The 72,089-nt window shown below is 40.9% G+C and overlaps 1 non-coding gene across 1 annotated transcript; it reads left to right on the forward strand.

Annotated features, from left to right (window-relative positions):
• Nucleotides 1-71,020: 71,020 nt before the first annotated feature.
• TRNAV-AAC (transfer RNA valine (anticodon AAC)) lies at nucleotides 71,021-71,093 on the forward strand. The gene has a single exon. It is a non-coding gene; the product is annotated as a tRNA-Val (tRNA).
• Nucleotides 71,094-72,089: the final 996 nt, after the last annotated feature.

Genomic DNA, 72,089 nt, shown 5'->3' on the forward strand with positions numbered 1-72,089 from the left:
TAAATACCGTTGAGGTAGGAGGAGAACAAGAGTTGACCAAGGGAGGTTGGATTTGGCACAAGTTAGTGGAAGCAATGCCGGGACTCAGCTAAGAGCCGCCTGGTCATTAACTAACGCGGAAACGAACTCTTTGAAATGTGAGGTTACAGAATAGTGTCAAAGGAGAGGTACGTAGAGTGGATCACATACGAAGAGATAATGATTCAGATTGGCAAGAGGTGAAATTTGATGATGAGGTGAGAAAATGGTGGGACACCTTTTCTATGCCTTGTACAGTAGGTTATGAAGAAAATAGTACGAGTGAGAAAGGTAGGGGAAGAGTATGATATGAATAGGACAGATCAAGGTGTACACTTGCTAATCAAAAATTCTCGACGATATAGAAACAGAGATTTGGATCGGTAATGAAATGTCTCACAGACCTGCCCTCACCTGTGTCAACCTCCTTTAGCCTCTTGATGCTACCAACAACATAAATAGCAAGTTATTTAAATTCACCCGAAAAGATGAGTGGGTGCTGGGTTGGTGTAACACACACCCTTCCTCTACAACGTTAAGTCTTTAATCATGTAACATTGGCCCATCTATCCTTACTTTTTCCAATGATAACAAATTTCATTATAGGATGTTATGACCCGCTCTTCAATTTACATCGAACGTCGTTCATTGGTTTATGTTTACTTCTTCGGATTTACTTCAAGCCAGTCATTGAGAAGGGGCTGCCTGGGCGAGGCGGTGAAGGCGTGGTCGGTTCATCCGGAAGGACGTGGGTTCGAATCCCCGTCAGGAAGTAGAAAAATTTAAGAAACGAGATTTCCACTTCCTGAGGTGCATATGGCCCTGAGGTTCACTCAGCCTACACCAAAAATGAGTACAAGGTTAATTCCTGGGAGCAAAGTTGGCCGAGCGTAGAACTATCCACTCTACCCCATCACGTGCCGAGGTTAACAATGGTGGAAGCCTTTACCTTCCACTCCTCCAAACGCCTTCATGACCTGTACGGAGGTGACTTTGCTTTTTAGTCATTGAGAAGTGTACTGAGTTGGGTGGAGTCAAGTGTTAGTTAGGTAAATACTGAATCCTTATGGAAGAAAAAACACTATTGGGATCATGTTTGGGTCAAATTTTCTACACGAGAGTGCATATACACTGAAAGATTACCGCGGGAAACATCTGTGGCGTTACAGTTCGTGACCAACGATGCGATACCACGTGGTGACGATATCACTAGCGGCTCACATGAGACGTGCTGGCCTCTCCTCTGCACGTTAGACGAGAACATTCTGCAGTACGAGGTGACTAAGGTGACTCGGACTGCGGGCAGATAAATTGATGCCTGGAGGTATGCTGCCAGTACCCCAACAGTTGCCGATTTGATAGGTGTTGTCGTTCCACGGCAACTGGGTTGTGCCGAGACTGGGGGAATCGTAGACAGACATCGAGCAGAAGATCAAACTGCAGCCAACCACTACTGATTGATCAGCGAGGCGATCGTCGGGTGTCACGACAGATATCTAAGCAATGACACTCCATACTGGAACATTTCACCCACCAGTACAATTGCGAGCAGGTACATTCAGTTTTCACAATGACCATGAGACGTACCTTGCAACGACTCGGGTTCGGGAACCGTAGACAAACAAGGGTGCTCGGGATGACCCCGTGCCTTCGCAAACAACGCCTCCCGTGATCCCAAGAAAGGTGTCACTGGACCTTGAACGCTTGGATGGGGGTTTTCTGGAGTGATGAATCCTGCTTCCTCCTGCGCCGTGGTGACAGCCGACTCCGCATCTGGTGTAAACAACATGAGTTGGTCTCCCCCCACCTTTTACTGCGGGCGTCCAACAGGTCGGTACTGCTATTGATCACCTAACATTCACTTTGAGCGGTCATTGCTAACTCATTAAGCAATATCAGGCTAGGTTGGTGCTTAGACGGAAGTCCCCTTAAGTATCAACTCACGCTGTATTAAGAAAATTCATGTCAGCCACTGGCTGAGAGGAAACGCGCCGAATCCTTAGTCAATTGCCCGCAAAATTAAAATAATTATTAGAACAATCTAAAAGTAATACTCACACGATAAACTAATTAAACAACATTTTCCTCGATTTTTCTTAAAATATTTATCTTAAATTAATGACCGACAGAGGAGCGCAATAAAGCGCACCGGTTGGCTATCGATGCCCCTCAAACCACCCATATTTTCAGAGACAAGTGGCTCATACGGATGACCAGGTATGAAGACTACAGGAAACTGTTAGCCGACAATCTGCACCCGTATCTCTAGTAAGTTTTTCCCGATAACAATGCCGTATTCCAACAGGACAATGCACCGTATCACTGGGCTCAGGTGATTGCAGATTGGTTGGAGGAACATGACAATGAATTCTCTACAATGCCATTGCCCTCAAATTTCTCAGACTGCAACCCCACCGAACATGTCTGAGATATACTGTGAGGGCTGCTCCTACGTCTCCACAAAATGTGCTTTAACTAATATGAGATGCTGCAGCTTCACTTGGATTGAAATGGATATGGACAACGTACATTGCCTTGTGGAATCTGGCACCCCTCACCCCACCCCCCACCCCCAGACGTTTGCAAGCCGTAAATTCTTTGTAGAATGTAATAAATACGTACTGTAATTATACATTATAGAGTAAATAATACATTATAAAACTGTTGTTACCATCAAGTAATATAGGGTAAATTTACCACAAACTGACATTCCTTTTAGTGATTCTTTACGCAAATCATTTTAGTTCTAAATCTATCCGCCTTCTTTAAATAATTAGACCTATTTAGTTTGCAATCACTTCAAGAATAATAAACAATGACATTTTGTACATCCCTAGTTATATCCCATCATACCCGGTTTGATGAGTACTCTAACAATATCCTATTTACTCTATTTAACTGCGGGCAGTATCCAGTATTCGGGAGATAGTAGGTTCGAATCCTACTGTCGGCAGCCCTGAAGATGGTTTTCCGTGGTTTCCCATTTTCACATCAGGCAAATGCTGGGGCTGTACCTTAATTAAGGCCACGGCCGCTTCCTTCCCAGTCTTAGCACTTTCCTGTCCCATCGTCGCCATAAGACCTACCTGTGTCGGTGAGACGTAAAGCCAATAGCAAATATTTACTCTATATTGATTTGAATCCTATAAGTAGTGAAAAAAATAATTAAAATGAAACTTGTTTGAGACATGCCGGAGGCTGGAAGGAAAATAGCGCTATCACATACTACGCACAAATCTTACACTAATAAGATTGTTTTGAGAGTGTTAACAGTCGATTAGAAAATCTCTGTTACAAACAGACCAGCAGGTCCAATCATTCACGCCAAGTAAACGGAAGAATGCAGAAATTAAACTAGTGAAATGTCGTATGGCTTTCAGTGCCGGGATATCCCAGGACGGATTCGGCTCCCTAGGTGCAGGTCTTTCTATTTGACTCCAGTAGGCGACCTGCGCGTCGTGATGAGGATGAAATGATGATGAAGACGACACAAACACCCAGCCCCCGTGCCATTGGAATTAACCAATTAAGGTTAAAATCCCCGACCCGGCCGGGAATCGAACCCGGGGCCCTCTGAACCGAAGTCCAGTACGCTGACCGTTCAGCCAACGAGTCGAACATTAAACTAGTGTACATATTATTTACCAAGTTGGGGAATTATTGATAGTCCAAATGCATTAATTTCAGCAGTATTATAACCGTTTCCAAACATATAGTATGCTTCAAGAATACTCCAGAATACTGCAAATTCTGCGTAACTTTCTGTGTGCTGTAAATGCGATGTTTTTCTAATAGTCAGTCACTCTACTAAATCGCAGTGTTAAGGTACTGGGAATATTTGGGAGATTTTGGAATGCTTTGGTTAATATTATCGTATTCATATCCCTATATCTCTGGAATCAATGAAGATAAAACTTTGAAGTTCTTGGACGTGGTTTTACGTATTATCTACTATACGCTTGACAAACTAAAAGTAGGTGCACTCCATGGTTTTAGGAGATTTGTATAGTTTGCTTTGCTTTAATTCAAGGTTTAGGATAAAAATTATCACGAAAGTGTTTCTAAATCATGAAGTAAATGATAATTTCGATGATTTTGGTTCAATTGATTCTATTCGTTAATGAAATATCTGAGAATGTAAATATTTATGGTTTATTACGTGTATGCTATAGAGACATATCGCATTAGATATCGTCCCCACAACGGCAAACTAGCGAAAGTGACAAACTAGGGCAAGAGTAGTTGCTCCATAACGCACGCACGTGAACTTCTCATTAATACGTGAAATTACAAGAACGGATTCAATATATCCTGGAAATGCTAAGTGGTTGTGCCCTACTCGAACTCAGTGCCAAGAGGGATGTGCTCAGCTGTACATACCAAACATAGCAAGACTACAATTTCAGGCATTCGCAATAGGAATGTAGAGTATTGCCCTCACACGAAACTTGACTTACGAGCCAAATATGAGGGATCATTAGATATTAAAATTTTAAGTACTAAGCAAGCAGATAAGTACGATCATCCATCCCTGGAGACTTGTGTAAAATGCTACCTGACAATTTTCACCAATATTGAAGACGAAACGCACACAAGCATTCTGAACTTGCTAGAGCTTGGTATTGTATTTCTCTGAGATATATCTGTAAATTTTCCACACGAATACATAAATTCTTAACACTTTCCTGATACTTGACTACAGATCCGTTTATAATTGCAGGGGAAAGTGCCCTATTGAAAAAATTTGATAAACGTCTTCGATATCCTAGAAACAAAGCTAGCCGCCGGATTGTACACTAGCCAGTTTGTTAAACAACGAGTCAAAACCCGCTCTGAACTCCGTTTTAAGAATGCTTCGAACCAAGAAAGAGCTGATAGAGGTAATACTATTGTGTGTAATTTAGCCAGAAGTAGATCATGATGAACTCTATAACGTGCCTTGCTTCAATCGAATAGTAACAGAAGTGTTAGTCCCTTTCTATCCATTGTAAACATAATATAATCGGTTATTTTAAGAAGTTTCGTCACGGCACTGGGCCTGTTCAAAACCCAGGCTGAAACATGTTAAGAACAGAATGAGTGAATGTTGAATTTTCACGACCGCATTGTAATCGAAACAGACTTTCAACGTATTAGGTCGTGTTACGTACATGTAGTACGTGTTGAAGAGATGTTAAGTACAGAACATAAATGGCCAGCCGGACACCAGTGGGATCCGAACCCACAACCTCCCGATTTCGCGTCGGTTGCTCTACCAATTGAGAGCTATGGTGGCCTAGGCCATTTTTGATCTGTTTGAAAGGATCTGAGCTACAGGTCTGGCACTGCTGCTAGCACACTGTAGAGTGCGTTTAAGTCGCCCGTTGTGGGGCATGTCAATGAATATTGAATTTTCAAGACCGCATTGTAATCGAAACAGACTTTCAACGTATCAGGTCGTGTTACGTACATGTAGTTGCAACCGACGCGAAATCGGGAGGTTGTGGGTTCGGATCCTACTGGTGTCCGGCTGGCCATTTTTGTTCTGTACTTAACATCTCGTCCGCCTCTGTGGTGTAGTGGTTAGCGTGATTAGCTGCCACCCCCGGAGGCCCGGGTTCGATTCCCGGCTCTGCCACGAAATTTGAAAAGTGGTACGAGGGCTGGAACGGGGTCCACTCAGCCTCGGGAGGTCAACTGAGTAGAGGTGGGTTCGATTCCCACCTCAGCCATCCTGGAAGTGGTTTTCCGTGGTTTCCCACTTCTCCTCCAGGCGAATGCCGGGTTGGTACCTAACTTAAGGCCACGGCCGCTTCCTTCCCTCTTCCTTGCCTATCCCTTCCAATCTTTCCATCCCTCCACAAAGCCCCTGTTCAGCATAGCAGGTGAGGCCGCCTGGGCGAGGTACTGGTCATACTCCCCAGTTGTATCCCCGACCAAGAGTCTGAAGCTCAAGGACACTGCCCTTGAGGCGGTAGGGGTGGGATCCCTCGCTAAGTCCGAGGGAAAAACCGAACCTGGAGGGTAAACAGATGATGATGATGTAACGATGAATATTATCGTATATTCGCTAAAAATTATTCGCTGGTCAAATATTTAAGAAAATGATATCCATTTTTTAATTCTGCAGCAATGAATGTGTATGTTAGTTTTGAACTAGTCACAGCAATACCTAGATAATTTTTGTTTCCCATAATGCAGGAGTTTCATCTCTTACTGTACAAAGAGTGCATCCGTTTAGCTTTGGCATCTCGTACCGCAAGTATGGTTTTATTATGCATGATGCAATAGTTTTCCAAGTCTTCATGATTCCTAGTATCGATATGAATTGTCCTATGCAGAGATTAATGTCTTAATTGCCGACGTTATCCACGGGTTGGGTGGATATTTGTCTCTAATTACTTTTAATGAGATATGCTTATCGAACAACGCAAGGAATACTTTATTAAATTTCATGTCTTGATCATCGTTATTACAATGAGATAGTGCTTCATACCACGGAGTTGATATTAAGTATCTATGAAATGCTTCAGAATTAAGACTGCGATAAAGTCTTGCAGAAAGTTTTTAATAATATACATTTCATTGTTTTTATATCGCTTAAAACGAAAAGTGGAGTAGTGTTTGTTATCGTACAACGCTGAAATTTCATATATGAAAGCTGTTGTTAGAGCTGAATGAAATTAAAAGTACTTCTCCCTATGAATGAAAAATATATTTTAACTGGCCTTCACAATTAAATAATGTCGTGGTTTACTCTCAAAATTTTCAGACGATCATAAAATTGTTTACGTTTCACGGAAAACATTATTTTATCTAATTGTGGAGTGGATCGAAGTCGTCACATTCATTTGCATTCTTATTGGCACCATCGTCAGTGGGCTATTTTACTTCCTGCGCTTTAACTTACGAATTGGTATGTAAGTAAATGTCCGCCTCTGTGGTGTAGTGGTTAGCGTGATTAGCTGCCACCCCCGGAGGCCCGGGTTCGATTCCCGGCTCTGCCACGAAATTTGAAAAGTGGTATGAGGGCTGGAACGGGGTCCACTCAGCCTCGGGAGGTCAACTGAGTAGAGGTGGGTTCGATTCACACCTCAACCATCCTGGAAGTGGTTTTCCGTGGTTTCCCACTTCTCCTCCAGGCGAATGCCGGGATGGTACCTAACATAAGGCCACGGCCGCTTCCTTCCCTCTTCCTTGCCTATCCCTTCCAATCTTTCCATCCCTCCACAAGGCCCCTGTTCAGCATAGCAGGTGAGGCCGCCTGGGCGAGGTACTGGTCATTCTCTCCAGTTGTATCCCCGACCAAGAGTCTGAAGCTCCAGGACACTGCCCTTGAGGCGGTAAGGGTGGGATCCCTCGCTGTGTCCGAGGGAAAAGCCGACCCTGGAGGGTAAACAGATGATGATGATGATGATGATGATGATGATGATGATGATGTAAGTAAATCTTCATATGAATATTTCTGCTTTTGTCAGTAAAACATGAGCAAAACGTGTACATACAGTATAATGTAATGGGACAAAACCGCTTTTTCTTTTCTTGTATAAATTTACACAGTTTAGACGATTTTTTGAGGAAATTATACTGTCAATTTCTAAATCCTAGTCGTAAATACAGATCACTCAGATTATTGGCCTGCCAAAGGGCTGCTTCCCAGCTAGATAGTCTGCAGATATCAAAGTGTCATTTGGTCAGCATTCTGGCCCTATTCCGTAATTAAAGTCTTTTTACTGGCCGGGAATCGAACCCGGTTTTCCTTTTTCTGCAAACGAAAAATACAAGGTTTGTAAAGAAAATAGCGGCAACACAGATATTACCAGGAGTTTATTGTGGGGATCAGTGAAATTCAATTATATCTCTTCAATATAATCATCGGCGAAGTTCTGGATCTTCTGCCAAATGTGCGGCAGCCGTAAGATGCCGACAGCAAGGTGATCTCAAGGGATCTTAGCAACGGAGCGCCCTATTGCTTGAAGCACTGATGGAATATCAGGAAATCTGATGCCTCGGATGTTTTCTTCAACCGAATGAGTCAATCAGTCACAAGGATTAATGTCAGGGTGATATGGAGAATGTTCCGAAATATCTTAACATCACCTGCGCAACACGATAACCACTGCTTCCACCATTTGGCTGCGCGTATTGTGTAGCAAGATGCAAGATAGATAATCCCACAAAAAATGTTATCGTCGCCATAAGACATATCTATGTCGGTGCGACGTAAAGCAAATAGCAAATAAAAAGAAATAATGTAGACGTTCCGGCCACATAGCCGGGCGAAGGTGGTACTCAAGAAAATGGTGAGAGCATGCTGCATTGACTGTACCAATGTGTCGTATGTTCCATGATCATGACCTTCACCCTACTGGGTTCCGGTGGAATTTTATTTGGTCACGGCAAACCTGGATGGAGTCATTCATTCGATTGCACTTTCGTTCGGAATCATGCTTTCGTGGCCATGTTTCAGCTATGGTCGTAATACGCAGCAGAAATAGGTTTCTTAATTGTGGTGTCTTTCGAGATGGATACTAGCTATAACGTACCTGTGCGATTTCTGGACATCTGCGAGGTGGTGCCAAGCGAAACTGGATGGAATTTCGTGTTTTGAGACTGTTCTTCAGCTCGTGCCACATCAACACTGATGATTAATATCAACTTCTAAATATAATTATCGGGTAGTTCACCTTGCACTAACTCTATCCAGTCACCGGAAATAGTCGATCTGTGCGGGATAAATCTATGGACACATCCCAAACCGTGTGGAACCCACTTATCCATTGCGTAACTGTTCGGTATGGTAACGCATCGTTACTGCAGACTTCACTTAAGCCTTGGTGATATTCTTGTGCATTTTTGCCACGCGCTACCTGTATTTTGATTCAATATCTCTTTGCAAACATATGTTGGGGCGCAATAGAACACGTTGCCCACTTGAACTGCTCACGCTGACTACTCGCTGTACCGACAGCTTCAGGCGTTCTACACAAGTATACAAGCTCCAGCTGATGCTATTCACTGCCTAATAGTGAATGTACAGTGCTTTCTCAGATCATCCCTTGCTGCTGTTTCGTTCACAACCCTCGTATGATTTGAAAATGATATTTACTTCGTTTTCATGTGAACCTGAATTAAAACTGTATTTTTTACAAGATGCAAATGTAATTAGTAGGAATTGAAGTTACAATTCTGAAATAAATGCTTATACATAAAGCACCATTTCGACATTCTCCTGCAGTTTAAATTAAAAGCCGTAAAAGATCACTCCAAGAATGAACGAGCATGGATTTCATTACTTTTAATTGTGTTCCGAGCTTGAGAGCACACTGTTACTCTTCCTCAGAACAGTTTCAAATTCGTGATCGAGCCGGTGGTCGAACCCACGCCAATGTAGTGAGAAGTTGGAATGCTAGCTACAAGATCTCGGTGACAGCTCGAGACGATAGTACAATGGAATAACCTCGAACACGAACCGTACTAAACGCTGGCCTTTTTCTCGGATATGCACACCGTATTGTACGTACCATATTACAAGAGTTTTCGATAGGAATTCGGGACCAGATTTCGTAAAGTAAAACTAATGAATTAACGATCTATAGTAAATAATATGCCTTTGCTGGCGAGATGTTGTGTTTACAGTGCACTATGTTTTCTGGTATGGGCTAGAATAAATTTGTTACTTTCATTGTGCTGTCTCAGTCTCATCCTTGGCTTTGACAATATGAAGGTAAAAATGAAATGGCGTATGGCTTTTAGTGCCGGGAGTGTCCGAAGACAAGTTCGGCTCGCCAGGTGCAGGTCTTTCTATTCGACACCCGTAGGTGACCTGCGCGTCGTGATGAGGATGAAATGATGATGAAGACAGCACATACACCCAGCCCCCGTGCCATTGGAATTAACCAATTAAGGTTAAAATCCCCGACCCGGCCGGGAATCGAACCCGGGACCCTCTGAACCGAAGGCCAGTACGCTGACCGTTCAGCCAACGAGTCGGACAATATGAAGGTGACCGAGGTATGAGCGATGCTAGTAATACCATTCCTTATGCAGCCAGTCCCTGTTATGAATGGTGTGAAAATGTCACTCATAGGGTCAGTTGGTGCATGCATTTCAGTGGACTTGGCAGACTGATATGTAATAGCAACTTCTGACTCGGTGAGGAAAGCAACGGGAAACTACCTCACTCCTCATTTCCCTAGTATGCCTCTTCAGTGACGCCTAGGCTATTTATGACAGCTGTTGGTGGAACTGTGGAGGATCAAACCAGCCTTCAGGCTGAATACCCAACACAGTAAATAATATCAGATATAAAAAATGATTTGTAAGAATTCGTCGGGTTCTTGAGGTCTTAAAGAAGAAGATGTCTCAAAGACACATTTAATCACCAAAATAGCTAACTCTTCTTGTTTATCTTCTTCCTAGCCTGGATATTCATCCCGAAAAGATGTAATCACTATTGCAAGTGTTTGTGGTGTTTAATAAGTTGGTGTGCTGTGTGTAAGAGACGATGTATGTGGATACTGACACAAACACGGTTACTCCGAGCCAGAGAAATTAAACATATGCAGTGAAAATCTCCGACCTGGTTGGGAGTTCAACCCAGGCCCCGCTGATCCTAATGCCAGTATGCTGACAATTCAGCCAAGAAACTGACAACATATAACATTAATACAAAAGTATAAATTAGAATTAAAGAGTTCGAGGACTCCATACACCTGGTAAACTATGTGCGAATGTTGTGCCTCAGCCCGAAGGCACTTTGAATCCCCAGCAGATTCACCGTCATCGGTCATAGACAGCCTAGGCGTTACAGAGGTGGCATGCATCTGAAATGAGTAGTGAAGTAGTTTCCCGTTTCTTCCCTTACCAAACTAGAGGGCTTATCTATCTATCTATCTATCTATACATCTATCTATCTAGCCCTTCAAAATGCTTACACCAGGTGTTTCCATGACAGACAGTTTCACACCATCGGCCATAGGCGATGGCTGTAGGAGAAATGTCACCACTAGCATCGCTCATATTTCAATTACATTGAAACTGTTAATGCCAAGGCAAAGACTGAAAGAGAAAAATGAACGTAATAAATTTGATCTAGCTAGTACCAGAAACATTGTACCATACCTCAGATTGATCTTTACAACATCCACGCGAATGAAGTTAAAATATGAAATAAATTCTACTGTCGCTCCTCTTCATATCCAGGAAGATTATTTCCCCTCCCGTGAAGAGTGAGACAGTGGCATACGCAGAAACGTTCTTCTCCGAAAGCATAGTGCTTTTAGTTTTACGTGGCTGTTGACATCGTAATGACAGCCCCGTGACGTTCAATTTTATGTGGAAATCGAACCACAAGTACCTGCCGTTTCATTTCTTTAAATCCCACACGTATTGGGCGGTGTTTGAATCCTGGCCTCCTTGATGAGAAGCCGGTGGCGATGCGACTCGGCCATCACGACCTCCTAGCGTTCTACTTCTCCTTCTTCTTCTTGGTTCGAATGGGCCTACATTGAACCACGCTTGTTCAACTCTTGGACTTTGGTCTTTGTTCAGTACTATTGTATTTTCTGCCTGTGTAACTCCTTTCCTTCATATTCTTTCTTCTATTTTAGACATATTTAATATTGATGTTATATGTTTTACAACCCACTAACTACATTTAACGATAAGATAGGACACGGATAGTACTGAGAAGCAAGCGACCGTCGTATTAATTCAGGTACAGCCCCAGCATCTACTTGGTCTGAAAATGGGAAACGAAGGAAAAACATCTTCAGAACTGCTGACAGTCGGATTCGAACCCATCATCTTCCAAATGCAAGCTAACAGTTTCAGGGTCGAACCAAGTAGCCATCTCCCCAAGATTATTATTATTATTATTATTATTATTATTATTATTATTATTATTATTATTATTATTATTGTGATGTACTGACGCTCACTGATGAAACAATAATTCAAGAGAAGTATTCGACTCTCACTTCTTACAACGTAGATTTATATTTGAGAACATCCAACCTCCAGTTACCAGTATTTTGCTCTGTTTGGAAATAAAGGTCCATTACGGTAAGGATTTTTCGGAGTGAGTCTGAATAGTTGCCTTGATTTCAGTAATCAATGGAGCTCGGAAGTTGTTTAGAATCCTACCGCTCTGTATTCGAAATGTGGTACGTATGGGTCGCGTCCATTTGCGGTAGACAGTGCAATAGTCTAGTTTATTCCCTGCTAATTGCCCGCATTTGTGAAAGAGGTGTGAATCGTGCGGACCTCAGTGTCGGTTTGATAAATCCTGCCCTGTGTGTACTGTGCTCCCGGCTCCTGCCGCCACGTCAAGTGACGAGAACAAATCGAACTTTGGTGGCTGGATAATGGCCCGGAACATTCCCATCTCCTCCCTGATTAATCCGGGAACACCCGGGATTCTTCTCCCTTACCTCTTCTCCCCTATTTTTTCGTTTTCTTTTTTTTTCTGTACACTATAGCTCTTCTTTTCTCCCTTTCATTCTCTCTCTGTCTCTCACGTTCTCGCCATATCGATTGGCACTGAACAAAATGTGTTGCTGACTTTGATTTGCTGCGATTTATTAAAGAAGAAGAAACGTGAAAAACACAGAGAGAAAGCCTGTCTTCTCCGCTCTATATTACGATACTTCTACATCAGTTTTGAACAAAACGCTTCTTCTTATTCCGTCACGTCACGGATAAAGGACACTGGATGTCCATCAAGTTGCATAGCTGACTATTCATGCTTGGAGATCGTTTGTTATTTAAGACTTCTTAAATGCTACAGATCCTGGTAGCAAACTTCCTGGTGCCTTAGAGATGTTTGGCTTTGACGTATAATAAAAATCTATAACAATTGAACCCACTTTAAGTAGTTAGTAGGACTATTATTATTATTATTATTATTATTATTATTATTATTATTATTATTATTATTATTATTATTATTATTATTATTATTATTATATAATAAAATAGATTACTAAAACAGCTATGGCAAATCCGTCCGTCCGTTCTACTGGACCGATTTGTTTCATTTTTATTTTAATCTCTCCGGAATTACTTGCCGGTGAATCACGAGACATTGATAGGTCTCTTAATTTCAGTCAATTTAGAGTAATCATAAAATCAGATCATTAAATGATCACTCCAATAATTGTACGGGAAGGCTTACCCTAACACGCACAACATTCTATATTATTCTATTTTGATATAAAGTATGTGGTTTTCATCCTTAGCAATGTCATGGCATGCAGCCATGTTTGATTACTATCTGTCAAGCCAGGGAGTATACACTTCCTCTGATCACAGAAGACTACTATTCCCTGTTAGATACTCTTTGATTCTATAACCTTTCTCAGCTTCCAATTATATCCAACAGATGGCAGAGCGTTCCTATTAACTTACATGCTGCTAAGAGAAAAAGTCTACGTAAAAACAGACACCATCATGACGTACACCTTAGACATCATCTGGGAACACCTAGCGAAGGATAACCTACCTATACTAGAAAGAGTGAAGGTCATGTATCTTAAAGAAGTTCTCTGTAAAGAAGTTCTGTGTCTCGCAAAAAACGCTCCTTCGAGACTAACCTATGAGCTCACAAGGAAACAATTCTATTTAGAAGAACTGCGATTAAAATACTACTGCCTTCTACGACACAAAATGCAGGCTTTACATCAAGAACCGCAGGATAAAAAGACGAATATATGGATAGATGTTTACCAAACAGACTGCATGATGACGTCAGAATGGATGAATTCTGACTATCTGACTACGAACAGCGGTATAACACAACGCGCGTCTTATTAAATGTTCATGAAATCATTGAAAAGGACTGGTAAAACAATATGACTACGATAGGCTTATTAAGACGAGGTATTTGACCTATTTATAACGAATGCTGCGCAGCAGCACAGGTCCTCTAGTAATTATTATTATTATTATTATTATTATTATTATTATTATTATTATTATTATTATTATCATTAGTATTGTTGTACCGGTTGGTACACCTCTACGCCGCACCTTTGAATATTCCGCCTTAAAGTACTCCCCTACAGCAGAAACTCTGAACTTTAATAAACAGAATTATCTCAACAGTTTCTCAGAAGATGTCACTGTGTTAATTTCGAACTGCTTTTGTTTACTAATTATCAAGAAGTGTGGACATTCTCTGATAGATGTCTCTACAGAAACTATGACCAGGCACCCTGGTGCGAAGTGGTAGAACTTTATTTGAGAAATGTTGTATTCATAAGTTTGTTCCTTACTAAATTTCGTTCTTTCATTTGTGGTTTGGCAATATAAATATTTTCTTTCCGCCAGTTTTGAAGTTAGCCAATCAATAATTTCTGTCATTAATTTTCAGCCAATTGCGTCTTTCTTCTCCAATTTTGATGTGTAACTGTAAGCTACCCAATAAACGACTGTGGGTGTGTCTTAATTATTCATGAAAGGTCTCGAATCTTCCCCGAGAGTATAAAAACTGCTGATTTTCCTGGCTCTCGGCCACTTCAACAACATCTAGCTTAGTGTATAGAAGTATAGTAGGGGCGGGTAGCGCCTCTTCCTTCGGGCAGCAGCCCTTCAACAAAGGTAATGGCCTTTTAACATCTTTATTTCTTGCTAGCTCAGCAGTTTAGCCCTCGGGGAAGGTCCGAAACCTTTTCAATGTAACCTACCTCTCTAAAAATGGAACTTAGTGCCGGCTTATGTAAAAATGTCTTATTACTTTACTGTAAATCGGGGATAGAGAGTGCTTTACCCTCTCGAGCTCCCCTTCATTTTGAGTTGAGGTGACTACGTTTTCATAACCGATTTTCTACTCTTAATGTATTAAATTTTCTTATACGAGTCACCTCCCTAGTTTGGGAATAGCCCATGTATCATCGGCCTAGTGACCCTTAGGTTTTATAAGGTTTCATGTAGGAGTGCAAACCACGCCTCCATTCATCTTGGTATTTTGGGCCATTTAATTAATCTGTTTCTTTTCCACTGAGGCCCAGTAGGTTGGGTACGAGATACCCCCGTTTCATTTGATGTAAGCGGTACCTTGATGGCAATTTTTGTAATAGTCTGGTATTGCCTTTAATAGGCTTGAAAAATTGAGAGCGGCTCAGCTCTTTCTTGGGTTTGAAAAGTGCCTCTGGGAGGCTTGAGGTTAAAAGTTGGGAGCAAGTGCTCCTTGAATAACGGGGTTTCCTGCCCTTTGAATAAATGAGTGTACCTTGGTAATGTTGGGCTAGTCGAAGCCAGAACTTGTAATGATCCCCTAAAACTTATGCTGTCGTGCTCTGGTTTTGTACCTGAGTTTGGCTTGTTGATTTGTTACTTGTTGAATTTTGAAAGTCTATATGAAAATTGTTAAGTTCTGAAAATATAATCTTTATTGAAATTTTAATTCATCTTTCAGCTTTGTACTTGGACCCATTCCAGCCCGCACCTTCTTTCACCTCTACATTCCACGGATAACTCCGTAAAAATTATTATTATTATTATTATTATTATTATTATTATTATTAATATAAGAATGTAAACTCGTATGCTCGTCCTGAGGTGGTGCAGCTCTTTTCACGTACCAGTACAAACCCAATTAATGTGAGCTGCATTTACAATTTTAACCACATAAATTGCCCTCTTGCCATTTTTAAACTACTGGCATCACCGGGAATCGAAACCGGGCCTCCAAGGACGACAGCTTTACTATTATTATTATTATTATTATTATTATTATTATTATTATTATTATTATTATTGTTATTATCCAAGACAGAGCTTGCAGTTTTACGATATATCGTTATCATAGCCTAAAGACTCCGAAATACTGAAACGTGAACATTCATTTTCAAACGTCCCACACTCCGGGTGAGTTGGCCGTGCGCGTAGAGGCGCGCGGCTGTGAGCTTGCATCCGGGGGATCGTGGGTTCGACTCCCATTGTCGGCAGCCCTGAAAATGGTTTTCCGTGGTTTCCCATTTTCACACCAGGAAAATGCTGGGGCTGTACCTTAATTAAGGCTACGGCCGCTTCCTTACAACTCCTAGATCTTTCCTATCCCATCGTCACCATAAGACCTATCCGTGTTGGTGCGACGTAAAGCCCGTAGCAAAAAAAGAAGTCCCACATGCAATCACCAGTGTTCGCAGACACTTAAGTCAAAAGGCAGTGACTACACCATATTATTATTATTATTCCGAGGTATCTGTGGAACAGCAGAGGTGAAAGAAGGTGCAGGGGTAAATGGGTTTAACTACAAATGCCAAGAAAAGAAAAATGTAAAACTTAAACTGAAGGTTATATTTCCTTTGTTTAAAAATTCAACTTTAGCAAATGTTATAACAATGAAGCGTTACGTAAAATGACGACAAGGCTTTAACCAAAATAAAAAATCCAAAATTTAGAGACAATTTAACAATATGGGCTTCAAGCCCCCAGTTTTACAATTTCTGAGCTCTCAGCTCACAAACACATATTTACCAAAGGGCAGAAATCCCCTAATAACATGGGGCACTTGTTCCCACCTAGCAATGTCAAGCCTCCTAGAGGCACATGTCCAATACTTAAAAGAGCTGACCCGCTCTCAGTTTCCCAAGCCTATTGAAGGCAATACCAGGCTTTACACTAAATTGCCATCAAGGCACAACTTACACAAAATGAAACGGGGGTATCTTGTACCCAACCTACTGGGCCTTAGTAGAAAAATAATAGGTTAAGTAAATGGCCCAAAATGCAAAACTGAATGGAGGCGTGAATTTGCACTCCTACATGAAACTTCCTAAAACCTAAGAGGCACTAGGCCGATGAAACAGGGGCTATTCCCAAACTATGGAGGTGACTCGTATAATGAATAAATTTAACACATTAAGGAAGAGTAGAAAATCAGTTACCAAAACATAGTCACCTCAAGTGAAAATGAAGGGGAGCTCGAGAGGTTAAAGCACTCTCTATCCCCGATTTACAGTTACAGATATATGCAGTTTTTACATAAGCCGGCACAAGTTTACATTTGTAGAAAGGTAGGTTACATTGTAAAAGTTTCGGACCTTTCCCGCGGGCTAAACTGCTGAGCTAGCAAGAAATAAAGATGTTAAGCGGCCATTACCTTACTGAAGAACTGCTGCCAGATGGATGAGGCGCTTCCCGCCTCCTGCTACACGTCCATACACTAAGTTAGATGTTGATGAAGTCGCCGAGAGACAGGAAAATCAGCAGTTTTTATGAATAATTAAGACACACCCACAGGCGTTTATTGCGTAACTTACAGTTACACATCAAAATCGAAGAAGAAAGACACGATTAGTCAAAAATTAATTACAGAAATTCTGGATTGGCTTTCAAAACTGTCCGAAGGAAAGATTAATATTGCCAACCCACAAATGAAAGAACGAAATTTAGTAAGGACAAAAACTTATGAGAACAAAGTTTCTTCAAATAAAGTTCCTTCACTTCGCACCAGGGTGCATGATCATAGTTTTTAGTAGAGACATCTATGAAAGAATGTCCACTCTTCTTGATAAATAGTAAACAAAAACAAGTCGAAATTTACACAGTGACATCTTCAGAGGAAAAATTTAAGTTGGTCTAGTTCCATGTTCAGTGTTTCGCCAGTAGAGGAGTTCTAACTGGCGCATGATTTAAACGTGCGGCGTAGAGGTGTACCACTCGGTACAATTATTATTATTATTGTTATTATTGATGTATTTATTTTTATTTTATTTCTATTTGCTAGTAGTTTAACGGTCACATTAAAACATGGATGCTTTGAGTGGCGCAATGATTGAAAAGGGCAAGGATTGGGAACGTCTGTAATTTTAGCCACTATTAGCTATATTTTAATACATTTTAGCTACTTTGTGTGTTCATGAGTTGGAAACACTGCCCCCAAGAGAGATTCGGTTTACTGTGCAATCTAATAGGCCTAGAAGAAAAGCTATCGTCGAAATCGTCGAGCAAGCAGCCAGATGGCGGCAAATTAAAATGCTTGTACGGTAACTGTGGCTAAACGATTTTATTATTATTATTATTATTATTATTATTATTATTATTATTATTATTATTATTATTATTACCACATGCATGTCATTTCATATATTACAGACCACGTTTACATTGACTTTGTCTTGGAGATATGTAAATTTGTTTAGATTTAAAAAACAAATTATCAACAACAAAATTCCGAAATCATACTGATAGGCTACATCCACATTTTTTATTTATTTATTTATTTTTTTATTTATTTATTTATTTATTTATTTAATGTATTTATTACTACCTCGTTCAGCTTCAATTAGCCCTCTCCAACACTTAACCACATTGTTTACAATCTCAAATAAATCAGTCAAAATTAAAATAAATATCAATGAGAATGAATTTAACTAAGTAACCTAACACGCTGTACGTACTCGACGTGGCAGTGAAACCATCTCAGCCCCATTGTACTTCTTTCTTCAGAAATAATTTTTCCTTTTTTGGCAGAAGATATAGTGTTCTATTAAGTGTTTTAGCCTTACAATCGTTACATTTTTGGTTAACGATGTCTTCCAGACTGACTGTATTTAATCAGCCTATACTATAGGATACCAATTTTTGTAAATTGCATGTATCAAATTATAAGCTTATAATAAACAATACCCTTTACCGGATCAGTGGTTTCCAAGTTTATGGGAGATAAAAGTATTAGCTTATATTAAACGATTTAACTGATTAGGGGGAGATTACATAAACAAAACAAAATATGTAACAAATTTTGCAAACTTAACATAGATTCATTACCATCCATGAGGTGTTATTAAGATATATTTTCTCACCCACTTTGCGCAAGCTCTTTATATGAAATCATAGGAACAGCCACAAGAACAGAACTTTCAGGCTGTCATTCAGATTTTGAAAAGTCGGGTGACCAACTGTAATTTTTTTATCAAATTTAGATATCCGTTTTGGATGTTGCAGACAAATGACGTTTGCAGTTTAAATACGTACAAGTTTATTTTGCTTAAATGATTTAAAGTATTTATAAACAAAATAGCCTACTGAAGAAGTTCTAAAATTTTCTTCAAAATGTTTTTGTTAAACGTTCATTTTTAATAACAATGAATTTCTTTGAGTTGAGTTTTGTGCCAAAGGAAAGAGTCTAAGGCTTGCTATTTCAGTAAAATTAATCTACTGTATAAAATTATATGGAAATGTTTTCATTATGATGAAAAATGTGTAAAAACTAAATATACGGAAAATGAGTGGCAAGAATATGGTAGAGTCGAACGTCTATGAACATATATTTTTAAATCTTGTAAATAATTAATTCTACCAGGTTAAAGAGGAAAATATTTCACAATGTGTGTCCAAAAGGAACGGTGAATGTACCGATATCGCAATGAAAACGTGTGGTAACACACTGTACATGCGTATGTGATTAGAGAGAGATGTCGAGACGCGCCACGTCGAGTTAAACGCACGGAGATGAAGATGGTTAGTCCGCTGCAGCCATTTTAACGTGGTGCATGTGTGAAGATTCTTGTCATAATGCAATAGAGCAACGTATAAAAATCGTTTTGTTACAAATTGGGGAAAACGGCGAAGAAGAGGCGTATGATGTTGGTGTAAGTGTAGTGAACAGGAGCCGTAAGCAGGAAATGTGTTTACTCGTTCGAACGCTTGATGAAACTCTTGGTGATGAGCCACGTCCGGGTCAACCGTTAACAACATCGAACAAGTGCGACGGATGCTGATACAAAATCGGCGACTGTCTCTGGAAAGGTTATCAGAGGAATTATATCTGTTCTGCATTAGTACCGTACATTGACTGACGAACAGAAGGCAATACGGATGGAGATTTCTGGCGACTTCATTTATATGTATGTCCACAGTCTAATATATACAGTTGGGAAGCTCTGATGATATTTTTCATCCGAGGCGACTACAGCGCTCCAAGCGGCGAGGTAGAGGCAACTTGCTAGCAGACAACAGGGAAGGAATTACCACTAGAGTCTAAAATGGTCATAACTTCTGAACCATTAATGCGAATAGTGTCGTGACAAGGATATTGTTATCCTTAAGAAATAGTGGAGGAGGTCAAACAATTTATTTCGATGAGGAGTTCGGGGATAATATCGAAATATTTATTTAACCTTAAGGAGTTATTTTTCTTTACCGTGGACTATAACATAAAATCGCTTCTAGAGGGCAACCGGTTCGAAATAGGTATATACCATCGCGGACTTTTTTGTAGAGGTTTCTATGCTCTACAATTTGTACGCTTACACTTGGGGTCTATCGTTGACGGTTCACGCAGCGCAAGCTAAGAAAGCAAGTGACCGACCGACCGACATCGAACCTGCCAAGTTGGGCTAAGAAGGCCAGAGCTCTACCATGGTGGGTCACTTGCTTTCTTGGCTTACGCTGCCTGAACCGTCAACGATAGACCCCAAGTGTAAGTGTAAGAATTGTAGAGCATAAAAACCTCTACAAAAAAGTCCGCGATGGTATATACCTATTTCGAACCGGTTGCCCTCTAGAAGCGATTTTTGTTATAGTACGCGGTGAAAAAACATAACTACTTAAGATTAAATAAATATTTCGATATTATCCTCGAACTCCTCATCGAAATAAGTTGTTTGATCTCCTCCACTATTTCATAAGGATTACAATATCCTTGTCAGGACATTATTTGCATGAATGGTTCAGAAGTTATGGCCATTTTAGACTGTAGTGGTAATTCGTTCCCTGTTGTCTGCTAGGAAGTTGCCTCTACCTCGCCGCTAGAGGTTCTAGTGTCGCTCCAGCTGTCAAGTGGATGAACCTTCCTCTTATTAGAGCTTCGCGACTGTATACTGTATATTAGACTGTGGTATGACCGAGATCCATCTTTTCTGAAAACCATAATCACAGGCAGGCGATGAGAGTTCGATCCGGAAACCAAGCGACAATCAAATGGCATGGTGTTCACCGAGTTCCCCTCATCCCAGAAAGAATTGCCTTCAAGTGTCAAGGTTCAAGACACTACTGATCGCTTTCTTCGGCAGCAATGGCATGATCCACCAGATGTTCGTACCGGAGGGTCAAACTGTCAACGCCACATTATACGAAAACGAGTTGAAGCGGTTGCTGCTACCAATCCGGCGTCTTCGACCAGACTTGTACGTGACTGGAGAGAGGAGTATCCTCCACGACAAATGCCAGACCACACTTCTCGACCCGTGTGCGCAACTTCTCGGCTAAGCGGCGCGTAACTGTTCTCAAACATCCACCTTACTTCCCGCATCTGGTGTCTGCAGACTTCGTTTTGATTCTCCGCCCGAGGGTAATCCTGAAAGGCACACATTGTGCTGACATATCGGACATCCAAAGACGTGTGATACCAGTGCCTCGATCGATTTCAAAAGAAGTCTTCGCTATCAGTACTACTACTATTAAACACGTTTTCATCCGCCACTGAAGGGGATGGTGGGCCTTCCAGACGGTAACGCCGTCTCTCAAGCCAAGGAGATGAGAGGGTTGGCGGCCTTGGCCTGTACTAGGAATTGTCCCGACATTCGGCTTAGTGCAGGAGAATGGAAACCCACGGAAATCCATTGTCAGGACAGCCGACGGTTGGGACCAGCTCCTTTCCGTCTCCCGAATGCAGAGGAGTAGGACCACGGCAAGCATCTTCTCAGCTTGGTTGGTCGGTCGGTCACTGTCGGTTTCCAGCAGCTCAGTATACGTTGCAAAAAGTGTATTTTGACCAATGGAGAGCAATCTGAAGGGGACGGAAGATATTTTTCTTGTAACTTCTGTTTAGTTTGTGTGTTGATATCATTAACCTAACATTTTAGACGCACTAATAGATACTGTTCTACATCATTCAAGGAAAAAGCAAACTGAGAAATGCATTTCTTTTATCACACAAATGTATAACGCCTGCTGTCCTTTAAATCAGTTAATCTCAATGCTGCATAAACCTGATACATTATCATTTTTTTTACAAGTTGCTTTACGTCGCACCGATAGATAGGTCTTTTTTTTTTTTTTTTTTTTTTTTGCTAGTTGCTTTACGTCGCACCGACACAGATAGGTCTTATGGCGACGATGGTACAGGGAAGGACTAGGAGTGGGAAGGAAACGGCCATGGCCTTAATTAATGTACAGCCCCAGCATTTGCCTGGTGTGAAAATGGGAAACCACGGAAAACCATTTTCAGGGCTGCCGACAGTGGGGTTCGAACCTACTATCTCCCGAATACTGGACACTGGCCGCACGTAAGCGACTGCAGCTATCGAGCTCGGTGATAGGTCTTATGGCGACGATGGGGCAGGAAGAGGCTAGGAGCGGGAAGGAAGCGGCCGTGGCCTTAATCAAGGTACAGCTCCAGCATTGAAAATTGGAAACCACGGAAAACCATCTTCAGGGCTGCCGACAGTGAGGTTCGAACCCACTATGTCCGAATACTGGATACTGGCCGCACTTAAGCGACTGCAGCTATCGAGCTCGGTCTTTCTTTGTTTTCATAGTCATATTCTTCTTAAGTAATATACTTTCGTTCGCACAATTGACTCGTAGTTGATTCACAATTTTAACCAAACTGGTATTTTTTTTCTTCACCTTGGCGAGGCTTGCAATTGTTGGTACAGGTTAGAATTTGGTATACTCCAGTAAATATCTTCACTTCTTTTATCATTCTGATAAACATAATTAATGTGTACTTGCTTTGCACTTCACTTAGTATAAGTGTGAAGTAACTGCAGAGTAGCTGATTCAGACAATCAAAATTCTTTGCCATTTTTACTTGATATTTCTCTGTTTCATTCCGTTTCCAATTAATGTCAAAGATCTGAGAGAAATGTTCAAATGCCAATTACAGTTAGACTTAAAAGAGTCATCTGGAGAATTAGAAATGTCGTTTAAATTGCAATCATGTGGAGCGGTGCTGAGAGGTCCGGTACGTGACGTAAGGGATAATTACCAGGGTAGTGACAGATGACAAGCATGATTCCTTATCGCTTAATTACCATCATTGAAACAGCCTTTACCTGTCATACTCCCACTGTCTGCCTCTGTCAAGATTTAAGGTTAACAAGCTGGCTCTAGTACAAGTAATTATTCTGAATTAATGTTCCTACCGGTATAGGTTATGTAGAGATTTCAGACCAAATATGTCTCTATTTTTATATACAAGCTGGAAATTGAGTGTGATTTTCAGATTCTGAATGCTCAGATTTAGGGCCTTCGGATCACATGGTATTAGCTTCTATTCACAATTGGAGTTGAGGATTTTAACTGGGAATGATTAATTTCTCTGCCTGGAGAACTGGGGTTCTGTGCTCGTTTTACAATTTGCTTTACGTCGCACCAGCACAGACTTGAAAGAGTGGGAAGTAAACGACTATGGGCTTAATTAAGGTACAGCCACAGCATTTGCCTGGTGTGAAAATTGGAAGCCATCTTCGAGGCTACCGTTAGTGAGGTTTGAACACACTGTATCCCGACTGCAAGATGATAGCTTCGTGACACAAACCGCACAGCCACCTGTTTGATGCGTTTTGAAACTCTCCTCATTACCGCACATTAAATAATGAAATAATTGTTTATAAGTCTTAGTATTTAACTGTGTCCGCCTCTGCGGTGTAGTGGTTAGCATGATTAGCTGCCACACCCGGACGCCCGAGTTCGCTTCCAGGCTCTGCCACGAAATTTCAAAAGTAGTACGAGGGCTGGAACGGGGTCCACTCAGCCTCGGAAGGTCAACTAAACAGAGGAAAATTCGATTCCCTCCTCAGCCATCCTCGAAGTGGTTTTCCGTGGTTTCTCACTTCTCCTCCAGGCAAATGCCGGGATGGTACCTGACTTAAGGCTATGGCCGCTTCCTTTACGCTTTATTGTCTCTCCCCCTCCAATCTTCCCATCCCCACAAGGCCCCTGTTCAGCATAGCAGGTGAGGCCGCCTAGGCGAGGTTCTGGTCCTCCTCCGCAGTTGTATCCCCCGACCGAAATTCTGATGCTCCAGGCCACTTCCCTTGAGGCGGTAGAGGTGGGATTCCTCAAAGAGTCCGAGGAAACAAAACCCTCAAAGGCTAAACAGATTAAGAAAGAAAGAATGATGTAATTATCTGTATTTTCTTTCATCAATTTAGAACATCTCTAAAGTTCGCACGGTAAATATTACAATTAATTAAATCTATACGTGATTCTTTTTTCGGAAATATCTTTCTGAGAAAACATACAGTACAGTCTCTAAGACAGGAATGGCTAGATTGGATTCATGACCTTGAAACTTCGATGTGAAGCGACCATCGCTTAGCGCGCAGTGTGTGTGTTTTTCGTTGTGTGTTCTAATGTCAGCAATACACTCCGTCTCTGCGTCGGATACTATAGTCAACTTGCACCATGCCACAGTCAACATCTGGCACAGTCATTTCGGAGCGTAACGGTTAACACCGTCTGCATTCATCATCGGTGGCCAGGATTCGATTCCCGATACTGCCAGAGATTTAAGAATGGCAGGCGGGCTGGTATGTGATTAAAATGGTACATGCATCTGACGACTAATGGGAATTTACTCGAAAAGAGCTGCCCCTCCTCGGGACGAGGAATTACCCGGTCATGAAAACTGGGTCATATCCGCAACAATTAAAAACCCCAATACATGGGAAAAAGGCTATGAACAAACACAAGAAGTGTAGGATTATTAACTACTCAACTGTAAACGACTTTCTTGTTCTTGGTGTCGTTAATAAGACATGGAAGTCCGGCTCCATGGCTAAATGGTTATCGTGCTAGCCTTTGGTCCAGAGGGCGCCGAATTCGATTCCCGGCCGGTTCGGGGATTTTAACCTTAATTGGTTAATTCCAATGGCTCTAGGGCTGGGTGTGTGTAGCGTATTCAGCATTTGAAATCATCCTAGGTAGGGTCCTCATTTCACAGATACGCAGGTCGCCTAATAGGCCGTCTACGAGACAAAAACCCGAACCAGGCCACTCTGGAGGCCATAGGCCATTAATTAAAAAACATGGAAACGATCCGGGCGATGTTTAACAAAGTGTATGTTGTTGACATTAGAACATACAACAAATACAGACAGGTACTCCAATCTTTCCGTGACCGTCATTTAGTGTTATACGTAGTTTCAAGGTTATGAATCCAACCTGGTCATTATTGCTCAACAGGGAAGGCCCCTGTTCAGCACAGCAAGTGAGGCCGCCTGGGCGAGGTACTGGTCATCCTCCCCAGTTTTATCCCTGAACCGAAGTATCACGCTCAAGGACACTGCCCTTGAGGTGGTAGAGGTGGGATCACTCGCTGAGTCCGAGGGAAAAATCAACCCTGGATGGTAAACAGATTTTTTTAAAAGAATATACTTCGTCGTTTTTTGTTTTTTGTTTTTTTTTTTCATATTAGTCCGGCTCCTTGACTGAATTATCACATTGCTGGCCTTCGGATCAGGAGGCCACAGGTTCAGTTCCCGGCAAGTTATTAATAAAATTCTTCATGTTTGGGGACTGGGTGTTTGTGTTCGTCTTCGTAGACTTCTTTTCACCTACATCCAACAAACTGCACTACCAACCAACACAGATACACGCAATAGTGAATACTTACTTCCAGAAAGGTTTGGCGTCAGGAAGAGCATTCAGCTGTAAAACAGAGTCAAATCTCCGTCAAGTGCCGATCCCAATAAATGGGCAAAAAGGACAGGAAGAAGAATTGTCTTTCATATCATTTGTTCTAACTTTGACACTACTATTTATTTTTTCTTTCTTAATCCGTTTACCTTCCAAGGTTGGGTTTCCCTCGGAGTCAGCGGAGGATCCCACCTCTACCACCTCAAGGGCAAAGTCCTGGAGCGTAAGAAATTGGGCTTTGGAGATACAACTGGGGATGAGGACCAGTACCTCGCCCACGCAGCCTCATCTGCTATGCTGAACAGGGGCCTTGTGTTAGGGGGATGGGAAGATCGGAAGGGATAGACAAGGAAGATGGAAAGAAGCGGTCGCTGCCTTAAGTTAGGGACCATCCCGGCATTTGCCTGGAGGATAAGTGGGAAACCACGGAAAACAACGGAAAGGGAAATGTCGGGATCGTACCGAACTTAAAGCCACGGCCGCTTACTTCCCTCTTCCTTCCTGTCTCTTCCAATCTTCCCATCCTCCACAAGGACCCTGTTCAGCATAGCAGATGAGACCACGTGGGCGAGGTACTGGTCCTCCTCTCCAGTTCAATCCCGACCAAATGTCTCATGCTCCAGGACACTCACTGAGCCCCCAAACCTGTAGGGTAAATAAATAAATAAATAAATGAATAAATAAATAAATATGCATAATGCTTAATTTTGTCTGACATTCACAGCGATGCTGAGAAAATGAGAAGTTTTCAACAGCTGAAATTGGTACCAGTTACAGATTTCTATGTCTTCTTTACAAAAAAGAAATACAATGAACTTCTCATGACGTATGTATTTTTTATTTATTTTATATAATTTGGTTTCTGTCAGTGAAGTTATTGTTTCATCGTCATTATAACCGAGGTCTATATACAAGATGGTACACAGCTATATTGAGAAAACTGAAACATTTGACAGACTTAAACTGGCACAATGTATGGGTTACAAGAACAATGAAAGGATGACCATCATACTTGAATTCTTCTTCTTATTCTTATCCTTCTTCTTATGCTACCGCTTTTTTCCCACACCTGTGGGGTCGTGGGTGCGAACTGCTTCACACATATGGATTTGGCCCTGTTTTTACGGCCGGATGCTCTTCCTGGCGCCGACCTTATATGGAGGGTTGTGCTCACTACTGCGTGTTTCTGTGGTGGTTGGTACTGTGGTATGTTGTCTGAATATGATGAGGAGAGTGTTGGGACGGACACATATACCTAGTCCCCGAGCCAGAAGAATTCATCAGAAGCTATTCAAATTCCCGACCCGGCCGTGAATCGACCCCGGGAACCTCTGACCGAAGGCCAGTACGCTGACCATTCAGCCAACGAGTCGGACGACCATCATACTTGAATTGTTAAGTGAAAAATATTTTCATTCGGTGAACTGAATGAATAATTTTCTTTCATTCTGGGGTATGAAAACACTGTAGGCCTATCTCTATCTATAAGCATGAGCTGAAGCGGAATTGGTAGTGACCGTAGTTATTAAAGCATGAAGTTATTGCCCCAGACCGCGCAAGTCTTTTCGAACTTCAAAAAGCTATACACCAAAGCACTATTTCAGCGATGCTTCGAAGTGACCGAAAGAACAAACCTTACCCTCCGAGAGTTTTGGAGAAATCATTTCCCCATCCTGAACTGCCTGAAGATCATCGATAAAGCCTGGGATGGGGTCACCAAGAGAACACTCACTTCCGCTTGGGGAAAGCTGTGGCCTGACTGTACTCTTGGATGGGACTTTTGAGGGGATTGTTGGTGAGAATTTGCCGCCGATTGTCGATGATATCGTGTCCTTGGGGAAGACCATGGGGCTGGAATTGAATGACGTGGACATTCAAGAGCTGGTGGAAGAACATTGCGAGGAACTCACCACCAACGAACTGATGGACCTGCATCGCGAACAACAGGAGGAGGTTATGGATATCTCGTCCGAGGAAGAGGAGCAGAAAAAGTCAATGGAATCTCTCGCTTCAACTGAGATTCGGGAGAAGTGCAAAATGTGGGAAACGGTGCAAAATTTTGTAGAGAAACACCACCCGAATAAGGCTGTAGCAGTGCGAGCGATGAATCAGTTAAATGACAATGCAATATCACATTTTCGTGAAATCCTCAAAAAGAGGCAAAAGCAACAGTCATTGGACAGGTTCCTCGTTAAAGTGCACGAAAAGAAAACAATTCCAGTGAGCCAACAGATGGCAGTGATTCCGTAAGTGAAATTCGTGCTACACAGTAACACTTCTCATGTCATCTGTCGTCTCCCTCACACCAACAATGATTCTATTGTAAGGAAAAGTGCACTTTAATTTGTTTTACGTTATATTTTGTTTTAGAAATGGTATGCGAATAAATATTTTTGTGTTTCGGACGAATCATCCGCGTTTCAATTGTTTCTTATGGGAAAACTTGCTTTGATATACGAGCGCTTTGGATTACAAGCATGTTGCCGGAACTAATTATGCTCGCAATCCAAGGTTCCACTGTATATGTATCTAGCTATTAATATAAGAAATGATCTTCATTGGGGTAATCAAATTAACGAGGTGGGTAAAAAGGGTTACAGATACCTTCACATGGTTATGAGAGTATTTAGGGGTTGTAGTAAGGATGTAAAGGAGAGGGCGTATAAGTCTCTGGCAAGACCGCAGTTAGACTATGGCTCCAGTGTATGGGACCCTCATCAGGACTACTTGATACGAGAACTGGAAAATATTCAAAGGAAAGTCGCACGATTTATTCTGGGACATTTCCGACAAAGGGGTAGTTTTAATAAAATGTTGCAAACTTCTGGCTGGGAAGACTTCGGAATAAGGAGATGAGATGCTCGACTACGCGGTATGTTTCGAGCTGTCAGCCGTGAGTTGGCGTGTAATGACATAAGTAAAAGAATAAGCTTGAGTGGAGCTTTTAAAGGTAGGAAGGTAAAGTTGGAATTCAAAAGGAGAGATTGGGGCAAATATTCATTTATAGGAGGAGAAGTATGCGATTGGAATAAATTATCAAGGAAAAATGTTCGATAAATTTCCAAGTTCATCGAAAATATTTAAGGAAAATCTAGGTAAACACTTATAAATAAATGTGAATATGAGGTAAACAAGTGATAGGGAATCTGCCAGCTGGGCGACCGCCCTAAATGCAGATCATTGATGATTGCTTGATTGATGGATTATAGACTGTTCAGTTTCTCAACGTTCAGTTTACTTCGATTTATTACACATTCAAAGAAATTAATCAGAGATACATGGCTCTACTTGGAAATAACTTACAAGGTCCCATTGAGAGAGAAGCTATCCTATTAAGACATTTCTAAATTTAAAAATCTCTAAACTTCAAACCATCTACCTTAAAGTCCTCAAGAAGGAAGGCTCTCACTGATGTTGTTCTTATCATGACAATAGCTTAAGAACATAAAAAGAGCTTATTAATCTGTGTAAAGACACTCGTCTGTAATAATATATGAATGCTGATCAACGACGTGTCATCGTCGGATACTAGCACGGAGGGAAGGAATAAAGCAGCGAGTTACGAGTTAGATTAAAGGGGAAGGTGACTCTGTGATAAATGATGGCACCGTGTCACAAACATCTATTCTTCCCAATTCTAACACATTATTATTAGTTTTATACGCCATCTTCCGTCTTCCTCGCCCTCTCCTTTGTACGTCGCAGAGCTGGTTCTTTCAGTAATTGTGCAATTCATCTATGTCACTATCACCTGTGAGATGTTGAATCAATGGGGACCGCTACTAATGGTCAATGGAAGCAAAAAATGAGAATGAACGTAAAGAAGGGAAATTCTACGAAATCACGACATAAAGATAAAGTTACCAGTGTGTAACAAGCTGAATGATTAGGGTGATTTTCGGAAGCCTAATAATATGTTCTATCTTCTTTACTGATCAAAAATAATGTCTATTTAGTCTATAGTCTACTTAAATGTACCCTTATCTTCTCAAATACAATCCCCCGTCAGTGTTTCTCCTTAAACACCAGCAACTTCACTAATTCATGATTTAAGAAACAAGCAAACACATTTATTTAAATACTTCGAAGTTATCCAGCAATTACTATTGTAGATTTTAACGTACAGTAGTTTCTAGTCGGAACGTTGATCCACTCCTGTCGCCGCTACAATTCGTGTACTAGCTTGCTGAACAATAGGGAACATGCATGATCCGGGGTTTTAATTAAAAATATGCTAATCTGATTCAAAATTTCATGCAGAATTCAAAAATGTGATCAGAATGTACAAATAATAACTCCAAACATGATAAAAATCTACTAAAATGTCACGTCACGCAAGTACGCGATCTCATTGGTCTGACGTCATCGTACAGGTTGACTGAATTAGCAGACGAAATAACACATAGTGTGCTGTGAGAAGCAGGATACACTTCGCGTATTTCTACTTTATGTTAGTGTCTGGTATGGTTAAATTCGATGTCTATACATTGGATAATAATCTGAGTGGTATATTTTAGACTTAAAATGAATCCTGCACAGACAGTGAGGCTGAAAACTTATAAATGGTGTATAGTTCCGATGTGCAATAGCACATCGCATACCATCCCAAACAAAGTGTTTATAAATGTTCCAAAGACGCTAAAACTAGGGAGAAATGGATTTTGGCGAGCCGGAGAAATGCTGGTGAAACAGCGGAAAAGTCTACAGTTTATTTTTTGAAGATTTTAACGTAAGATGAATTTGTTTGAATTTTCAAATCACTTTTCCATGTCAGCTGTTCTAGTGGTAAAACTTTAAATTTTAATGTCTGATGCTTTATTTAAATGCTTCAATTACATCTTGGAATATGAAAGTAATAAACAGTGCATTAAATAATGCTGATTATTAAAGTATTCTCCAAACCTAACCTATGTTTTGGGTGATCCATGTCAAGATAATAAATCAGAGGGGTTATGAACCATTTTGACAGCTCTAATTCTACCAATATATCTTGGCACGGGACAGTTATGTATGTCTTTATTGAAGAGCTTAATTGGTAAAGAAATTTAGGCTATATCTAAATACTCTATAATGTAACAAAGAATAGGCGTGTACATCATGAAAGGAAACAACGTGAATTTAACAAATGTATAACTCTACACAAAACCAATGCTTGTCTGTTGGGGTATTATAAGTTAACAATGCTCAATTATAATAATTATCATAATATTAATGAAATAAATAACATAATTGCACACAGGTGAAAATAGTGATGTAGGTGTTTAAAATATTATCCAACTTAGCCTAAGTTTTAGGTTATACAAGCCAAGTCAGTAAACCGAAGGGTAAAAATACCGCGCGAGTTGGCCGTGCGGTTAGGAGCGCGCAGCTGTGAGCTCGCATCCGGGAGATAGTGGGTTTTGAACCCCACTGCCGGCAGCCCTGAAGATGGTTTTCCGTGGGTCCCATTTTCACACCAGGCAAATCCTGAGGCTGTACCTAAGACTACGGCCGCTTTGTTCCCATTCCTAGGACTTTCCTGTCCCATCGTCGCCATAAGACCTATATGTGACGGTGTGACGTAAATCAAACAGCAAAAATAAATAAATAAATAAATAAATAAATAAATAAATAAATAAATAAATAAATAAATAAATAAATAAATAAAGTAAAAGTCACAGCACCCAAAGACATTCCGGTATTGAACGACTAAAATGTCATTAGGACACTTTTCTTGCCTGATATGCTCAGCTTGTTAAAAGCCAAATGTAATTAATGTTATTGGCTTCACGCCCCGCTAACTACTTCTACGATTTTTGGGAGACGCCGATGTGCAGGAATTTAGTCCTGCATGAGTTCTTTTACGTGCCAGTAAATCTACCGACACGAGGCTGACGTATTTGAGCACCTTCAACTACCACCGGACTGAACCAGGATCGAACCTGCCAAGTTGGGGTCAGAAGGCCAGCACCTCAACCGTCTGAACCACTCAGCCCGACTTGTGAAAACTAGATGAAGTCATATTTATCTTTATCATGTTCAATTTTTTCCCTCCACAAAGATATTTAATTCTCTTTCATGGGCCCCGGAAGTGGGTAGGCCAGTTGTCCCAACCATCATTTTTTGGGGGGCGGGGGAATGATAGATTATAGCCCTATAGTACTATGATCTTTCTTTCTGTCCTTCTTTCTTTCTTTCTTAATCAGTTTATCCTTCAGGGTTGGTTTTATCTCGGACTCAGCGAGGGATTTCACCTCTACCACTGCAAGGACAGTGTCCCGGAACACGAGACTTTGAGTATGGTGATGAAACTGATGAGGAGGGCCATTACCTCGCCCAGGCGGCCTCACCTGTTATGCTCAACAGGGGCCTTGTTGGAGGATGGGACGATCAGAAGGGATAGACAAGGAAGAGGGAAGGAAACGGCCGTGGCCTTAGGTGCCTGGAGGAGAAGTAGGAAAATACGAAAAACCACTTCGAGGATGGCTGAGGTGGGATTCGAAACCGTTCTACTCAGTTGACCTCCCGAGGCTGAGTAGAGCCCGTTCCAGCCCTCGTACTATTTGTTTTCAACTTTCATGGCAGAGCCGGGAATCGAAACCGGGCCTCCGGGAGTGGCACACATTAACCACTACAACACAGAAGCGGACTAGTACTATAATGCTACCTATATGTTTATGTTAGTGCTGAAATCCGATTTCTTACTTTACTAATGCTGAAAGCCCGAAAATGTAATGTTATTCTTTAATAGGGGAATCAGTCTAGAAGGAAATGTTGAAAGTGATGTGATATCTATCCAGGTTCGTTGTTATCCTAATACTATGGGTTACAGTACATTGCACGTATATAAAAGACGCCACTTACAAACTTGCTTGTTAACCGCGAATTTCTGCGGCCACAAAAGTCACATTTTTCAAGAATGATGACATCTACACATGGTAGATTGTCTGACTGTGCTGTTTTGAACGTTTCTTCTGCCATTTCGAAGTTATTCGCGATCATGAATAATAAACAAACGGCTTTTAGCAACGGCTGATGCACAACGGCTGGTAGAGCTCCATGCGGTACTGGATCGTGACGTCACAGCGCGCCGCTTACGTCAGAGGCCGTTTCACTCGCCTTGCGGAAAGGCACTATTAAATATTTTTTTAATGGTAGAAAACAAGGTAACATACCACAATGTAATACGTTTACGTACTATTTCATTGGTGTACTTTTCAAAAAAAATATTTTTGAAAATGATGCATGTTCCCAAAAACTTCTAAACTGAAAGGTTATGGGTAAATGTTGTCTGGTTTGTACCTATTTCGTTCATCAGGCCTATTTTGCACTATATGGTGGTCTCATGACATTAGTTTATATCCTATCGGCTATACTCATTTTTACTTTTTTAAATACAAGTTGCTTTACTCCTCACCTACCACAGATAGGTCTTACGGCGACGATGGGATAGGAGTAGTATAAGTCAGGGATTCGGCGGCCACCTCCACCTCCGGCTCTCGGCAGAGGCCTCCGCCGCCTCCACCTCCACAGGTCCCTCAGCAGAGACCTCCTCCTTCTCCACCTCCACAGGCTCTCGGGAGAGGCCTCCTCCGTCACCGCAGGTCCCTCCAGAGAGGCCTCCACCGCATTGCTATGCTGGCTAAGAAAGAGAGCCTAACCTCACATCCGCCATCTTGGAGGGGTTTAACCTAACTCTTTACGCGTAAGAGAGCTAACCTAACCTCATGAAGGGGGCCTAACCTCAGTTTTACGGCTGGATGCCCTCCCTGACGCGAGCCTAACCTCACATCCGATATCTTGGAGGGGCTTAACCTAACTTTTAACGCACAAGACAGCAAGCCTAACCTCATGGAGGAGCCTAACCTCAATTTTACGGCCGGATTCCCTTTCCGACGCCAATTTCACAAGATGGCGACTATACAGGCTCCTTATGAGACGCCTTAAGGGTGCTTGCGCAAGATGGTGGCTGCTATACATAGGCTCTTCAGAGACTCCGTAGGGGTGCTTTGCGCAAGATGGCAGCTATCTTTCTACAAGATGGCGACTATACATGGCTCCTTATGAGACGCCTTAAGGGTGCTTGCGCAAGATGGTGGCCGCAAGATGGCTGCTGCTCTTATAAAGAAATCTAGCTTAGAGGCTAACGTGCCGTGCTAGAAACAACGGTTCGATTTATTAAATTTAGGGCTTAAATGCAAAATGTTTCGAAAACGGTGCGTCATAGAGCAAAACGGACAAAACTTTTCTGCCTAAAACTTGGGTTCGCAGTATCAGGAACATGATAGCATAAGAAAAATGTAGTCTAATAATGAGATCAACGGTTCGGTTCCTACTTAGGCCCTTTGGCATTTGATCTGTTTTAGCCTGTTATGTTGTGTCTTGGAGCAAGTTTTCGTAACTTGATCAGGTCTTGCTATGGTATAGAGTATAACGTACCGTGCTAGAACTCAGTCGAAACATACACTCTGCAATGGCTTTAAATTTCATACAGAAGTGTTACTGAGAAAGAAAAGGATTTGCATTCGTTGAAAATCTCGGCATATACTCGTTGGCTTAATGCTCAGCGTACTTGCCTTCGATTCAGAGGGTCCCGCGTTCGATTCCCGGCCGGGTCGGGGATTTTAACCTTCATTGGTTAATTCCATTGGTCCGGGGGCTGGGTGTTTGTGTTGTCCCCAACATCCCTGCAACTCGCACACCACACATAACACTATCCTCCACCACAATACCATACAGTTACCTACACATGGCAGATGCCGCCCACCCTCATCGGAGTGTCTGCCATACAAGGGCTGCACTCGGCTAGAAATAGCAACACGAAATTATTATTATCTCGGCATATGACATCATAACAAGTACAACAAGACTATGCATTAAGAACCATTCTCCTTCGCTTTCTAATTTTTATTCTTCTGGCCTTTTCCCCGGTTTATTCGGACAGGAGCGTGTGTAGATTTGGCTCAGTTTTACAGTCGAATGCACTTTATGACACCAACCCTAGCTGAAGGGATGTAAAAACTATCGCGTGTTTCTGTTGTGATTAGTAGTGTGATATATTGTGTGCAGATTAATTGCGAGGAACACTAATACCAATTCCCCGAGCCATAGGATTCAACGATACACGGTAAAAATCCGCCAACCAGCGCGGAATCGAACCCAGGCTACTCCAACCGAGTAATAATAATGATAATAATACGAAATTTCTTTAAGGCGCAGCTATCGCAGGTAATGTAGGCTACGTAGTATTTTGGGGATGCGTGGAGTGCAAATTAAACTGGAAGAACTCAAAATAAGTACACTCAAAACAGGAGTACATGGTTTCTCTGACCCTACACTAACTTGCAACCTGAGGAAAACACTCCACTTCGTAACATACAACCACCAAATTCATAATGACGTTGCCATTCTCGGAATTTTTGAATTTTGGCTGTAGAGTTACTCAGGGAATATGTGTTTTATTTTTATGTATTACTTTCTACGTACTGTTTATTAAAAATTTCTAATACGTTAATTTCTTTTACTTTCCTAAATTTATTATTTCTCCGACTGTAATGTTTATTTTATTTTTTAGATTACTTTGTTAATAGGGGCTACGTGAGTTTATTTTCTTGGGTGACATTGATTGTGCCCCAGGGGCTCTGAACTATGGAGCGTGGGTTGGCGACCACGGGGCCCTTAGCTGAGTCCTGGCATTTCTTCCACTTACTTGTGCCAGGCTCCTCACTTTCATCTATCCTATCCGACCTCTCTTGGCCAACTCTTGTTCTTTTCCGACCCCGACGCTATTAGGTTTGCGAGGGCTAGGGAGTCTTTCATTTTCACTCCCTTCGTGGCCCTTGTCTTCCTTTGGCCGATACCTTCATTTTTCGAAGTGTCGGATCCCTTCCATTTTTCTCTCTGATTAGTGATATATAGAGGATGGTTGCCTAGTTGTACTTCCTCTTAAAACAATAATCACCACCAACCTGACATTGATTGCGCCAAAAGCTGACATGGAGGGTGAATGGATGAGAGATAAACCGACGGTTAGTTAGCTTTCTGAGTGCATTCTCTGAAGCTTATTCATGTTCTGTGCTGTTGTATGATGCCCATCAGGTAAACCACAAACTGTAATGGCCAGCATCATCATCATCATCATCATCATCATTTGTGGATCTTTTCACTGGGCCGGGTGGGACCAATACATCATCCAATGTCTCTCCCGTTTTTTGTCAGATTTTTAATTTGGTCCAACCACCTCCTTCTGGGAAGTCTGACTGATCTTTTTGCAGCCATCATCCTCTCTCCTGACGGCAGCCCATGTCTCCTGCATTCAGTCGTACCGATGTCGATCTACCCTCCACTGTTGAGATCACCTGCATGTCTTTACTGTTGTAATCAATCCTGATTTTGTCCCTTCTTGTATTCTGCATAGTTGATCTTAGAAACTTCCTTTGACATGTTTTTAAAGGCAGAAACAGGTCCCAAGAAGAACATTCCAGGAATAATTAATGAACAAGGGGAGTGTGTTTGTGAGGATCTTCAAAAGGCAGAAATATTCAGTTAGCAGTTTGTAAAGACTTCGTTACAAGGATAATGTCCATATAGAAGAGGTGACTAATGTTGAAGAAGTATTAAAATTTACAAATGATAAAAATGACATTTGCAATAAGATACAAGAGTTGAAAACTATAAAAGCGGCTGGAATTGATAAGATTTCTGGGGATATATAACAGACAATGGGTTGGGATATAGTACCATATCTGAAGTACTTATTTGATTATTGTTTGGTTGAAGGAGCTATATCATATGAATGAAAGGTTGCTATTTCTAGCCGAGTGCAGCCCTTGTAAGGCAGACCCTCCGATGAGGGTGGGCGGTATCTGCCATGTGTAGGTAACTGCGTGTTAATGTGGTAGAGGATAGTGTTATGTGTGGTGTGTGGGTTGCAGGGATGTTGGGGACAGCACTGGAATTAACCATTGAAGGTTAAAATCCCCGACCCGGCCGGGAATCGAACCCGGGACCCTCTGAACCGAAGGCCAGTACGCTGACCATTCAGCCAACGAGTCGGACGGTTGCTATAGTTGCTCCTGTGTATAAAGGGAAGGATGATAGACATTAAGCTAAAAATTACAGGCCAGTAAGTTTGATATGCGTTGGATATAAGCTTTGGGAAGGCATTCCTTCTGATTATATTAGACATGTTTGTGAAATTAATAACTGGTTCGATAAAAGGCAGTTCGGTTTTAGTAAATTTTACATCACTGAAGCTCATCTTGTAGGATTCCAGCAAGAGATAGCAGATATCTTGGATTCAGGTGGTCAAATACTGATTGACCTGTCTAAGGCTTTTGATAGGGTGGATCATGGGAGATTACTGGCAAAAATGAGTGCAATTGGACTAGACAAAAGTGAGACTGAATGGGTTGCTATATTTCTAGAAAATAGATCTCAGAGAATTAGAGTGAGCGAAGCTTTATCTGACTCTTGTAAAAATTAAGAGGGGAATTACTCAAGGCAGTATTATTGGACCTTTATGTTTTCCTATATATGTAAATGATTTGAGTAAATAAGTGGAATCAGAGGTAAGGCTTTTTGCGGATGATGTTATTCTGTATAGAGTAATAAATAACTTACAAGATTGTTAGCAACTGCAACGTGAACTCGATAATGTTGTGAGATGGACAGCAGGCAATAGCATGTTGATAAACTGGATTAAAAGTCAGGTTGTGAGTTTCACAAATAGGAAAAGTCCTCTCAGTTTTAATTACTGCGTTGATGGGGTGAAAGTTCCTTTTGGGGATCATTGTAAGTAAATCTCTGTACATGGTTATGAGGGTGTTTAGGGGTTGTAGTAAGGATGTAAAGGAGAGGGCATATAAGTCTCTGGTAAGACTCCAACTAGAGTATGGTTCCAGTGTATGGGACCCTCACCAGGATTACCTGACTCAAGAACTGGAAAATGTCCAAAGAAAATCAGCTCGATTTGTTCGGGGTGATTTCCGATAAAAGAGCAGCGTTACAAAAATGTTGCAAAGTTTGGGCTGGGGAGAATTGGGTTAAAGAAGACGAGCTGCTCGACTAAGTGGTATGCTCCAGCTGTCAGCGGAGAGATGGCGTGGAATGACATTAGTAGACGAATAAGTTTGAGTGGTGTCTTCAAAAGTACGAAAGTTCACAATATGAAGATAAAGTTGGAATTCAAGAGGACAAATTGAGGCAAATATTCATTCATACGAAGGGGAGTTAGGGATTGGAATAACTTACCAAGGGAAATGTTCAATAAATTTCCAATGTCTTTGAAGTCATTAAAGAGAATGCTAGGAAAACAACAGATAGGAAATCTGCCACCTGGGCGACTGCCCTAAATGGAGATCAGTGTTGATTGATAGTTTTGCCCTTTCAATAACAATTGCTACGCTACCACAGGTAACAATTTTCACCTCCAGGCATAAGAATTGAACTGGAGTGTGTGGGATATTTCAAATACGTACCTTGAAGGCATGCTGTCTGAGTATACTGTCCACGAAAGGAAATCATAAACAATTTAGAACAGAGCGTAGTTTTATCGCCAATTGGGAAATGCCCTGTGCATTAAAAAAGATATTCCTTTCTTTATTTATTTCTTTCTTTCTTTCTTCATTCCTTTAAATGTCCAGGGTTTCTTTTCGCTCGGACTCAGCGAGGGATCCCCCCTCTACCGCTTCAAGGGCAGTGTCCTGGAGCGGGAGCCTTTGCGTCAAAGGGACACAACTGTGGAGGAGAACCAGTAATCCGCCCAAGTGGCCTCACCTGCTATGCTGAACAGAGGCACCTTGTAAGAGGGGGTAGGGGAGATTGGAAGGGGTAGACAGGGAAGAGGGAAGGAAGCGGCCGTGACTGGAGGTGAAGTGGGAAACCACGGAAAATCACTTCGAGGATGGTTGAGGCGGGAATCGATTCCCTCTCTACCCAGTTGACCTCCCGAGGCTGAGAGGACCACATTCCACTCCTCGTACCACTTTTCAAATTTCGTGGCAGAGCCGAGAATCAAATCCGGGCCAGAATAACAAGATACAATTTAAAATTAGCCAAGTCCTGTACTGGACTATTTTATTCCTGTTACCATTTACGAATAGGAAGAGTGTATATATCCTAATCAAAACAAATCAGTAGTAAATTAAAATTGAAGAGATCAAATATTGAAAGACAGTCGCCTAGAAAGGAGAATGGGATCGATTCAGAAACGAAAACAAAAAGGAAAATACCGTTATTGAGGAATACTGAATTGAGAATTGTAGAAAGATCAAAAGTGAGTAAGTAAGTTTGTTGTTTTAACTGACTGTCGTCTCGTGATAAAAGTCACAGGACCTCCACTGTTACGCGGAAAAGAATCACATCTAAAATCTTACGTGCAACGGCCAGGATTTGAACCGCAGTTACCTGGGTGAAAAACTAGTGATTATACCTTCCGGCTATAAATCTCACATAGAAAAGTCAAGACCGAGAAGGAATGAACATTTTGAAGGAATAAATTCCAAGACAATAGCAATAACATTCTTAGAGAGAGACGTGAAAGGAGGAAAGAACGATGGAAGAAGTAAAACAGGTTGAGACGCTACGATCAGTATTGGCGAAGACGAAAAAGGTTCATAAATCACATTCAGGCTGCAGGAAATCGGCTTCAATGAAATGGATATAACCTTGCATAGACTAGACTTCACGTTTAAGTACTTACGTATAGTTTGCATTAAACCATACCATGGCCGTCTTCATAGCAGGTCACAATGCTGGAAATGTGAGAACGCTGTTCCAGAATAAAACGCATGTGTTGTCATGTATGTGGTACAAATCACATGTTGTGGTTTGATTTCAGAAAGTGATTTTATCGTTCTGCTTTTTTTACAGCATTGACATCGATATGGCTACATCCACGTGGACAAAGTAGAAGAGGAAAACATCGCTGAATGCTAACTTTGTTAAGAAGGCGAAGTTCAGAGAATCAATATTTATATTTTAATTCGTTCATGCAACTAAACATGGTACATCTAGTTGTACTCTTAAAACGTGCAAAATATATATGCCGTTATTCGAAGATATCTAACAAATACTCTTCCCCTACTTGAGCTAGAAATTATCTGGCGAATTCATTCAAACATTTAAATTTCTTGCTGCTCATTCATTGAGAACAGAAGAGTTTGCAAGAATACGTCAAAAAATTTAACTGTCTCTCATAAGAAATATATTTGAATTGAACAGATAGCCAAAAGGATGAATATGATGTATGAAGGATTTTCCTATAACGGACTGTTACTAATTGTATCGCTCAAGAAAGATAACGAGCGCATGCTATAGTACGTTCTTCACATGTAATACTTTATCAGACTTAGTTATGATCAAAATAGTTCGTAATTCACCTCCCATGCAGATACAAAACCGGTGGATACCCAAAATTAACATTATCTCTATAAGTCTAATTTTATTGTTCCTAATTGTACCTGGGAGACGCTTACATAACACCATACGCTCTTTCCCTTTTGGAGCGACTGCATTGTACTATGTAATTCTATGAACATTTTATATTAACTAAATCAGTCCAGACATTTCACTTAGGAATGGCAGTAGTGAAAAGACATTGAAATATGTTAGAAGAAAAATCAACAAATGTCTGGCTACAGGAGAATAATTTTATTTATTTTGAGTGAACCAGAGAAATTCTTTCTTTCTTTCTTTCTTTCTTTCTTTCTTTCTTTCTTTCTTTCTTTCTTCCTTTCTGGCTTTCTTTTTTAAACCGTTTACCCTCCAGAGTTGGTTTCTTCCTTGGGATCAGCGAGAGACCCCACCCCTACCGCCTCAAGGACAGTGTCCTGGAGCGTGAGAATTGGTGTCGGGGTGATACAACTGGAAAGGAAGATCATTACCTCGCCCGGGCAGTCTTACCGCCTATGCTAAACAAGGGTCTTGTGGGGAGGAGGAGATGGAAAGACTGAAATGGATAGACAAGTAGGACGGATGGAAGCGGAAATGGCCTTAAAAGTTACGTACCATCCCGGAATTTACCTGGAGGAGAAGTGATAAACCACGGAAAACCACATTGAGGATAGCTGATGTGGGTATCGAACCCCCGCTCTACTCAATTTACCTCCCGAGGCTGAGTGAACCTCGTTCCAGCCTTCGTACTGCACCCGCCCACCTCCTGAGTCCCAGACTAGCATTTATCTCAGGGGTGATCAGTTCGAAAACGATAAAAAAATTATATAAAGAAAATCAAAAAAATATATATCGGCGCATCAAATGAACACAGGGATGAACGGGGCATGCAAATTTAAGGTTACGGGGGACGACTCATTCATGGATACAAATTTTTGACTCCACAATAGGACTGGGAAGTGACAACTTAAATTCCATGGGCATACTGGACTAACTACAATGAAAAGATATGGAAACTGTTTCCTATTGAAATTGCAATGAGGAGCAATTTATTCACTTATTTTGCATACTACACCTGATGACAATTTTACATCGGGACACTTTAATCCTGAAAATAAATGACATAATACTTGGATTTTACCTCACTACTCTGGTAGTGTAAAACATTTGGTGAATTCGCCCCAATTGGTTACTGGGGATCGAATTCACATCCGTATGATTGGACGTTTCACCGCTAGAGATCTTCTTTCGGAGACGAAGGCACGACAGTAACTTTTTACTGTCGTCTCCTCGTTCCGTTTGGACATGAGACACTTCCGGTATGTACATTCTGGTGAGCCGGACACCCACCTTGGAAAATGTTATCGCCTCAAAAAAAAAAACGGGAATTTATAATACGGACAAACTCTAGCCTATTATTTCCAGATTCACAAACACGCCAGGTAGAGTTCATTAACTCAAAGCCTATTTCAATATTTACACTTGTCAATACGACAAGACGTACGGAAAGGTTCATTACTATGCTCTGACCATGAAAACCTGTGCCGTCCGTGGGTTATTTACGTATCTACTGCTAACAATCTCCCCGTGAAAACTCAACATCTGGTTCAGAGCAGTTCGACACAGGATGACTGTCCCTAGCATATCCTCTTATGATTATTAAATAATATCATTACCATTCTTTATCTGATCATTATCATATTCTTTGACTACCATCAATTAATTTTATTATTATCATTAATTTCAATTATAATCCTGTATTTGATTATTATCATTTGTCATCCGGGATGATTATATGCCAACCCTTGCCGACGTTTCAGACGAAGGGTCGTTCTTCCTCCTAATTTATCCGCACAATATAATGATCAGCTTCCTCATAAATATTTTATTATTATTATTATTATTATTATTATTATTATTATTATTATTATTATTATTATTATTATTATTATTATATTCGTAACAATGAATCATCGCCCATTAAATAACTTAATTTCCTTTCATCATAAGTATTATTCTCAAATGACTATTGCAAGTTCTTTATCTTCTGCTCCTTCAACTTTTCATTATTATTATTATTAATGGAAATCGTGATTATCGTAACCCGTAATCATCCTTGCTATAATACTTCAACTTCTCGCTCTTATTATTTTCATCAAAAATTAATCGGTCGGGACAACACGGTATTCGGGACCGTACCTTCACTTTCGTACTGCCGTTAATTTTATATGGGGACACCTGTCCTCCAAAGACACATCTCACAACCTATGGCACATCGCGGCTGGGCAAATACCTCCAATGCCGGCGATTGCTAAACTATTCCTTCCAATTTGAAGTCCATTTCCTTTCATCGGAACTCTTCAAACATTTAATTCATAAATTAATCCTCGGTGCGTGGATTCTACCACTAATAACACCGGCATCTGTATTTTATATCATCTTAGGCCTTGAGATTCATCTATTTCATCATTACAAACAATACGGCTCAATTTATTTCACGCCGGATATTCGTCCCTCATGACTTCCAACTCTAAATATGGGCTCAAATCATTCTGGGCTTTTAACATATCGTGACCATTCTAATTCACGTGCCTATATCGCTTTTAAACAAAATTTTAATGGTTAAAATAAAGTCCAAAAACGTAAAATCAAAAATTTACGTAAAATCAAACTGATTACGCGAATGAAAGTCTTTAACGCTACATGTCATCTCCACATTGATTATTATATTTGCACTGGCTAACTCGCGAAGCACCGTCATTATTATTATTATACTTTAACTTGCACACGCCCAAATATTATTATTATTATTATTATTATTATTTTACTTTCCTTTGTCGACTCACAAACATGATTATTATTAGTATTTTAATGACCTTCCGTACGCAAGACAAATCTTACATACTCTGGCTCTTTCATAATTTGGCTGTCTAATAGAAATTATTCCTAATTAAAATACAAATGATCACCGCAGTGAATGAAATTCAAATAAATGGGTTAGCACAAAAAAAGGGAAATTAACACTTGTAATGAACTTAATTCAAAGTATTACAAACAGCATGCATTAATTGAAAGAAATATATCCCATATTTACATTATATACAACAAACAAATACTCAAATTAATTAATCTAACCCATTATTACGTTAATATAAATTAGTTCGTCCGTCTAACAAAAAAATAAAATCATGGACTCGGGAAGCGGACCATGTTAAGTAACCATAATTAATTTACACTGAACCCCGTTTAGTCGCGATAACATCCCCCAATATCAAAATTGTGTACTCATTCCTATGTAGAATTCCATTGTCTCGTAGCAGATGAGATATAGGCCTTACGGCCCCATGGTGATCTACTCGTCCATCATGTCGCACAATACAAATTTAACACAATAAAACACTTCTGGGTGACTACCCATGATTAATACCTTATTACACTATTTTACACAGGAATACTACTAACAAAAAAAAACACTTATAGGTGCTCCTAGACCCCTGACACTCGCACAATATAATCTTCATATACGCCCGAAACACACGTCGTGGCACATTACGACGAAATGTCGTTCATTTGAACCGGCGCGTATCGCGTCTTCAACCGGCACTTCCTGGTTTATTTCTAAGCCGTCTTGATAATCACCTAGCTCCTATGGTTCCCTGCTCGGATATTCACCGTCTATCTTGAGGTGTTTACTTCAGGCTCCGCACACTGCCTTCCAAAGGTACTATCGGCGTTCCGTTAGTTATTTATTATTTAATCACATGACATTGATTAAATTCAACATACAGTTGTACTGATTAGTTACACTCGGTACTATGGATAATTTCACTGTTCGTATTCATTCTCCTAATAATTCACGCACTTTCAGCTTTAACTGACTTCGAATGCGTCCCGAGGTACTGACTTACAGAGTCAACGTGTCAGAGTCTCAACTACTTCATACGACTGACACGACTGGTGACCGATAACGACTGGTGACTGGTAAGAACTGAGTGATGTGAGGTTCGCTACTGGACTTTTATGGACGATATGATTTCCCCCCGGGGTCATCCGCGGTCAACTCCTGGAGAGGGGGGTTGGTTATCCTAAATCGGCATATGCAGGCGGATTTGGATCTCTTGCTTTATCCTACTTAATACACTGGCGATACACATTCATGTGTCGTATTCTGAACTCCTATCGTTCGGTGATCATGGAAATATCACTTAATTTCTGTCCTCCACCTTTCGCGCGCTAACTCGGCGTCCCTGATGGCGTGCTCATCTCGACCAATGGCGAGATAGCGTGGGTCATTTCCACGAATTCATTACTTGAATTTATTACGATTACATTTAATCAACATGGGAATGATATCACAAAAATCCCCTCTATTCAATTATGTGGTTGGAATAATTTAATTATTGTTATCGGAGAAGCTAACTGGAGTTCACTCCGAGTTTTTCTTATGTTGGTTTATCTGCGGGCCTATGATAAATTTTCTCATTGGTCAACACCACTTCGGTTAGTTTGAAATCTCTTCCTTGTAACGTTGACAACACCAAATGCCTCGGGCGTGGAAAAACTGGCACGTCACATTCTCGGTATTGGTGATACATCCGCTCGCCCTTGGTCCGAAATATATACTCTTTCACTTCCTCGAAGTCATTACTTCGTTGTTGTGAGCTCTAGCTTTAATCCTCTTACCTTCTGGCCAAGAAACATTCTCCCCCTAATTACAAGCTTACTGTGGCGACTGAGAGTCGCGATATGTCTAGCTATGTTGAAATTATCCCGTCCACACAAAACTGACACTGTATTAATTTAATATTCCTATATATCTGTATTTCTCGTATCAAAATCAAATCATGAAAGATAGAGCCTATCTCATCAGGGTACAGTACCATTTATCAAATTTCTTGGCAGAGACGGGAATCGAACCCGGGCCTCCGCGGCTGGCAGCTAATCACACTTACCACTACACCAAAGAGGTGGACTCAAAAGAAAACACTATCTAAAATGAAGTGATACTCATAACGAAATTACGAAAGAAAAAAATAGAAATCTCAATCTGATGGAGCATGTGATGCTGTAATCTTTGAAACAGAACTGATGAAACATTCCGAGAGAATGTGTTGTATTCATTTAATATTGGCTTTAGGATCCAGTACGGTAACTAATTTCTTGCGGATTTCAGGGACACTGAAATGACCGAATTTTGCCTCGGAGGAATTCTTTTGCGTGGTAGTAAATCTACCAACATAAAGCTGGAGTATTTGAACAAATAAATCCATTGCACAACAGCCCTCATGAGCCTTGGCCTACCTAGCGACCGCTGCTCAGCCAGAAGGCCTGCAGATTACGAGGTACCGCGTGGTCGGCACGACGAATACTCTAGGTCGTTTTCCTTTGTTTTCTAGCTGCCATATTTGGGTACCTTCAAATACTACCCGGACTGAGATCATACCCACCTACAATACTGTGTGAGACACCTAGCTTGGCTGATAATAAATTTAACTTTCAATAATAATAATAATAATAATAATAATAATAATAATAATAATAATAATGAGCTTGATAGCTGCAGTCGCTTAAGTGCGGCCAGTATCCAGTATTGGGGAGATAGTGGGTTCGACCCCTACAGTCTGTAGCCCTGAATTTGGTTTTCCGCGGTTTCCCATTTTCACACCAGGCAAATACTGGGGCTGTACCTTATTAAGCCACGTCCGCTTCCTTCCCACTCCTAGCCCTTTCCTGTCCCTCCGTCGCCATAAGACCTTTCTGTGCCGGTGCGACGTAAAGCGACTTGTAAAAAAATATATATATACTGTATATATTGAGTATGTGTCCATTCTCTCTCAGTTAAATTATAATTAGCCTACAATCAGAAGAACTGGCTTAAAGTATCTACTTGTCCATCGATAATAGGTGATATTCAAAACGTTTGTTATTTTCTACTTCCTTTAATAAATGCGTGTTCTGCAGTATTGGCTGAGAGAATCTATCACCCTGAAGCCAGCCAGAGTGTTTCAACACCTCGTTATACCGTTCTGTCCCTCCTACGCGCACACACGCACACTCAAAAGAGTCAACCTCATTTCTCCATTTAGCGAGCTTTGATTGTGTCTCTCTGATGAGGGCAACTTCAATATTCTATTCCATCAAACCTCTCGCAAACCCTTGTCGAGGTTGACCAAATATTTGTTCTCGGCCTTCCATCAGCTACTCCACTCTACTACTGTGTTCAGCTTGCAGAGGTTGTGAATACTTAGCCCACCCCGCGGGGATATCAGTAATGGATACTGCAAGGTCAGCACTCCTGTGTCAGGGCTAAATCTACATGCTCAAAGGGATTAGATACTGTGCTTATAACTTATTATGATCTGTTTCTTACTGCTGTGTCATTAAGTCTCCAATTTTAAATATTAAAGTAAATTTGCACATTCTAAGCCGCTGATTGCTCGCCTGTAGAGGATCTCTCTAACTATCATTAAATATTACACTCATATAGGATAGATACATACATACGTACACACATGCATACATACATACATACATACACAGGGAGTTGAGTACGCGAATCGCGTCTCGTGGCTGTGAGTTTAAATTCAGGAGAGAGGGCCTAGTGGGTTCGAGACCCATCGTCGGCAGCCCTCCCATTTTCACACCGGGCAAATTCCATGGCTAAATGGTTAGCGTGCTGACCTTTGGTCACCGGGGTCCCGGGTTCGATTCCATGCAGGATCGAGAATTTTAACCATAATTGGTTAATTTTGCTGGCACGGAGGCCGGGTGTATTTGTCGCCTTCAACACCATTTCATCCTCATTACGACGCGCAGGTCGCCTACGGGAGACAAATCGAAAGACGTGCATCTGGCGAGCCGAACTTGTCCTTGGACACTCCCGCCACTAAAAAAACCCTACGCCATTTCATTTTATTTTTTTCTTACCAGCAAATATCGGAACTGATCCAGGGTCAAACGTCTGTTTTGTGGAAAACATTTTCGACAGGTAAATACTATTTTTAGAAGAAGCAGACAATAATGCGCTCTCTTGTATTGTTGAGCTGAATCGAATGGAACCATTCCCGGAAAGCTACGACTAACGGCGCTCAAGATATCTGAGCATGACTAAACAAAGCGTTAACTTTAACTGAGTGATCATACAACGGATGATTCGGAAGTTACTAAAAAAATAGAATTTTAGGGATTTCGTGTTTGCTTAATGGAGTAAGTAAGTATGTGCCCAACCTTCGGCCCGTTTCTAAATGCGGTCGGGTATGAAGTGAAATGAAAGTTCGTAACGAGTTTTTACGACCGAACGCCCTTCCTGACGTCAGCCTCATCAGAGAAGTTAATGAGATGAAATGAATAACATGACATATGATAGTACGAAGGGAGAGGGGGAAACCCGCTGCCGGCACTACTTTTGTGGAATAGCACCAAGGTTCCAGGCTTAACGTCGCTATCCGACGAAAGAATCACCATCAATAGCGCCATAAACCCCACTCGATATGAACACTGCGGAAATGTTTGGAATTGAATCCAGGCTTTTGGCACGCAGTCTAGTAATTAGAAATCGTATACCACCACCTCATCTACCCTACCAGCCGAGATTCTAATGGTGAACATTTTCCACCAACGGGACTCAAACCGGCTAATGATGGTGACGCTTTGACGCCTCAAGGATAATGGACAGTGAACGGGCATATAGTAGAGTAAAGAATAATAAAGAAATGCAAATACAGAAATGCCAAACACAATATTTTTGTTATTTAGTTTATTTAATTGTGGACATAAAATACGTATTTACACACACGACTCATTTGGTAAAAGAAAAGAGGAAATGGTGCAAAATAATATTCATTGAATTAAATTAGAAATAAAATATATTCATCCTCTATTTAAAAATAAAAGTAAAAAATTGCGCTTTTGGAATAGGAAAAGGAATGTTCATTTTATTAACAAAGGTTTAAAAAACAAACATTTTTCCTTATATTTATAACATGTTTTCCTAAATGATTTACATGAGGAACTGAAATGATTCTTTTCTGAAAATAGTAAATGTTATTTTGTAACACGCACATTGGGATTTTCCAAGGCAGCCAGCTAGTTTAAATCGGTCTAGTGGCTAGAGTTTGTGGCATATTGAGAAAATTTCAGAGAGAGTAGTTTATTACAGTAGTTGAACGGAAATGTTTAAATGACACCTGAAATACGCGAAGCTTTTTTAACCTAGACTTGTGTGCAATCCCACGAAAAATTCACTGTTTTGCCAAGATTATCCCTCCTAGATATATTGTTTGCTAACCATCGGTTTGTCGAATGCCTGCATGTATCCACGACAATCATATTAGGATAGCTGAATTATTGGCTAATGAAAAACGGTACTTTTAATTAATTAATAAATTTATTTATTTATTTATTTATTTATTTATTTATTTATTTATTCAATTAATCTATTTGTTTATTTAGTTGTTTATTTTTAGTTATGTACTTATTTGTCTACCTTCAAGTGGCAAGTTAGGGTGCATGGCCCTCTCTTACACTTAACCACACTTTTGTGCAGATATATTACGTTATAATTACGTAGAATTGCTTTATGCTAACACACACGATATCACTTTGATTCACATTTGTAAAGGAATTAAAATATTACACTGTCCATTAAGCAATACGAAATAAACATGATACTGTAAAGGCTTCTGGGCTTATGCCGTGTCCAGAAAATAAGGTCAAATTCTTAACATTTCGAAGAGAACTGTGCTCTGCATCATCAGAAGAAATCTCGACTGTTCACGAGAAAGGCTTATTAAACAATGACTCTTTAAATTTAGACGTTATAATAGAAGTGGAAATGGTACGTTCATTCGCCACTAGATGGCTCCCCGCTTCGACGCCAATAATAATAATAATAATAATAATAATAATAATAATAATAATAATAATAATAATAATAATAATAATAATAATAATTTTTCTTTCCTTCCTTTCGGCGACGAATGGATGGGGAAAGGCTGGGAATGGGAAGGAAGAGGCTGTAAGCTTAATTAAGGAATAGCCTCAGTAGACTATTTGCCTCGTATGAAAACAGAAAACCGTCAAGAGAATTTTTCCGTCGGAGTCAGCGAGGGATCCCATCTCTATCGCCTCAAGGGCAGTGTCCTGAAACATGGGACTTTGGGTCGGGGGATACAACAAGGAAAGAGGACCAGTACCTCACCTGCTATGCTGAACAGGGGCCTTGTGGAGAATGAAAATATTGGAAGGTATAGACAATTAGAGGGGAAGGAAGCACCATGGCCTTAAGTTAGGTACCTGGCGGCGAAGTGGGAAACCACGGAAAACCACTTCGAGGATGGCTGAGGAGGGAATCGAACCCCTCTCTACTCACCTGACCTCCCGAAGCTGAGTAGACCCAATTCCAGCCCTCGTACCACTTTTCAAATTTCGTGGCAGAGAACCGGGAATTGAACCCGGGACTCCGGAGGTGGCAGCTAATTATACTAACCACTACACAACTTAGACGTTAATAATAATAATAATAATAATAATAATAATAATAATAATAATAATAATAATAATAATAATAATAATAATTCTCTCAAACGACATAGAAACCGCTAGAACTCAAGTTGAAATTTTAAAGGACATTGCCGAACAAACTGGTTTGCAGATATCGTTTGAGAAAACAGAAGTAATGACTAACATCAAAGAAGCTCCACCAAAACACCATACAAAATACGGGGACATCACCCGAGTAGACAAATTCAAATACCCGGGTGAGATCATCATGAAAAATGGACTGGACAAAGAAGCACTTCAGGAGCGAGTACGCAAACTGGAAATAGCCTACCAAACATCCCGCACAATCTACAGCAAAAAATGCCTTTCCCAAAACACCAAGATACGTCACTATGAAACAGTTCTGAAGCCAGTAGTTCTATATGCACCCGAAACCCTGTCTCTAAATGCCAACAAAGGACTCCTTGAAAACTGGAGAAAAGAGAACGCAAAATTGTGAGAGGAATCTTGGGATCAAAGTACAGAAATGGAACCCATCAAAAGAGATCCAACAAGGAAGTCTACAGCAAAATAGAGAAAATTACCGACACAATCAGAAAAAGACGGGCACGATTTTACGGTCATCTGAAAAGAATGGACGGAAGAATGTTAACTAAAGAAATCTTTCACTTTTTTGATTCAACCCCCAAAACCACAATTCCCTGGTTTAGAAATACCAAAGAAGACCTGAAAATGCTACATATCTCAGATGAAGACGCCCTTAACAGATTTCTCTTCCGCAAGAAAATATTGACGAACTGGCTAAACCGAGACGAGCAACTTGGACAGAGGAGCGTAAGCAGGCCCACTCACAAAGAATGAGGGAAATTTGGGCTCTAAAGAAGGCCAAGTTCAGTGTCGAATGCAACAAGACTTAACGTGGTCCTTGATGGCCCCAGCGAATTATATAATAATAATAATAATAATAATAATAATAATAATAATAATAATAATAATAATAATAATAATAATAATAATAATAATTGTATCGGGAGGTACACCCCAAAGCCGCGCATTCAAATTTAGCGCCTAAATGAACTCCTCTATTGGTTAAACAGTGAAACTGAAACTACACCAACTTAGAACTTTACTCAGAAGATGTCACCACAGAAATATCATGTAATTTTGTTACTGTGCAGTTGCCTAAACTGAGTGAATTTCTCCTTATTTTGTTTACCATTCATCAAGAAGTTTGGACATTTTTCCACAGATGTCACCACAAAAAAACTATGATCATGCACCCTGGTGCAAAGTGAAAGAACTTATAATTTAAAGAAGTTTTGTATTTATAGGGTTTGTAAATGATTGATGTTCATTTATTTTTGGGTTGGCAATATTTCCTTTTTCTTTCCGCCAATTTTGAATCTAGCCAATTCCTAATTTCTGTAATTAATTTTCCACCTATCACAGGCTTCTTGTTCGATTCTGAGTGTTACTTTTGAAATCTACCAATAAAATTGAGAGGGTGTGGCTAGTTTAGTCTTGAATGATCTCGAATCTTCCCTGAGGGTTTATAAACTGCGGCTTTTCACGTTTCTTGGCCAGTTGGTTGACGTCTATCTGAATGTGTGTGTTAAGCAGGAGGCAGGCGGCCTCTTTCTTCGGCAGCTAGAACATCTACAAGGTAATGGCCACTTAACTTTATTCTTACTTCCTACCTGCGCAGTTTAACCCGAGGGAAAGGTCTTTAGTTATGTAACACACTTTCTTCTGGCTAATGTAAAACCTTAATAAAATATTTAACTGTAAATCGAGGATAGAGAGTGAATTACCCGCTCGAGTTCCCCTTCATCTTGGTTTGAGGTGGCTACGTTTTATAACTGTTTTTTCATTCTGTAATGTGGTAAAAAAAGTAAACTCGTGTCCTCATCCCGAGGTGGTGCAGCTCTTTTCAGGCCCACCCCCATTGGAGGTGTGCTGCGTGTACCATTTGAACCACATACCAGCCCTCCCGCCATTCTTAAATTTCTGGCAGTACCGGGAATCGAGCCCACGCCTCCGAGGACGGCAACTAACAACACTAACAGTTACGCTACAGAGGCGGACAAGTGGTAAAGTAATTTTGATACGAGTCACCTCAGTAGTTTGGGAATAGCCCTGTTTCATCGGCCTAGAGCCCCTTAGGTTTTTATAGTGTTCTTATCTGGGAGAGCAGTACGCCTCCATTCAGTTTGTGTTTCGGGCCATTTACTTAACCTGTTCTTTCCCGCAAAGGCCCTATAGGTTGGGTACAAGATACCCCTGTTTCAAATTATAAGTTGGGCCATGGAAGGCCAGAGAGCGTAAGATTTTTGATGTTGCCTCGAGGATTCTGAAAGTAAACGGAGAGCCTGTTAGCTCTTTTTCAAGTTTTGTAACTGTAAAGAGTGCCTCTGGAAGGCTAGATACTGTATTTAGGGAGCAAGTGTTCTGTGAATTAGGGGATTTCTGCCCTTTACTAAAGTTCGTCTTTTTTTGAATTGTTAATTTGAGCGGGAGCTCAAGAATTGTAAAACGAGGGGTTTGAAGCTCAAAATCTGTCACGTTCACTAATCTTGTATTTTTCCTTGCCTTGTTTTATGATTGTCATTTTACCTGATGCATCATTATTATGAAAAATAGTTAAGTTTGAAGTTCTGAAAATATAACCGTCAGTTTAAGTTTTAAATTAATTTTGATATTGTAGTTAGACCCATTCAAGCCCGCACATTCTTTCATCACCTCCGCATTCCACAGATACCCCGGAACAATAATAATAATAATAATAATGAATTAGTGTTATAATTGCGAGGTCTAGAAAGCCTTTCAATTCTCACAGCTGAGTAGTGTCCGTTCACTTCAATTTTCTTTCTTTTACTTCGTCCGCACGCATTGTAGTAGTTTAATACCAACACATGACATGAAAATGAAATGGCTTTTAGTGCCGGGAGTGTCCGAGGATATCTTCGGCTCACCAGGTGCAGGTCTTTTGATCTGACTCCCGTAGACAACCTGCACGCCGTGATGAGGATAAAATGATGATGAACACGACACATACACCCAGCCCCCGTGCCAGCGAAATTAACCATTGAGTGTTAAAATTCCAGACCCTGCTGGGAATCAAACCCGGGACCCCTGTGACCGAAAACCATCATGCTAACCATTTAGCCATGAAGCCGGACAACACATGCCATGAGCGGTCGAGACCAGAAACATGTAATTCCTTAAAAGTAGTACATACGCGATAATGAGTAACGTTCCAAGAGCCCTTTATTAAACATTTCCTTGCGTTTTACCACGGCTTTCTTCTTCTTCTTAATCTGTTTACCATCCAGGGTTGGTTTTTCCCTCGGATTTGGCGAGGGATCCCACCTCTACCGCCTCAAAGGCAGTGTCCTGGAGCTTCAGACTCTGGGTGGGAGGATACAACTGAGGAGGGTGACCAGTACCTCGCCCAGGCGGCCTCACCTGCTATGCTGAACAGGGGCCTTGTGGAGAATGGGAGTACTGTAAGGGAAAGGCAAGGAAGAGGGAAGGAAGCGGCCGTGCCCTTCAGTTAGGTGCCATCCCAGCATTTGCCTGGAGGAGAAGTGGTAAACCACGGAAAACCACTTCCAGGATCTCTGAGGTTGGAATCGAACACACCTCTACTCAGTTTACCTCCCGAGGCTGAGTGGACCCCGTTCCAGCCCTCGTACCACTCTTCAAATTTCGTGGCAGAGCTGGGAATCGAACCCGGGCCTCCGGGGGTGGCAGCTAATCACACTAATCACTACACCACAGAGGCGGACACACCACGACTTTTTTCGAGTGGAAATAGCGCCTTTTGAACAGATAGTCCTCGGTTCATGAGCCTTACCATACATTTGTGGATACACTCATTCTTCTTTCGATTTATCAGAGCACTTTATCTCCCCAGTGGATACAGTCAAAGGATGTATTATCTGTATCCCCTGCATGTCGTAAGGGGCTACTAAGAGGGGAACAGCCAAAGAATCTGTACTTATTCTCTCGTCTTCTAATCCCAAAAACATATTCGTGGTTCTATACTACTAGCGGAGAAAATGTTTAAGAGTGTGAAGTCTTTTTCCTTGTGTGTCTATCCGTTGAACCACCACGGGCAAGTGGCTTAAATTCTATCGACAATACTTCAGATTTTTTTTTTTCTGTTGGTTTAACTTCATATAAACACATCGAAGATTTTCGGCGACGAATAGATGGGGGAAAGGCTGGGATTGGGAACGAAGGGGCTGTAAGCTTAAGTAAGGAATAAGGAATAGTCTCAGTATTTGCCTAGTATGAAAACAGAAAACCACGGAAAGCCATCTTCAGGGCTGCCGAAAGTATGTTTCGAACACATCATATCCCGAATACAAGCTCACAGCTACGCGACATTAACCACGTGGCTAAGCCAACTTGCTCGGTTAGAGTTTCCTCTCCTGAAGACGGTAAGTGTGATTTCAAAATCGGTTAGAGTAACCAAACCAGCTAATTTGTGTTTTCCATACACTACTGTGCCTTTACAGCTTAGACCTAGTGTGTACAGTGCGCTATGGCCTCAGGTATAGGATATATTCTGAAACCAGACAATGACAGCTGATGGCAGAGCTGTTTGGGATCAAACCAGCCTTCGGGATAAATACTCAGCATACATACACTACATACATATATATGTTATGTCAAATATATAGATTATTTGTAAAACTTACGTACATATTTGACCCGCTCCCACCTGAGCCCCAGACTAGCCTTTATTTCAGGGGTGATCGGTTCTTCAATAAATGTCTAAAACAAACTAATATATTAAAATAAGGCGCTCAAGTAACTACAAATGAAGACTCCACAATAGAACTAGGAAATCACAGAATTTATTACCATGGGCATGACAAAATATCTACAATAAAAGATAATGTACCTTTTTCCTCTTGAAATTGCAAAAAGGAGCAATTTATTTAATTATGCAATATTATGTTATGACAGAATTTCAAAAACGACACTAAACAAACCTGAAAAATTACAACCTGTGTTTTCACCATCCTACCACCTTGATGGGGGGAATAATATTATATGAGGTCGAACAGCGACCCGTATACTTGTACATGTAAACGTGAATCTGTCGAACACCTGATCCATTTGGATCGAAGCACTGACTCGTGTACTTAGACACGTAAACCTGAAACCATTTGAGGAGACGCGGGCACGAGCACAACCTGCCTTACGGTCGCCTCCACATTTCTTTAGATAAGTTACCTCCGTGTTATTCACATATGAGATAGCCCGGAATCCTATCCTAGAAATGTTATCGTAACAAAGGGGAAATTAGACGGAAGGACCCTAGCCTAACTACCACGAGTCACGAGCATGCCAGTAATAGCTCGCGAAATTGAGCCTCAAATTAATATTTACCTTTGTCAAGGCAACATACAAAAGTATTGGAAGGTGCCTGTAAAAATCTCATATAATCCTGACATTTAACAGCCGTGGTCTCACTCACAGAGTTATCAACTTAGGCATATAAGGGAAGCCTAACTTGTTCGTCAAAACCAACCCGACTCATGGCGACTACAATTATTATTATGGGTCCCATTTAAATTCGTTAAATCTGTCATGATTAATCATTCCACCTTACGGTCACTCATGTGGTCTATTAACCTCTCTGATATCTGGGGCCGTAGTACTTCAAATAACTACGCATGCAGCCTATCCTCCTCGTACGTACTACAACGGGGTGCGATCCCTGCATTCTCCGTAACTCAGTCTTACTCTACCTACATCCCACGGGCTGATAATTCCATTTTCCAGTACCCGGTCACTAATATTCTCTGTGTTTCTTTATATATTTCATTGTTGTTTCACATTACATTTCATCGTAGCTTCATTATAAATATCCCTGACACAGAAATTCTTCTTTCCTCATAAATCAGAGTAATATTCCTAATTTATTATTCACAACTGTTATATTCAATCGACGACAAGGTACGATCTATTTATTCATTAACTGCATGTTATTCCTAATTTCCCCCTTTACACTTGATTTGTTTTCTGAGGTCAGTCTCCAAAAATGTATATTTCCACACATTTTAGCAACCGTGAATATGTAATTATTCCGTGGTTCCAAACCTCCATTTATAATTTATTAGAACCTCGATTTAAACAATGAATTTAGTCCATTATTCAGAATTCTTAAGAACCGGTGGCAATATTCTGACTCATTAGTAAACCCAAATTTAATTAACACAACATTTGGAACCCAATCAAAATTTTTAGTATGCCACTAGTCGTTCCTAGTCATCCTAGTATTTTATCCATTTCAGGTTCAAAGTTTACTTCTGAATATCGTATTTTAAATTCCGACAATTTAATCGATTTATAACCACCGTCAAAATCTCGGCATCTCAATACGGATATGGGATTCTCTCGGTCTCAACCGGACACGACTTCACGACATCGCTATAGCCACAATACGAGCGTCAGTAGCCATACTTCGCAATCATCTACATAATATCTGAAGAGCCATACATCATGCCACATTCCAAATTTATTATTTATTTATTTATTTATTAATGCCTTTTTCCAGTGGCGAAGTTAGGGCTCGATGCCCTCTCTTCCACTTAACCACATACTAATCAAAATCATAAATAAAATACTGAGATATTTAAAATAGTTAAAACCAAACAAAAAATTAATAGAATTGAGAACAAATTTAAATACATTACTAATCGTAAGTTAATAATAAAACTAATTAATAGTAAAAACACTTAATAATGACTAATCCACAGGCGCGCGCACACATTCATACTTCAGCCATTCAGTTAGCTGTCCTCAGCAGGTTGTCTCGGCAGGTGACCTTAAATCTTTGTAAAGAGCTAGTTTCTCTGACCTGAGCTGGCAGGAAATTCCATAATGTGGCGCCGGTCTCTACAAACGATCTATTAATTTTATTTGTGCGGTGCACTGGAATAGAAAGAGAGGATCTGGAACGTGTATTTAAGTTGTGAAATTATGATAAAAAGGTGAATTTTGAAGAAATATACAGTGGCTGACTTTCCACTAGTACTCGAAACTTGTGATGGTTATTCCTATCTGGCACACACCAGCAAACTCACCAATAACTTAGAAGACAAAATACTGTGTAGTCGACGTACTTTGTTCTTGTGGCAGCCTCCTCATAAGGGAAGTTGTATTAATCAATAATCAATATTATCCGATCTTCCGTACGTAAACCACACATTTAAATTCACTGGCAATTTCATATCTCTGGATTTAATGTAATAACATGCCTTATTCCTAACATAAAAATATAAAACTGACCAAAGTGGTCGAGGAATTCATTTAAATACATGGGTGAGCGTAACACCCTCCGAAATACAACAGTAAACAAATGATAAACCCATAGTAAATTTATATACAACAAAACAAAATGTAATGAAATGATTTAACCCATATTTACAGTTATTTTAATAATGTCCCTCCATCTTACCTAAGCTGTATCATGGTACCGAGAAGCGGTCCATGTGTTACGTTAAGTAACCCTTATTAATATATTTATTTCCCCATTTTAATGCGATAACATTCCCACATAAGTATTCAAATTATGGTAGGTTTTGTAGGTTTCTTGGCGTTGAACGGATAAAGGACTCAGGCCCCCATTCGCCTTGCTATGACATGATAGTGGCCTTCAGGACATGGAGCTGACCTAGTCCTATATTCTTATACATCACACACATCTTAAACTAAATTTTGCATGAGAATACACAAGTATTCTGACTTCTAAGTGCCTAAAACTATCTGCAAATTCACTGAATTTTCTTCGTTCCTGTCCGAAGTGGGAACTATTGATACTAAGCGACGAAGTATTTATGAGCGGTTAGCTAATAATAATAAAGTTCATATATCCCAGTAATTGCAGTTCAAGTCCCTAGAGTAATAGTAGTAGTAGTTTTGACAGAAATATTTGAGAAATTATTGTAGACAACCTCGTATTTTTCAGTAGGCCTAATTAAGGACACTTTTTTTTTCTCCGCCCCGTGGAGTAGGGAAAATAATAGTAATCCACCAGCTGTAATAATCACATAACCACATTTCAGTAGAATTGTAGTGAAGATAAGGTATAATATATTAGATAGTATCTTGCCAGTTATATTCGTGTTTTTCTTCGTGTACGGCAATCCCTTTGATACTTAAGCATTTAACCAAACGCAGTATAGTGTAGTGTAGATACATTGTAGTATAGATACAGTACGGTACATTTAGATAGTGCCGTATCTTGCCTGCTATATTCGTGTGTTATCTTTCGTGTGTATCTATTACACCCTAATACTAATAATAATTTGTCTAAGCATTTAGCTTCGTTGGTAATCTCTGAGTACAGTAGTTCTTGCAAATTTCATTTCTGTTGTGCTTAGTAGTGACATACGGTACGGTACCGGTATCGTAATTAGGATACGTCTGAAAGTAGTTTAAAAATTACTGTAGTGTACTGTACAGTAGTATACGAGTAATATCCTATTAGAATTTAATGTGCTTATTTTATTAGTGTAAATATTTGTGTAGTACTGGTGTAGTAGAGGTATCCGTAGAAACTCTTACTAAAATATTGTTGAAATTAGGATAGGCTTAATTGCAGTTTGGAATTGTGTAGTTCTTGTGTATTACTTTCGATATTCAGTAATTAACAGCAGTTTTTATCCTGTTAGGGGTTGTAGGATAAAAAAAAAATAGAGCACGACTAAGTAGTATTGTAGTGTAGTCGTAAATTAATTAACTTATTGTTGTGTACTATCCCAGACAATATATCCCTCCGTTCATTTATTTTTTTTGCAAATAAGTTACTTTATTTTATTTATTTATAATTTTTCCCCCGTAAAGAATGGCTAAGGAGCGCGAGTGTACTTATTGTGGGTGTGGTGAGGCGTTGAGGGGTATGAGGGAGGAGTTGGAAAGTTTGAGGGAGATAATTAGGATTCTCACAGAAGACAGGAAGGAAGATAGGACTCCCTCAAACAATGTACAGGTTACAGTAGGTGTACAAGAGGGAGGGGAAGGAAAAGGAGGAGTTGTAGAAGACAGGTGGTCTAATGTTCTAAGGGGAAGGAGATTGCAGGCCAAGGGCTCTATTCAGGATCAGAATTCAGGACAGGTGTCTGTGCGAAATCGGTACGAGTCACTCCAGGTAGAACAACAGAGGGAAGATGAGGGACAGGGAACTGTTGCTGAGATGCATGGAAGTAGGAGGAAGGGAAAAGGTAGGAAAGGGAAATGTAGAGTAGAGGATAGGAAAAGACAGGTGGAACAGGGTCATGGGAAGGAGAAAAGGGAGGAGGAAGTAGCTTCTGCAGCTATCAGGAAAGATAGGGCTGACCATGAGGGGAGGGGATCAAATGAGGTGGGTAGGGTTGAGGCTCTGGTCATGGGGGATTCCATCGTTAGACACGTGGGGAAAGTGTGTGGAGGAAAGGGAACCAGGGTAGAATGTTATCCAGGAATTAGGTTGAGGCAGATGTTGAGGAAAGTAGAAGAGAGGGAGGAGGGGAAGGAGAAGGTGGTAGTGTTTCACGTTGGTACCAACAACGTAAGGCAAGCTGACATAAGTACCAACATAGTTGGAGATGTGTGGGATCTGGTAAATGCAGCACGGGTGAAGTTTAAGAAAGCGGAGATTGTTATTAGTGGAATACTGTGTAGGAGGGATACTGATTGGAGGGTGATTGGGGATTTAAACGAGACTATGGAGTGGGTATGTGGGAAACTGGGAGTGAAATTTCTAGATCCTAATGGGTGGGTAGGAGATAGGGATCTGCGCTCGGATGGCCTTCATTTCAACCGCAGTGGTACGTATAAGTTAGGAAATTTGTTTGGAAGGGTAATAGGGAGGTACATTCAGGGAAACGGGATGGCCTAGGGAGCGGTGATAAGGGAACAGGGAACTGGAAATCAAGTAGGGATGACATAAAATTGTTAGTGCTGAACTGTAGAAGTATTGTAAAGAAAGGAATATAATTAAGTAATTTAATAGATATATATTTACCAGATATTGTAATAGGAGTTGAATCATGGCTGAGAAATTATATAATGGATGCAGAAATTTTCTCACGGCACTGGAGTGTGTATCGTAGAGATAGGATAGGAAAGGTGGGAGGGGGAGTTTTCATTCTGGTGAAAGAAGAATTTGTAAGCTACGAAAAAGTTAAAGATGAGACACATGAAATTCTAGGTGTAAGGCTCATTTCTAAAGATAATAGGCAACTTGATATATTTGGAGTGTACAGATCGGGAAAGGGTAGCACTGATGCGGATTCGGAATTATTTGATAGGATAGTCAGCTATGTGGGAAACGACATGGAAAGAAATGTGATTGTAGCGGGAGATCTGAATTTGCCAGATGTAAATTGGGAAGGAAATGCGAACGACAGGAAGCATGACCAACAAATGGCAAATAAGTTAATATGGGAAGGACAGCTGATTCAGAAAGTGATGGAACCAACCAGAGGGAAAAATATCCTGGATGTGGTGCTGATAAAACCAGATGAGCTCTATAGGGAAACTGAAGTAATAGATGGTATTAGTGATCATGAAGCTGTTTTTGTGGTAGTTAAAAATAAATGCGATAGAAAGGAAGGTCTTAAAAGTAGGACTGTTAGGCAGTACCATATGGCTGATAAAGCAGGTATGAGGCAGTTTCTAAAAAGTAACTATGATCGGTGGAAAACGGTAAATAAAAATGTAAACAGACTCTGGGATGGGTTTAAAGAAATTGTTGAGGAATGCGAAAACAGGTTTGTACCTTTAAGGGTGGTAAGGAGTGGTAAAGACCCACCTTATTATAATAGAGAAATAAAGAGACTAAGAAGGAGGTGCAGACTGGAAAGAAATAGAGTTAGAAATGGCTGTGGAAGTAAGGAGAAATTGAAGGAACTTACTAGAAAATTGAATCTAGCAAAGAAGGCAGCTAAGGATAACATGATGGCAAGCATAATTGGCAGTCATACAAATTTTAGTGAAAAATGGAAGGGTATGTATAGGTATTTTAAGGCACAAACAGGTTCCAAGAAGGACATTCCAGGAATAATTAATGAACAAGGGGAGTGTGTATGTGAGGATCTTCAAAAGGCAGAAGTATTCAGTCAGCAGTATGTAAAGATTGTTGGTTACAAGGATAATGTCGAGATAGAGGAAGAGACTAAGGCCAAAGAAGTAATAAAATTTACATATGATAACAATGACATTTACAATAAGATACAAAAGTTGAATACTAGAAAAGCGGCTGGAATTGATCAGATTTCTGGGGATATACTAAAGACAATGGGTTGGAATGTAGTACCATATCTGAAGTACTTATTTGATTATTGTTTGGTCGGAGGAGCTATACCAGATGAATGGAGAGTTGCTATAGTAGCCCCTGTGTATAAGGGAAAGGGTGATAGACATAAAGCTGAAAATTACAAGCCAGTAAGTTTGACATGCATTGTATGTAAGCTTTGGGAAGGCATTCTTTCTGATTATATTAGACATGTTTTGTGAAATTAATAACTGGTTCGATAGAAGGCAATTCGGTTTTAGGAAAGGTTATTCCACTGAAACTCAACTTGTAGGATTCCAGCAAGATATAGCAGATATCTTGGATTCTGGAGGTCAAATGGACTGTATCGCGATTGACATGTCTAAAGCATTTGATAGGGTGGATCATGGGAGACTACTGGCAAAAATGAGTGCAATTGGACTAGACAAAAGAGTGACTGAATGGGTTGCTATATTTCTAGAAAATAGGTCTCAGAGAGTTAGAGTAGGTGAAGCTTTGTCTGACCCTGTAATAGTTGAGAGGGGAGTTCCTCAGGGCAGTGTTATCGGACCTATATGTTTTCTTATATATATAAATGATATGAGTAAAGGAGTGGAATCGGAGGTAAGGCTTTTTGCGGATGATGTTATTCTCTATAGAGTGATAAATAAGTTACAAGATTGTGAGCAACTGCAACGTGACCTCGAAAATGTTGTGAGATGGACAGCAGGCAATGGTATGTTGATAAACGGGGCTAAAAGTCAGGTTGTGAGTTTCACAAATAGGAAAAGTCCTCTCAGTTTTAATTACTGCGTTGATGGGGTGAAAGTTCCTTTTGGGGATCATTGTAAGTATCTAGGTGTTAATATAAGGAAAGATCTTCACTGGGGTAATCACATAAATGGGATTGTAAATAAAGGGTACCGATCTCTACACATGGTTATGAGGGTGTTTAGGGGTTGTAGTAAGGATGTAAAGGAAAGTGCATATAAGTCTCTGGTAAGACCCCAACTAGAGTATGGTTCCAGTGTATGGGACCCTCACCAGGATTACCTGATTCAAGAACTGGAAAAAATCCAAAGAAAAGCAGCTCGATTTGTTCTGGGTGATTTCCGACAAAAGAGTAGCGTTACAAAATGTTGCAATGTTTGGGTTGGGAAGAATTGAGAGAAAGAAGAAGAGCTGCTCGACTAAGTGGTATGTTCCGAGCTGTCAGCGGAGAGATGGCGTGGAATGACATTAGTAGACGAATAGGTTTGAATGGCGTTTATAAAAGTAGGAAAGATCACAATATGAAGATAAAGTTGGAATTCAAGAGGACAAACTGGGGCAAATATTCATTTATAGGAAGGGGAGTTAGGGATTGGAATAACTTACCAAGGGAGATGTTCAATAAATTTCCAATTTCTTTGAAATCATTTCGGAAAAGGCTAGGAAAGCAACAGATAGGGAATCTGCCACCTGGGCGACTGCCCTAAATGCAGATCAGTATTGATTGATTGAAGTAACACATTGTGCGACACGACGCGCTTCACGAGTATCGAACGCGGCACTCCTGAAAATTGTCATTGTCTAGGCCTCCTAGTGTTCGGTACGCTGACTCAGTTTTCCTCCATAGATGACGAAGTCTTACCGTCTCAAATATTATGGCTAGATTGTCGTTACTAAAACTATAGCCTACTTCCCTTCCAAGCGAATGATGAAAATGTCCCTTCGCATGTCTATTTAGAGTCTAAATATTGATAAATTACAAGTGCTTCCGGAGTATGCAGGTACGTTATACTTAATTCAATTACTTCTTACGTGACGAGAATCATAATAAGAGTCAAACTGAACTTATCACTGTTGTTTTAACGGATAAGAACTCAAAGTACTCGGGTTTTACACTGTAGATAGCTTGAGTGCGACGCGGATCATTTTGCGTTGAGCGGAAGAACTTCCGCCCTCGGCTAACTGTTCAAGTGTTGTCCGTCGAGTCTGCTGTCCTCTTCCTTTGGTTCATCTGAGGTCATCCCAGAGAGAGGGAGGTGGTTTCCTTGAATAGGTATTTGGAGACTGGCTTGGCTGTTCAAATTTTCACCACTGAACGGTCCGATAATTTTAACTCACATGTCGTAATTTTATCAAGAATCGATTATGGATTGATAAGATATCAATAGATCTCCGTCTTCCATGTTTCACGGGTTTCTACTGTCGCTATTGGCATGGTGTAGCTCTGGCCAATAGCAGTCCAGCTGGGGTCAATTCCTAGAATTTGATACCTGCAATTATTAAAGTTATTGCATATGATCATGATGGAGATCTTCTAAAATCCTCACCGTTGAAGTTCTGTGATTAGAATATGTTATTTATTATTAATTGGAAAGATAGCCGGATTTCATATTCACATATTCAAAGCTGGCACCCCTGCAAATGGTTAACATAGTAACCAGAATTTTGCCATTGACCTAGAAAGTAAAGCGGGTCTTTTAAAGCTTTCCCCGTAGCCAACCTTACGAATATACGCCCGTAGGCTGTGAAAATTAGTTTTCGGGCCGATGACCTTCAATGTTAGGTCCCTTAAAACAACAAGCATCATCATCATCAAAATTAGTTTTCCCATTTCTAAGAACATTTGGCATACGTGCCACTTCGTACTGAACATGAATATCGGTATACTTTTCCTTGAAGCAATTAGTGATTTAGTCATTATCTCTCCCCTTTCCACTCTCGTAGTTACGGGAGCGGGCATTCCGTGCGATTTCTGCGAAATAAACAGCAGAAATGGGTTAACTAGACTGCCTTTTCGCAACGGAAATGTTCATTTCTATTGGATATATAATCCTCCTGGCGACAGGGCTGTCTATATGTACTTGCAGGTGTGGCAATATTCCCCAAGTGAGCAACCAGCTTCGCTTTAAGTATCCCTGTATTTCAATATCATATCCATCATGTCAAATCATGATGAGATGGCCCAAACTGCACGGGTACAATATGTATAAGTGAAAATAAGTGTGGGTATTTTGTCTCGCATGGACTCCAAAACTACTGGACCGATTTCGCTGAAAATTGCACAATTTGTTCTTATTACTCCTAAGACGGTTTAGAAAGTGGTTTGAACGAAATCCGATGGGTAGTTTTTATGAGTTATGTAATTAATTTAATTGCAAAGCCGCAACAAGATTGAATCGACATGATGGGCAGGTTGTCGATAGGCGACATCAAACTTAGGCTGTATCATGATAGACTGGCAGGAAATGATGTATATAAGAGGATGGGAACACGCCACCATGTTTTATAAAGTATCTTTCTTACTATAAGGTTCATGACCATGCCTATTATTTGGAAATGGCCATCCAACATGCCATGTTCAAAATGTATTTTCATGTCACAGGACCAACTTTGATACTTCTTCCAAGTTTAAAGAATGTAGTAGAGTATTAGATGAGAACATTTTTTTTTACAATTGGCTTTTACGTCGCACCGACAAGGTCTTATGGCAACGATTGGATAGGAACGGCCTAGGAGTGGAAAAGAAGCGGCCGTGGCCTTAATTAAGGTATAGCCCCAGCATTTGCCTGGTGTGAAAATTGGAAACCACGGAAAAATATATTCAGGGCTGCCGACAGTGGGGTTCGAACCCACTATCTCCCGGATGCAAGCTCGCAGCTGCGCGGCCCTAACCGCACTGCTAACTCGCCCGGTGAACGAATATTTAAGAAACTGTGAATAATGTAGGATATCAACAGTGGAATGACACGAGTTATCATCCACTTCTAACGAACGGCAACGAGCATTCTATAATTAAAAAAAATATAAAAATGTAAGTATGTAGGCTATGAGTACAATTTTAACATCTTCTCCTAAACCACAGCAACAATTTAAAGCAACCTTGTACAGTTATGATTTACTATCTGGAGACGAACACGATGGGGGTAAGCCACCGCTAAGCACCGCTAGGGATGGGGCTTGGTAGGGTGTGGCATATAAAAATAATCGAATCTACAGATTTTAGGGTCGCCGAGACTAACAGTGGCACTCCGGATGTCGTTTAAATCCAAGTCCAGTCCCCATTGGCGTAGGTGGTGAGAAGGGGTGAACAAAGAGAATGTCGGAAATGACAGAGATTATGGATGAACGCGAGTCTGTTCCAGCATAGCTCTTAACCAAACTAGATACTTTAATATGGTATATTTATCAATAAATAATAATAATAATAATAATAATAATAATAATAATAATAATAATAATAATAATAATAATAATAATTAACTATCATGATTGCCCCACACTTGGGTGCAATTTGTAACTTTACTGTTAATAATAATAAGATAAAATAACACAAACTTGCTAAAATAATTGAAATAACATGAATTAACATACATTAATAACCATAATTAATCGAAATGTCCGTGATATGGGCGCCAGAGTTCACCAGAATGGATCCCTCGAATTTAGATAGAGCATAATAATTCTTTATCTACCAGGACATGTACATTATGCTGCGTACTGGTATATCTGCTTCAGGCCTTACCTAACCTTCTGAAAACGACTAAATAGGTAGGAACTGCACCTAGGTTCATCAATAACTCCACTGATTCTAAAATTAACTATATTCCTAATAAAATTCGTGCAAGAGCACCTCATCAACACACCAAAATACACTTATAATACACAAACAAAATCTTACTAGAAGACTCCATATTTCCAACAACAACAAAAAACAGTGGGAAAACGAAAGCGAGAACTAAGCTAAAATTTTTAGTCAGTCCGTTGAACAAGACTCCATATTTACAACAACAACAACAACAACAAAAACAGTGGGAAAACGAAAGCGAGAACTAAGCTAGCATTTGTAGTCAGTCCGCTGAACAATTTACATATATGTAGATAAGAACCCTTCACTGTCTCTGTATCAGCACGACTTGCCGATTTTCATAATCGGCAATTATTATTTCACAAAGATACTGTATCTCATAATACTGTGTTCACTGACTTTAACACTTGTTTTAAAGATATATGCATTTGATCAACACGCGCTTGTCGTTCCTGAACATAAATTATGGAAAGTCTGAGAAACAGCACCTCTCAGCTTTCAGTAACATGCAATACCAGACCGCCACAAGTGATACAATACCCAGTGCCTAAGCACTCCACAATTGTAGATCAGTCACTTTCTACAAACATAATAGGACTATGTTCTACAAACGTTTGAAGTCCAGTCCAGTGTGTTTAGAAGTGTCACTCCAGTACCGTACATCCAGTTTTACTCCGGTATCCTGTGTCAGCACTACTTCATTCCCTGCAGTTTGTTTTTTCTTTCCGCCGTTTGATCACATGTTAAATAGACATCAGCATTCCCCTTCCTCTCACATGATCCGTCTGGATTCATCCTGGCCAGCCAATCATGAGTAGATCTTCTAGTCAAGACCACGCCCTGAACTTCTTCTTGGTCCCAAGACAAGAACAAACTCTGGGGTGTTTCACATGAGTCATAGAACTTTCCGACTACAACACAAGTCCATCTCATCAAACACTGGGATATACACATGACTCATCCATATTTTCCAAGTTCAATATATAAATGTTTCCCCAGCCGTTGTACAAAACAAATTACTCATACCACATATGGAGACTTCCCAGCTTATAAATATTAATGACAAAATATACAACTGGAATACTGGTAATAATAATAATAATAACAATAATAATAATAATAATAATAATAATAATAATAATAATAATAATAATAATAAATCGAACACTGACAATAATATCTCTCACTTCTACATATAGTGCGAGGGTGTGATATATGTACTATCACAATACACATACTGTATAACTTATTGTCTGGAAAAAGTACTGTAGGGGCAATAAACCACTAGCAGCCCTAAGGGAATGGCTAAAATGTAAAAAATATCCGAAAATGACCGATATTTGTGTCGAATTAATAGTTCTGGGGTAGCTAAGATGAACTGCGACACTCTGGATGCCGTTTAAGTCAAAGTTCATTTCCATTCGGGATGAGGTTAGAAGGGATGAAAAATAATGTAAAAATGACCGAGATTATGAATGTCTGTGTGCCTGTTCCAGCATAGCTCTCAACCAAACATGGTATACATGTACTTATTATTTGGGAAAGAAAACTGTGGGGTAAGACACCCCTTACGGGCTGGGTGAAATATAAAAATAATCGAAAGAGACATAGAGACATATATTAACGTCGAATCCATAGTTTTCGACGTCACTGGGTTGAACAGTGACACTCTGGATGCCGGGTAAGTCCTACTTTCAGCCACAGTGGGAATGGAGGTTGAGAAGGGGTGAAAATGAATGTAAATATAATCGAGATTGTGGATGTGTGAGGGTGTATTCCGGTATACCTCTTAACCAAACTTGGTTCACTAGCTATGACTTACTATCTGGAAACAAATACGGTGGACGTTAGACCCCCCTAGCGCCCCTAAGGGTGGGAGTTCAATGTAAAAATAATAAAAAAACGACCTATATCAGTGTCGAATCCATAGTTGCCGTGATTGCTGAGATGAATAGTGACACTCCATTTACCGTTTAAGTCAAAACTCAGTCTCCAAAGGCATGGGGGTTGAGAAGAAGATGTGTGTGTGTTTGTTCCAGCAAAGCTTTCAACCTAACTTACACATTTTTTATTTAATATCTAGAACAAAATACTTTCTTTCTTAATTTGTTTACCCTCCAGGGTTGGTTTTTCCCTCGGACTCGGCCAGGGATCCCACCTCTACCGCCTCAAGGGCAGTGTCCTCGAGCTTCAGACTCTGGGTCGGGGGATGAAACTGGGGAGGATGAGCAGTACCTCGCCCAGGCGGCCTCACCTGCTATGATGAACAGGGGCCTTGCGAGGGGATGGAAAGATTGGAAGGTATAGGCGAGGAAGAGGGAAGGAAGCGGCCGTGGCCTTACGTTAGGTACCATCCCGGCATTTGCCTGGAGGAGAAGTGGGAAACCACGGAAAACCACTTCCAGGATGGCTGAGATGGGAATCGAACCCACTTCTACTCAGTTGACCTCCCGAGGCTGAGAGGACCCCGTTCCAGCCCTCGTACCACTTTTCAAATTTAGTGGCAGAGCCGGGAATCGAAGCCAGGCCTCCGGAGGTGGCAGCTAATCACACTAACCACTACACCACGAAAAAAATTACTATGGCTGTTTCACATCCATAGCACACCTATGTGTGAGGATTGGGAGGGGATGACATGTAAGAATAATCGAAAACGGTCAATATTTTTTTCGAATCCGTATTTTTCGTGGTCGTTGGGATGAACAGTGATATTCCGGATACCGTATAAGTCCAAATAGGCTATAATCCCATCGCAATAGCGAGTGAGAAGTGATGAGACAGAAAGCATCAAAAGTGATCAAGGTTATGGATATTTATTCCAAAATAGCTCTAAATCAAACTTGGTAGACATATGATTTACTGTTTGATCAAAAGAAAAAAAATACTATGGAGATGAGAAATTCCTACCCCCGCTAGGGGTGAGGAATGGGAGGGTTTGAGATATAAAAATAATGAAAAAACACGAAGTCCGCCTCCATGGTGTAGCAGTTAGTGTGATTATCTGTCAACCCCGGAGGCCCGGGTTCGATTCCTGGCACTGTCACGAAATTTGGAAAGTGGTACGAGGGCTGGGGCAGGGTCCACTCAGCCTCGAGAGGTCAACTGACTAGAAGGGGGCTCGATTCTCCCTTTAGCCGTCCTCGAAGCTGTTTTTCCGTGGTTCCCCACTTCTCCTCCAGGCAAATGCTGGGATGGTACCTGACTTAAGGCCACGGCACTTCCTTCCTCCTTCCTTGTCCATCCCTTCTAATATTCCCATCCTCCCTCCCCCCCCCTCAATAGACTCCTGTTCAGCATAGAAAATGAGGACGCCTGGGCGAGGTACTGGTCCTCCTCCCCAGTTTTATCTCCGACCCAATGTCTCATGCTCCAGGACACTGCCCTTGAGGCATTAGAGGTGGGATCCCTCGCTGAGTCCGAGGGAAAAAGGATTAAGAAGAGAAGAAGAAGAAGAAGAAAACCTATGTTAATGTCCAATCCCTTGTTTATGTGCCTCTGAGATGAATTGTGACGCTTTAGATACCGTTTAAGCCCATGTTCAGCCTCCATTGGAACGAGGGCTGAGATGGGGGTTGAAAGTAAATAGTCTAAAATGACATATACTGTAGGCCTATTAGTATTGAATCCACAGTTTTTGGGGGTCGCAACACTGATCGGTGGCAGTCTTAATGACGGTTGGTATCGTGTGCACCATATCTTCAGCACGATGGGTAAATACTGTACATGCAAACATTTTCTTCTTTTAATAGATCAAATATTTACCAGTCAATTCGGGCTTCCACGAGGAAAAAGGTTTATTCGAAAATGAAGTACAGTAATCTAAAACTGGAACACATATAAACAATAAAACTACATAATACAGTATATCGTAAAATATCTATCATAGTCTCAGTAAGGAATTCTACAAAAATTGACTTCACAAATAAGGATGATACGAATCCGAAAGGTAAAACTATCCGGGTAACGCCGGCTACTACAGCTAGTAACTCAGTAAAATCCAGTAGCAGCCCTCTTGAACCTCCTGAATTCTTCAAGGACGTCTTAGAGTTTTGTGCGACAGTACATGGGTGAAACTGCAGGGGATCCAACCAGTCCTCAGGCTGAGGACTCAACAAACAGAAGTAACTTGACTGGTTACCTATTTACCGTTGCAGAATCACTTCAGAGACTTCTTACATTTATCAGCAGCCTTGTACTATTTTGTTTTAATTCCCATTGTGGGTGGAAGGATTGAACACATTCACGGTATCCGCTATCGTAAAAGGTGACTATAAGGAAGATACACTTGCTGCGCTCAATTTGGGAGCGTTGGCTGGCGAACACGGAGCCCCTAGCAGATACTGAATATTTTTCAATGACTTATGCCAGGTTCCTCTGTTCATCCTTCCTATACAATCCCACTCTTCCGACCCCTATTGTGTTAGGTTTACGAGACCTAGGGTGCCTTCAGTTTTCCCACTCCTCGTAGCTCTTCCTTTTTCCTCCGTTACCTTGATTTTTCTCCCCTTCTAATTAGTTAAAAAGTGATGTGATACCATGTGTATTCAAGATTAACTGGCGTTTTAGCTGAGAAGGGAATTTTTCATCATCATCATCATCATCTGTTTACCCTCCAGGTTCGGTTTTTCCCTCGGACTCAGCGAGGGATACCACCTCTACTGCCTCAAGGGCAGTGTCCTGGAGCTTCAGACTCTTGGTCGGGGGATACAACTGGGGAGAATGACCAGTACCTCGCCCAGGCGGCCTCACCTGCTATGCTGAACAGGGGCCTTGCGAGGGATGGGGAAGATTGGAAGGGATAGACAAGGAAGTGGGAAGGAAGTGGCCGTGGCCTTAAGTTAGGTACCATCCCGGCATTTGCCTGGAGGAGAAGTGGGAAACCACGGAAAACCACTTCCAGGATGGCTGAGGTGGGAATCGAACCCACCTCTACTCAGTTGACCTCCCGAGGCTGAGTGGACCCCGTTCCAGCCCTCGTACCACGTTTCAAATTTCGTGGCAGAGCCGGGAATCGAACCCGGATCTCCGGGGGTGGCAGCTAATCACGCTAACCACTACACCACAGAGGCGGACAGGGAATTTTTGAATTTCATATTACAAGCACATAACTATTCAATTATTCACTTGGAGATGAAGCAGGAGAAAAAATATCTTACGAAATCTGTAGTAAATGAATTCCATTTACTTCTCTGCACAGTATTCATCGTGAGGCTGAACGGGTCCCGAGCACATTTACACCCTTAGGTAACCTTCTAGTTTACCTCTAGGGTGTAGTGGTTAGCGTGATTAGCTGCCACTCCCAGAGTCCCGGGTTCGTTTCCCGGCTCTGTCACGAAATTTGAAAGTGGTATGAGGGGTGGAACGAGCTCCACTGAGCCTCGGTAGGTCAACTGAGTAGAGGTGGATTCGATTCAATCCTCAGCCATCCTTGAAGTGGTTTTACCCCATTCGGCCTCTGTTCAGCACAGCAGGCGAGGTACTGGTACTTTTTTCCAGTTGTATCTCCCCGATTCAAAGTCACGCGGGTAAACGGATTAAGAAAAAAAGATATAAACTTCCATGTAAAATCCTAGTCTTTTTCACACAGCTTCATGAGAACAGGTAACGTAAGGTGTGGCCTAGATTGTGCACAAATAACGAACCGGTTATTATACTTCGACTTGCTCCAGATGTAAGACAATGACATTCACGAAGCAGTGCGTGTTTTCGTGGTGTAGTGGTTATCACATCCGCCTAACACGCGGAAGGTCCCCGGTTCGATCCCGGGCGAAAACACTTTTTTTAAAAAATTCAAATTCCTATATCAATCTGCGTCAACACAGCTGTTTATCAGATCTGTCTAACGCTATGACGACTAGGTAATGCTGTGATTAAAATATTCCATAATATTCAAAGGAGAAGTGTAGTCAAAGACATGACAAGAGGGATTAATCGTAAGCATTGGTAAGTAAGGGTTGAGTTTTATCAATCATATTCGCCATTTACAATTATTGTGACGTTATTACGGAATCAGTGTCCAGATATTTCACAGCTCGTTCTCAGTAGTCCATCCTAAACTAGGGACAATTATCTGAGTGAATGATATACGTATGCTGTTATAACATTGTGAATTGCTATTCAATTATATAGTTCAAGTTTCATGAAACAGAAGTCCTACTTATCCCTAAATCAATGTTTGAAAAAAGACTGGTTAGCTTATTTGAATGTTTCCTAACATAATGAAAGTGCAGATACACTAATTTTTTTTGCGTCGCACCGACGCAGATAGGGCTTATGGCGACGATGGGACAGGGAAGAGCTAGGACTGCTAAGGAAGCGGCCGTGGCTTTAATTAAGGTACAACCCCAGCATTTGCCTGGTGTGAAAATGGGAAGCCACGGAAAACCATCTTCAGGGCTGCCGACAGTGGGGTTCGAACCTACTATCTTCCGAATACTGGACACTGGCACTTTCTTTCTTTCCAGGGTTGGTTTTTCCCTCGGACTCAGCGAGGGATCCCAACTCTACCGCCTCATCTGCAGGGTCCTGGAGCGTGGGACTTTGGGTCTGGGAATACACAGGGGAGGAGGACCGGTACTTCGACCAGTCAGCCTCACCTTCTATGCTGAACAGGGGCGTAGTGGGGGGATGGAAAAATTGGAAAGGATACACAAGGAAGAGAGAAGGAATCAGCATTTGCTTGGAGGAGAATTGGGAAACCACGGAAAGCCATGTCGAAGATGGCTGAGGAGGGAATCGAACCCTTCGCTACTCATTTGACCTTCCGAGTGT

The sequence above is a fragment of the Anabrus simplex genome, chromosome 3, assembly GCF_040414725.1.
Source record: "Anabrus simplex isolate iqAnaSimp1 chromosome 3, ASM4041472v1, whole genome shotgun sequence".
NCBI classification, from domain to species: Eukaryota; Metazoa; Arthropoda; class Insecta; order Orthoptera; family Tettigoniidae; genus Anabrus; species Anabrus simplex.